The sequence below is a fragment of the Prionailurus viverrinus genome, chromosome B1 (genome assembly GCF_022837055.1).
Source record: "Prionailurus viverrinus isolate Anna chromosome B1, UM_Priviv_1.0, whole genome shotgun sequence".
Taxonomy (NCBI): Eukaryota; Metazoa; Chordata; class Mammalia; order Carnivora; family Felidae; genus Prionailurus; species Prionailurus viverrinus.
Window position 1 is genome coordinate 61,070,077 of NC_062564.1, and position 72,089 is coordinate 61,142,165.

Sequence of the window (72,089 nt, forward strand, 5' to 3'; positions counted from 1 at the left end):
TGTGAACACTTATCTTATAATTCTGTAGAGAAAAATGATAAGAAACATTCGGTAGGATATATTTCCAAAGGTAAATCTTTTTTATTCTCAAACCACTTGCTTCTCTCCAATATCTGCCTTTGAATTCATCACTGTATAACTCACCATCACTGAAGAGAGAAGCCTCCCAAGAAACTTAATCGCTCAAAATGTGAATGATACTAATAGATGAGAGAAGAGGAGGTCATGTTAAATCCATTAAGTTTTCAAAAACATCAGATGTCACCAGGAAAAATGCTCCAGAGACACATTTGACAATTGTGCTTAGCTCATAATGAGGTTTTTCTGAATCAGTTTTGTATAGTCTCCATATAAACTGTAGAGAGACTGCATATTAACAGGTGGGGCTGACACTCAGCAGGACAGTGACAATAGTGTCTTATCCTTTCAATCTTAATTTACTGATGCTGACAGTGCTAGTTCCTCTGCTAGGTGTCTCACTGTTAGTAAATCTTAACACCCTAAATGTACCCAGATGTTATGATTTGCATCACATGCTCTACCGTGTTAACACTTTGCCTTTCTTGTGATATCATCCTTTCCACCTACTCAGAGAAGTGGGAACAGAAAGAGGTAAAGAATGAATATGTTGCATTAATCTGCAGTAGTTTCCCAGTTCAAGACCTTAAATCAAGCCCCAGTTTACAATGAGAGAATTTTAAAGGAAAAGGAAGTGAATTATTGAATGTTAACATCACAATTCAATATGATTATTTTTATACCAACATATTTATTAGAAGACAATCAACTTAGCTAGACCTGATTTACCAAAAGGGACTTCAGTAAAATGTTTGATATTGTCTAGTTTTAACCTTACTGTTAGGTCAAACATTATCTTTATTTACACAAGGAAAAATAAACTGGAATTACTTGTTCAACAAGTATTTATTGAATGCAGCCTATTGTCTGGTATTGTACTAAACACTGGAGACTCTGCAATGAACAAAATAGTCTAAAATCTCTGTCCCTGTGGTACTTATTTTTCAGTGTGTGTATTTGTATGTGTGTGTGCATGGATGTCTGGGAAGTGTGTGTGTGGGGAGGCAGTGAGACAGACACAAAATGAAATAAACATATGTACATGTACATATGTATACCTACATCATATGTGCATATGATAGAGGTCAGTGCTATTTAAAAAAAAAACAAAGAGCTAGAAAGTATGGAAAGGAAAAGGTTTAGGGGAGTCTGAAATTTAAAATTTGTTTTAATGTTTATTTCTTAGAGAGAGAGAGTCAGAGCATGAGCAGCTGAATGGCAGAGAAAGAGAGAGACACAGAATCCAAAGCAGGCCCCACGCTCTGAGCTGTCAGCACAGAGCCCGATGTGGGGCTTGAACTCACAAGCTGTGAGATCATGACCTGCACTGAAGTTGGATGCCCAACCAGCCGAGTCACCCAGGAGCCCGATAGGCTACAATTTTATTTATTTATTTATTTATTTATTTATTTATTTATTTATTTATTTTTAAGGCTACAATTTTAAAATACACCTTGATACAGATCTCACTGAGGTGACATTTAAATGAACATGATAAGGAAATGAGCCTTAGACGTAGCTGGTGAAAGATCTTTCTGTCTATAACAATTGAGATCATAGGTTGTGAAGTATAATATGTGAGGAGTTCAGGTAGGACAGAAGGCAAGGTCGTTAGAGGAGAGTGGCCTATGACGTTGTCAGGTTTGGCTACCTTTTGTGTTTAACAGTACACTATTTTCCTTTAAGAAACAACATGCCTACCTCATCATTAGACATGAGAATCATGTGGAATTGACTTCTTTCAACACATAAGGATGGACCCTGATTATGATCATCCTTAAGGCTACCTTATTTGTTTTCATCTCCAATAATAAATAATGCAATGAAATTAAATGTTTACATTTACATTTTGGGGAGTAAGAGAAGCTTCGCCATTTTCCACAACTATTAACAGATGTATTTCTTCAACCTAAATGCTATGTGAAAAGAGCACTTGAAGGAGCTGCATGGCACTACCATGAAGAGCCAGCATGAAGCTGCATTAGTTACATCCAAGGAAAGAAAGGACCTGGGTCCTTGGTGGTATTATTGAGTCCCCATGTTAAGCTTTGCTTGAAGAACTATCTCTGAATATTTCAGTCTTGAGAGTTGTGCATATTCTTTCCATTATGAAGACGATGGGAGTCTTCAATAATGCATGAAAATCTTATTCCGTAGAATCTGGCTATAGCCTCTGAAAGTAGCAAGGGACCTGAGCTAAAGATTGAAGATGGTATCAGAAACAGACTTAAAGAATAATATTACAATGTGTGATTTGGTAGCAAATTGAAACATCATCAGGCATGTGTGAAGACAAAAATTTGGAAGTAGGTTGAGTTAATGATAACAAAAGAAAGAAAGCTTTATGTAATTGTTAGTGATGGAGTTCAGGCCATGCTACCCCAAAATATGGCACCTTTAGCATATTGAATATTTTAAACTGAAGGAGTTTAGCAGGAAGTTCCTGCTTTGATCGTCCCCCAGTCTTGTCTCCTGGAATAGGTCTTAAACCAGCATGTGAAAAGTGTCCTTCCCACACCTGAAGAAAAAGAGCACCTTTATGTCCAAAGACAAAAGGGCACTGAGAATAATCCAAATAAACAGGACTTACTAAATTTCTCCTAGTTTATTACCATACTTTATATCCTTGACCTATCATTTTTCTTCATGACTGTGCACTCTTCATCAAGCCTAGCATAATAATATTTGGGCTTAACTGTTTCTTCCCATCTTCATTTCCTTATGAAGTCTATCGTATCATGTAAACTTATATCAAATAAATTTGCATGCGTTCCCCCATTACTATGTTTATGTCAGTTTAATTTTCAGACCCAGCTAAGGACACTAAAATGGTCAAGGAAAATTTCCTTCCCTATGCTGGCGTATTGAATAAATTAATATTTTCTCTCCATTTGTCCAATCAGCTAATCGGACGTTTGAACAGCAGAATCTGCTACTATAATTATTACCCTATGAATGGATTTTTCTTTCTTTCATAAACAACATGGAGCATAGTGTTGCAACATGAAAAGTAGAAATGAGTGCAAACAAGAAAAAAAAATCATGTTTGGACATTATGAATAAATCCCAGAATAGTTACAGTGATATGCCTATCAGAGAAAATATTAGCAAGTGACATTAACTATTCTGCAATTTTGTGGGTATCTCTACAATTATTCCCATGTATTATTGTAAAATTGTCTTTGTTGCAAAGTATTCCTTTAAGACTAACATTCCAATTCAAAACATTTCTTATCTGTTGTTACTTCCCCTGCCTGCAATTAATGGTATGCTTTGTTCAGTATGTGTGGCCTATAGAATAATCCATTGAGTGTTTCATTGTAAACAATTCACAAATCCTTCAAGTGTATTAGAAAGCATGAAAATGATTATTTTACCAAAAAGATTAAAAGTAATTTCACATTTGAATGAAAAAAATTGCAACATGTGAAACCTTGTCCTCCATAGACCACCTTCTACTTTTGGAATTAAACTTTCACATTAAAAGGTGATGCTGGCACAACACATCATAGTCAGGAATTAGTTATATTTTCAGTGAAAAGGTGATGCTAACATTACTTAAATAGAATTAGAAGTGCTTTAATGGCAATCTTTATTTATTTATTTATTTATTTATTTATTTGGAAAATATTATTTTGAAAAAATATTTTAATAGCTGTTGAGTTTTGGGGTTTTTTAAATGTGAATTAAAGGTGAATTTAAAAATGTGAATGATTGGTTAGTCTTAAAGAATATACTTCAGAGGCTTTCAAAGAGATTTATAGGTCTGTTGTTCACAAATGATGTTTGACAATAGAAGTTTTATTACAATTTTACCAGATATGCTAATGATCATAAATAAAACCTAGAGATGGTATTTCCTTTAGCCACTGTTTCACTTTCCCCTTTGAACTAGTTCATTTTCTGGTCAAACTTTTTATCAAGGACAGAACTAGCAGATCAGGCTCAACCACCTTGAGCTGAGTCCTGTTCCTTGTATCCTCTGCCAGCCCCCAACCAGAGGCAGTGGCTGTAGAGGGGACAGGCAGATTAGGATCTTCAGAGGGGATTTAAAGTGATACAAACAAATTCTCCGGCCTTGATGGAGCACATGAAAGGATGGAATGGTGGAAGGGGGAGGAGTGGAAATTAAGCAAAAGTATACAGTCAGAAAAATTTCTTCAGATAAGTTTGATGCTCAAGTGCTTTCTCACCTCTTCTGATCACACATCAACCACAGTATTCATGAAGCAAGACTGTTCCAGTAATGCTATACTAGGCCAGCTAATCTTTTCCTGCTTTTCGTAAAGCTGATCCTCAAATATCTTACTCATACTTATTCTAGGCACTGGTGTGTATAGTTCTGTATAATTCTCACACTTAGTGCATGTACCTTCTTCTTATAGTTCATTTTCTACATAAAATATTTCTGTGTAAATAAAAACAAATTTGGGCATAGGAAGGAGATATTTTATTCCGAGGAATGATTGCAATAGGGATAAAGGGACTGTTGCAATCGGGGGAGGAAGATTATTGCAACAGTAAGAATGCTCCCACATGAGATCTATAGGCATCCTCAGCGATCAGAGAGACATTCTCTTTTATAGGGAGAAGGAAACAAGGTTAGAGAGAGCTAGACATGGGGTAGTGAGATGATGAGCAGGTGGCTTGGTTGGTTGATTAATGGGTACAAACAGAGCAGCTAATCATTTATGAGGCAACAAATAAGATTTTGGAGGGCCTGTGTCTGTTTTTGTAGTAGGTAAAAATCGGGACATCTTCCAGTCTTATTTAAGTCCTATCTATGGGGAAAGGTGGTGTTTTACTTTTAAGCTGTTTCCATGAACTCAAAAGGGTTGTGTGTTTAAGGAGGTGAGGAGAGGAAGGACACATTCTAAATTGTCACCATTCTCCAGGAACACAGGGCTCAGGTGAAATTCAGTATTATCCGTTTGAGGGTAGAGAAAAGCCAGCCAACTAAAAAGTAAGAAAACCATTTGAAGGGCAGAGTTGTTGATGAAAATGTCTCAGAAAAATATTCGCTGTTTATCTACCAATTACATAACCTACGGTGAATACTAGCAATAACAAGAAAGCAACTCAGCTGCATAAACATAAAATACTTTCCGTCGAGAGAGAGAGTGTGTGGTGGATGAAGTAGAGCAGAAAGAACAGGATTAAAAGCTCTTCCTGCCCCCTCATTCCTAGCACTGACGTGTTTAATTTGGGAATCACACCAACACTGGAATGAATCTCATTCACTGAATGGTTGGAGAAAGTGAAGAACCTGTTGAGTACGTTTTCATAGACTTCTAAAAAAAAACCTGGCATTGTTTTCCTGAAGAGGGGTATCATCTTCCTGTGCAAATGGTAGTTTGATTCATTGGAATTTGGAGTGATAATACAAGCCTGCACAGTCTCTGCTAAACCCATTTCTTATAACTGATTAGTTCTGCTATAAATCTCCAGATTAAACCTCCATGTTTCTCTCTTAAATCCCCAGAAGTATTTTCTAGATCTTTTTTGAAGAGATCTACCCTATGACCCAGCAATAGCATTGCTAGGAATTGACCCAAGGGATACAGGAGTGCTGATGCATAGGGGCACTTGTACCCCAATGCTTATAGCAGCACTCTCAACAATTGCCAAATTATGGAAAGAGCCTAAATGTCCATCAACTGATGAATGGATAAAGAAATTGTGGTTTATATACACAATGGAATATTACGTGGCAATGAGAAAAAATGAAATATGGCCTTTCGTAGCAACGTGGATGGAACTGGAGAGTGTGATGCTAAGTGAAATAAGCCATACAGAGAAAGACAGATACCATATGGTTTCACTCTTATGTGGATCCTGAGAAACTTCACAGGAACCCATGGGGGAGGGGAAGGAAAAAAAAAAAAAAAAAGAGGTTAGAATGGGAGAGAGCCAAAGCATAAGAGACTTAAAAACTGAGAACAAACTGAGGGTTGATGGGGGGTGGGAGGGAGGCGAGGGTGGGTGATGGGTATTGAGGAGGGCACCTTTTGGGATGAGCACTGGGTGTTGTATGGAAACCAATTTGTCAATAAATTTCATAAAAAAAAAAAATAAATAAAATAAAATAAATAAAAAAAAAAAAAAAAAAAGAACTGGAGAGTGTGATGCTAAGTGAAATAAGTCATACAGAAAAACACAGATACCATATGTTTTCACTCTTATGTGGATCCTGAGAAACCTAACAGAAGACCATGGGGAAGAGGAAGGAAAAAAAAAAGTTACAGAGGGGGAGAGCCAAACCATAAGAGATCTTAAAAACTGAGAATAAACTGAGGGTTGATGGTGGGTGGGAGGGAGGGGAGAGTGGGTAATGGGTATTGAGGACGGCACCTGTTGGGATGAGCACTGGGTGTTGTATGAAAACCAATTTGAAAATAAATTTTATATTTAAAAAAAAGAAGTATTTTCTAGATCTTAAAACAATTTAAAGAAATCTTCTGCATCTATTTTCTACGAGATTACATTCATCCCCATCCTCAGCTGACTTACTGTCAACTTCCCTCATTTTTTCCACTTGAAAACTGCAGTCCCAGCAGCTTATGGCTTGGTGGGCATGTCAAAACAGGGTCATGTCTTCAAAAATTAAATTTGAAACCTCACTGAGTTCTGAAATATCCTTTGGCAAGGGCATTTCTATAGGATATCCATCCCCTGAAATTTCAGAAAAGATGTTTATTTTCATCATTAACATTATTCACCTATCCATTCATTCTTACTCGTTTATCAAATACTATATTTATCATGTGCTAGGTACTGAAAATATAGAGATAGAAATATATGCCCTCCGGCTCTCAAACACATGAAAGTTTACTAAAGTCACAGACACAAACAGAGACACACACAGAATTACACCACTGCGTGCTAAGATCTTAATGTTTGTAAGCTCAAGTATATGGGGTGGGGGGAACGAGCTTAATTCAGTAGCTTTACATTTTAACACGGCATTTATAATCCATGACAAAGTGCACATTTATCATTTTTATTCCTTTATAAGGTTCTTAAAGTGATTGATTCTTAACAGAAACTCTAGACCAGAAATGCAAGAAGGGTTTGGCACAACATGACTGCTGTGATTATTAGCCTAGGTAGAGAAAGTGCCATTTAGAATCTAGTGAGTAAGGGCCCACAGATGCTTATACCACCTGTCACTCTCTCTTAACAGCTCTGATCTTGGTCAACTTCTTAGAATATTATTGCACTCTCTTTCTGTCTCGGCCTGCAGTAGCTTAAAACAGTCACTGACACTTTTCTTGCAATCTAAGTTGGTATGGACAAGCATTTTTGAAGGCAGCCTTAAGGCCAAGCACAGTATTTATATCTACTGCCATTCAGAGAATAACTGAGCCAGTAAAGCACTTGATAGATTTTGCACTTTTCCCATTATGTTTCTGGGCTTCCTGTGGGTATTCTATGAAAGACTGTGGGTGTTCTTAATCAAGAAAAACAACATATTTCTTCCATCATTCTGTATTTGCTATGTTTTCATTTATACAGATTACATGTCAAGTGATATTGAAGTGTCAAAAATATTTTCTTTATACACTGGAACATGTGCAATGGCTCTAATGTATTGGTATTCATTGACCACATTCAATTAACTTTGATAGACTAGGAAATGCTTTGAGGTTTTTCACATAAAAGTTTTCTTCCTTAATACAAGACTACATGAAACTCAGGCATTGCCAATGCAGCTAAAAAGCAAGTACCTAGTAAAGCTCCAGCATGAATATAACAATCCAACTTTCCTTAAAGTTGAAAACTTGTGGAATGCAGAAATGTCTAAGATGCTATATTAGTTATTGTTAACTGAATTTATTTCAGCAGGGAGAACTCTTTATCTCGGAGGCTTCCTGGTATTTGTAAAATCAAGATAGATAGATAAATTTGTTAGATGATAGATAGGTAAAAGAAACAAGGAGAAACTAGATATTGAATCTGCCCATATCTACAGAGTACAAACTATCCACAGAGTTTGATTTAAGCGACTGAAAATACCTTGTACTTAAAGAATTGAGTAAGGAATCCATTACATTCTCATCCATTACATTCTCTCACATCAGCAATGGAAAATAATAGAGGGCTATTGGAGGGGGAATAAGAAATAAAAATGGGCTAACTCATCCAGAATATCATGAAGAGGATCATGCTAAAGAACTCATATCGTTCTACTGCAAAAACCTTTAAATTCATAAATCTGTTATGATATATCCGTGATCAGAGCAAACAGTGTTTTATGTGATACTCATTTCTTCCTTTACTTTCATCTCATCTTAAAGTGAAGATTCTGAAACATAGAATTTGATGATTCCTAATAATATTTAGCCTTTCTTTTGATTATTAGATGCCAACTCTACCCTTTAATATATCTAGATCTCACCAGAATCTATAACTGCTGTTTTTACCTACCTAACTCTTTTATTTGCGAAGCTTACGGAAGACGAAGAACTGACCCTGTCTGAATGAGAAAGTTATGTTTTTATTTTTCCTAAGGAATGGAGGTTGCAAGAAAATCCCTTTCTTAATGTCAAACACTTCATTTGGATAATGACTAATTAGATTATGAAGTAAATTGTCTCATATGCTCACATCCTATTCTGAACATTTAAGCAAGTATGACTTAAAATATATGAATTCACAGAAACCACATGCGTTCAGTTACAAGTCACTGCAGCAGTGATAAATCCTTCATACAGGAATTATTTGACTGATGCTCTTCATGGATAGTTGTCAGGAAGATAAGAAGAGGGATAACATTTTCTATATTGGTTTTAGTAAACTGATAAACACACAGGCAACGTGATGAGTGAGCTGCACAATCAAATCTATCAGACTGTAGAAAATTGAAACTACTCTTTAAAAACAGAAGTAAAGATGGAAAATCCTTTTGAGTTTGCTGAATTCAAATATTCCTTTTCATGTTCTCAGACTTGTGAAAATTAAAATATTATTTATTAATCTAGCAACTCTGCTATAGTTTAACTTATTACAAGACTTTCATCCCTAGAAGTAGGTTAATTTTTTAAAAATACAAACATATTAAATATTGCAAGCATGCCACTAAATGGCTTCTCACATAATGAAAAAATTCAAGGTTAACAGAAAAAATAGATTACATAATTTTTTATTGTTGTTTTACTATATTTAAAACATTATGTTTAATGATTGAGTGTGATTCACTGGACCTAGCAACATAAAGAACACAGCATCACCTACAAGTCCTAATTTCGAAGGCTAAAAATCCAAGGTTGTGGAAAGTTCTGGAATCATTTATACATGATATGTACTCATTCACATTGTGTAATTTTTTTTTGTCAAATCCTGAATAAAGAATTGCGAAAGATCCTGTAGTCAATGCCTTAAAATCACTATGGAAAATTTGAATTCTTTTAACAGAATAATTAGAATTTGAAAACAATTGAAAATATAAGTAATAATGAAAGATGATGGAATGGAGATAATTTAGTTCAGAGAAGCCCAAATTTACGTACCTGAATTTAGCCAACTTCTGTGGGCCAGATGCCACAAACCTAAAAGACAGTAAGAAGAGTGAAGGTAGCCTCTTCATGTAGGATCATGTGCTAAATTGTCGTAGTGAAATGCCCAGAGTCTAAGGGACCCCCAAAAACGAACCACCAGAGTCCAGAGTCAAAGCTAAGCAGCAAGGGTCATTTATTGCAGGTTCGAACCTGGACTTCCGCGCACTCGTTGCCGGTGACGACGAGAGGTCCTGAGAGAAGTTTTTACACCCCTTTTATAGACAGGTACAAACAAGTCATGGGGAAATCAGGAATACACGGATGTGCCAAGCAACAATGATTGATCAGAAATACACGGATGTGCCAAGTCACAATGGTTGATCAAGAATATACGGTTGTGCCAGGCAACTATGATTGATCAGAAATACATGGGCGCGCCAAGCAATTGTACAGAAGCGGAACAAGCTGGTTAAGCTTGGTTAAGTTTCAGTTTTCCCGTAACTTAAGCTTTTAAGTTTTAATTTTCTCAGGCCTTTAACTTTTAACTTTCTCAGACCTCTCATTCCCCCCTTTCTCAAGTACCTGAGGACCCAATCTTGGGTCCTACAGTGCTACCTAATTAAGCTCACTTTCCATGTCGAGAAGCTGATATTGTGGCCTAAGGACCATAACCTGAATGGTGTTTAATCTATCTCTGATAAAGTTCATTATTTTGTTGAATATAATAGGGCCGACGGTAAAGAGGAGGAGGAGGCCTAGTAGGAGGCCCAAAAGGGGGAGAAGGTAAGGGAGAAACCCATGGAGTGCTGACCACAGTGGGTTCTCGGCTAGTTCTTTTCGTCGGCGTGCGAGGTCCTCTTGGAGCTGTTTAATTTTGGTCTGAACTATTCCTGATTTATTGGCATAAAAGCAACATTTTTCTTATAGGGCTAAGCAGATGCCGCCTTGTTCTGCGGTTAGCAGATCTAACCCTCTTCTATTTTGTAACACCACTTCTGCTAGGGAATCTAGCTGATCTTGCAGATCCTGGATTGTCCCTGACAAGGCTTCGACATTGTTAATTAGCTGCCGAGATAGTCGCAGATAGGAGTGTATACAGACTCCTAATTCTGCTGTCCCGGTAGTCAATGCGCTTGTAATTCCTAGGCCCGCCAGAAGGGGGATAACAGCCACAGCTCGTTTGGACCTGCCAGCTACAAAATCTAGACTAGGAATGGGCATGGGGGTTTTTCCTGCAACCAAGTCAATATCTGGCAGTAAGGTGGCCAGGATACATACTCCAGTCCAATTATGAGGTAGATAAGTGTAGGCTTGGTTATTTCCACAGATGAAAACGGTGGTGTTGGTACTGCATAGCGAGGAGTTAATAATGACATACTGATGGCATTGGGCAAGGGATACGACTCCTACATCTATGTTATTATTTTGGGAGGTTAGGTTATTTATAAAGCACGAGGCATTGAATGGGTTAATGAATTGAACGGGGAAGGGGTCAAGTAGGGAAGAAGGTAAGCAGTCATTGGTTATGCTGATATTAATTTCAGTGGGGATGGCGATGGGTCGGAGAGTCCGCCGGGGTAGGCAAAGCCAACAATCTTGGGCTAGACTCGGGTTAGAGATGTTTAAGAGTAAGAAAGTGGCTTCTAGGATAGACATTGTCTGAGGGTCTAACTCATAAGGATCGTGCCTAGGGAGAATTAGGGGGTGGTAATTAAGCTGTGGATACATGTGTTTTGCAATTTCTTTAAGTTTCGCTTGTGTTTCTATCTGTCTGACAGTGTCTTGGGGTCCTCCGCCGTCAGACACATGTATAGGGGCTCGAGGGTTCCAGCAGACGGCTTCTCCAACTAAGCCACGGCAGCCAGCTTGAAGTTGCATATTATTATCATTAGCTTTTGCGGCCCTGGTACTCTGTAAGATAGCTGTAAAGTAGGTTGTGGAATTGTCTGGCCCCATACATTGTTGATAGGAGTCATAACAAGAGCTATGCATCGATTCCTGGAAAGTAGAGCAAGGGCATTTTGCTGTGGGGGGCAGGGGTTTAGGTTTGTCAACACATAACCACTGCTGTTTTTGGGGTCCTGTGATGTCATAGGTCTGGGTTAAGTGAGCAATTGTGGTCCCACAGTCTTGGGTTTGAGTGTATATTCGCTGATAGTGACCACCCCTTCCTATAGAGCCGGCTATTAGTCTTTTACCATGTGGCAGGGTAAGGGTTTTAACTATGCCACCTCTGCAATCACAGGGCCTTCCATACAGAACTTCATACAATTTCCGTTTGTCAACGGGGGCATTTAGTCCTCCCTCTAGGTGTTTAAGGTTGAGGGCTAGTAGGACAAGGGTTACTATCCTGAACATGTCTAGGGGAGGCACGGCGCAAGGTTAGTTTGAAGGGGTTTTTCTTACTCCGGTTTATAGTCCAAGTAGTATTCTTATCAGTGTGTCCCACGAGGTCAGACAGAGGGTCGACAGGTTTTACGTGGGTGTGGTGAATCCAGGTGGGGAGGTTATCTACCTTGATGGCGGTGGGAGTCGTCAGGATGATTTGGTGAGGTCCTTTCCACCTGGGTTCAAGGTTCTCCTGCCGGTGTCGCTTGACGAGGACCCAGTCTCCAGGATGATACTGATGAGGAGTGGGTGGGAGTTCTGCCTCATACAGTTCTTTTAGTTTAGGACACACGGCCTCATGAACCCGCTGTAGAGCCCTGAGAGAAGACAAGAGGCTGTTATCTTGGTCTAATTGAATGAGGTTTGACTTAGGATCAGGTATAATAGGTGTGGGTCTGCCAAACATGATTTCATAGGGTGTAAGACCCAACTTGTATGGGGAGTTGCGAACCCTGTACAGAGCGTAGGGGAGTAACTCTACCCAATTAGCGCCAGTCTCCATAGTCAATTTAGTAAGGGTCTCTTTTAATGTTCTATTCATTCTTTCTACTTGTCCTGAGCTTTGGGGCCGGTAGGCACAATGTAATTTCCAATCTGCCCCAAGTATGGAAGCCAATCCCTGACTTACCTTAGAGACGAATGCAGGTCCATTGTCTGACCCTATCATGACTGGAAAACCATACCTGGGCAGGATTTCCTCCAGGATCTTTTTGGCTACTATCTGTGCCATTTCCTTCTTGGTTGGAAAGGCTTCAGTCCATCCTGAAAAAGTGTCTACGAACACTAGTAAGTATTTATAGCCATATTTGCCGGGCTTTACCTCGGTGAAGTCCACTTCCCAGTGGGCTCCTGGTATGGTTCCTCTTTTTCGGTGGCCATGAGCTGTGACGTGTGGGTGCGCGTTTTGGAGTTGACATGTGGAACAGGCTGTCACAACCCTTTCCGTCTGGCCAGAGATGTTTCTTAATACCAGTTTGGATTGTCTGAGGAGATCCTGAAGTCTTCGGGGCCCCAAATGGGTAGAGTGGTGTATTTTTGTCAGGATTGCATGGCCCAATTTTTCGGGAAGGATAAGGCGGTCTCTAGAGTCCCTCCACCATCCATCTGTAACTTGGGTCATGGGGAGCTTGCGCATCCAGATAAGATCATCTTCTGAGTATTCAGGCTGTGGGGGTAAATCTTGGGGCCCTGGGTCTGGTAGCTGCGCAGGGAGTACTTGAATGGGGTTTTGTGCTACCTGGCGTGCAAGTCTGGTCAGCAAAGTTATTTCCTCGAGAGACTGGATCAGTTATTTTTTGGTGACCCGGGCAATGTACTATGGCCAATTTTTTAGGGGCCCAAATAGCGGCCAATAGGGCTAGAATTTCATCTTTATTTTTGATGTCTTTGCCTTCAGCAGTGAGTAGTCCCCTCTCACGGTATATTGCCCCATGTATGTGGGCCGTAGCAAAGGCATACCGGCTGTCCGTATATATAGTCACTTTGCGGTCCTGCCCCATTCTTAATGCTTGGGTTAATGCAATTAGTTCTGCCCTTTGGGCAGAAGTCCCTGGGGGCAGAGCCTCTGCCCATATCACTTCAGTCTCAGATGCCACTGCTGCCCCTGCATACCTCTGCCCTTGATGGACGAAGCTGCTTCCGTCAGTAAACCAGGTGACCTCAGCATCAGGTAATGGCTGGTCCTGTAGGTCTTCCCTTGTTCCATGAATCTGTGCTAGGATGTCTGCACAGTCATGGAGCGGGGAGTCCATGTCAGGGTCGGGTAGCAGCGAGGCTGGGTTTAAAGTTCGGGGAGGGGTGTATGTGATCCGCAAAGGATTTAACAGGAGTCCCTGATAGTGGACCATCCGAGCATTGCTCATTCACCTATCGGGGGGCTGCTTGAGTACTCCTTCAATGGCGTGGGGTGTGGTGACATGTAACTCTTGACCCAGGGACAGCTTATCGGCATCTTTAACCATTAGGGCTGTAGCCGCTATTATCCGGAGACAAGGGGGCCATCCTGCGGCTACAGGGTCCAGTTTCTTTGAGAGATAGGCCACTGGTCTGGGCCATGGACCTAAATGCTGGGTCAGCACTGCCTTAGATATGCCTTTGTGCTCATCCACATATAAGTGGAAAGGTTTAGAGATATCGGGCAGTCCTAGAGCTGGGGCCGATAGGAGAGCTCTTTTTATCTGTTGGAATGCCTGCTCAGCTTCCGCAGACCATTCAAACGATGGTTGGTTTTTAGAAACTGCGTAAAGGGGTTTGGCCATTTCAGCAAAACCTGGGATCCACAATCGGCAGAATCCCGCAGACCCCAGGAATTCTCTCACCTGGCGAGGCGTGTTGGGTCACGGGATGCGGAGGACAGTCTCTTTCCGAGCATCAGTGAGCCATATTTGTCCTCCTTTTAGTAAGTACCCCAGATATATTACCTCAGACTTGCAGATTTGGGCCTTCTTAGCGGACGCACGGTACCCTAGGCTCTCCAGCGTCTGTAGGAGGTTTTTTGTCCCCACGAGGCAGGCTTCTCGGGTCTCGGCTGCAACAAGGAGGTCGTCTACATATTGTAGGAGAGACACATTTGGGTTTAATTTCCGGTACTCACTTAAATCTTCGTGGAGGGCTTCATAAAATAGGGTAGGGGAGTTTTTAAATCCTTGTGGAAGTCGGGTCCAGGTGAGTTGTCCATTTATGCCTCTTTCTGGGTCCGCCCATTCGAATGCAAAGATATCTTGGCTCTTGGGGGCCAAGAGCAGGCTGAAAAAGGCATCCTTTAAATCAAGAACAGTATACCGGGGCGCCTGGGTGGCGCAGTCGGTTGAGCGTCCGACTTCAGCCAGGTCACGATCTCACGGTCTGTGAGTTTGAGCCCCGCGTCGGGCTCTGGGCTGATGGCTCAGAGCCTGGAGCCTGTTTCCGATTCTGTGTCTCCCTCTCTCTCTGACCCTCCCCCGTTCATGCTCTGTCTCTCTCTGTCCCAAAAATAAATAAACGTCGGAAAAAAAAAAAAAAAAAGAACAGTATACCATCGTTTGTCTGGGCTGAGGGTACTGAGAAGAGTATAAGGGTTGGGCACGGTAGGGTGTATGTCCATAACCCGTTTGTTGACCTCTCTTAGGTCTTGTACTGGCCGATAATCTCCACCATTAGGCTTGCGCACAGGCAACAATGGGGTATTCCATGCCCAATGGCATGGCTTAAGGATTCAGGCATCGAGGAGACGGCGGATGTGTGGGGTAATGCCCAGCCTGGCTTCTGCTGACATGGGGTACTGCTTGACCTCACGGGGTCAGCCCCTGGCTTAACTTCTATGAATAGAGTGGGACGATGTTTTGCCAGCCCTATTCCCCCGGTTTCTGCCCAGGCTCCGGGACACCAGTGGAGCCAGTAGCTAATATCCTGTTCCGGGAAGGGTGGAGTTTGGTGAAGTCGATATTCATCTTCCAGTCGTATGGTGAGGACCAAGATAGGTTGGTCCTGGGAGTCAGTTACTTTAGGCCCTCCGGGCTGAAAGTGAATTTGAACTCCCATTTTTGTGAGGAGATCTCTTCCCAGCAAGGGGCAGGGACTATCTGGGATGACCAAAAAGGAGTGGGTTACCCTTCCTGTCCCTAGATCCACTGTTCGTTGGGTGGTCCAAGGATTTTTTTTTGTCCCTGTAGCTCCTTGGACCCAGGAGGACTTATCAGAGATTTTTCCGTGAGGGTCAGTGAGTACTGAATGCTGTGCTCCTGTATCCACAAGGAATTGCACAGGAGTCCCCTCCACTTGTAGGATTACCCTGGGCTCGGGGAGGGGGTCCGAACCCCGTCCCCCCTATTCTGAGTTCTGGGTAAATAGGATGGGGGCCGCTCTGGTTTGCCATTGCTTTGACCCTGAGCACAGTTGCTTCTTTTTGGGACAGTCACGAATCCAATGTCCTTTTTCTTTACAGTAGGCGCATTGGTCTTTGTCTAGGGGGAGCCTAAGGGGGCGAGTTTTTTGTTCTCCTGTGGGCCCTTGATCTTTTTGAACTATGGCGGCTAAAACTTTAGTCATTTCCCTGGTAGCTTTGAGCTGCTTGTCTTCTGGAGCGTCCCGATTATTATATACTCGTTGAGCAATGCGGAGTAAATCCTGGATCTGTTTTCCCTCTAAATCCTCTAATTTTTGGAGTTTCTTTTTGATATCAGGGGCAGCCTGGTTTACAAACGACATTACAACAGCAGCCTGATTTTCAGGAGCCTCAGGGTCCATGGGAGTGTATTGCCTAAAGGCTTCCATTAATCTCTCTAAAAAGGTGACAGGGCTCTCTGTCTTACCTTGTACTACCGAGTATACCTTGGCCAAATTGGTGGGCTTGCGTGCTGCAGCCCGGAGACCCGCCATTAGAGTCTGGCGATAAATGAGCAGTCGTCCCCTACCTTCTGCCGCGTTGTGGTTCCAATCAGGCCGAGTTAGGGGAAATGTTGCATTAATGAGGTCAGGGTTAACAGTGGGTTGACCATCTTCCCCGGGGACCAGCTTCCATGCTTCAAGTTGAATTCTCTCTCTCTCCTCTGTGGTAAACAGGATTCGCAAAAGCTGTTGGCAGTCATCCCAGGTAGGCTGGTGGGTGAACATTATGCTCTCTAGGAGGGCTATAAGATCTTTAGGGTTATCAGAAAACCGAGCGTTTTGAATTTTCCAATTATAAAGGTCACTGGTGGAAAAGGGCCAATACTGGAGTCGGGGATTGCCCGTTTCATCGGGGGGGTCCTATTTCCCGCAGGGGTAAGGCTACAGTGGAGTCGGGGATATGAGGGCTTGGCTCACGCTGGGTGCGCCCTCGGGTTCGGCCGGCTGGCCCTTCATGGTTGATTACATTTTCAATAGGGCTAGGTGCTGCCGCTGCCTGTAGCCTCCCTGGTGCTGGCACAGCTGCCGCTTCCCGCCCCCCCCCCCCCCCCGGTTCCCCTTGAGGGGCAACCAGCAGGGCAGCTGGTGGGGCGGCTGCTGCGGGTAGGGCCTGGGGTGCAAGGGGAGGGGGTAGATAGGGTGGGGGGTCCAGGGATAGTAGGTCCTGGCTATCAGGCAATATGGGATGTAGGGGTGCTGAGGGGGTTCGCGGCTTGGTTGGGTCAGTGGAGCGGGCTGCGAGAATCTTACAGGACCCTGAGGAAAGGAAGGGGGACATCCAGGGTGGAGGGTTCTCAATAAGATCTTGCCAGACGAGGATGTAGGGAACCTGGTCTGGGTGGCCCTCCTCTCCTGGCCGGAGGGTTTTGGCCCTTACCTTGGCAACTATAGGCAAATAAAAAGTGCCCTCAGTAGGCCAGCCCACCCCGAAAGTGGGCCACTCAGACCGGCAGAAAGTGATGAGTCTCGGCCGGCGGATGTCCAGGCTTAGGTTATGGCCTCTAGCCTGAATATCCTTGAAATTAGCTAGAAAGAGGGAGAGAGGTGTACTCTGGTTTTGTCCCATAGCCTGTATAGGTAAAGAATAAATGGGCTAAATTAGTTTAGGTTCCGGAAGCGAGTTGGATATTCCTGCAGGGGAGAGGAGACAAGTTAAATCGTAAGTGCGGCGGCAAACAAAAGGTGCCTTAGAGAAGAGACCAGATACAGAAGGGGTGTCCTTAACCCGAACAAAGAGTTCTGATGGGCCAAGATAGTGCCCCAGACGGGAGCCAGAGGACGTCTCCTACTGGTCCCGACTGACTTCCCTATAGCGCGTCCGCCAGGGCTAGGTCAGTCACTGATACAGATCCCGCGCGGGAGAGCCAGAATCGAACAGACAACAGACTCAGACACAGACACAGACAGAGCCGGCTCACTTACTGATCGGTCTCAGAAATGACCCGTTGACTTGGGGTCTGGTGGGTTTGGGGGGGGGGGCCTTCCCGGCCAATGCACCAAATGAAACGCCCAGAGTCTAAGGGACCCCCAAAAACGAACCACCAGAGTCCAGAGTCAAAGCTAAGCAGCAAGGGTCATTTATTGCAGGTTCGAACCTGGACCTCCGCGCACTCGTTGCCGGTGACGACGAGAGGTCCTGAGAGAAGTTTTTACACCCCTTTTATAGACAGGTACAAACAAGTCATGGGGAAATCAGGAATACACGGATGTGCCAAGCAACAATGATTGATCAGAAATACACGGATGTGCCAAGTTACAATGGTTGATCAAGAATATACGGTTGTGCCAGGCAACTATGATTGATCAGAAATACATGGGCGCGCCAAGCAATTGTACAGAAGCGGAACAAGCTGGTTAAGCTTGGTTAAGTTTCAGTTTTCCCGTAACTTAAGCTTTTAAGTTTTAATTTTCTCAGGCCTTTAAGTTTTAACTTTCTCAGGCCTCTCAGTAGACTCTAAGTCTAAAGAGAGGATACAGGATTAAAGTGAAAAATGGCTAATGCCCAGGAAAAGACAAGAGCCCCAAATAAGGGTCCTTGCCACGTTATTATTAGGATCAGAAGGCTTACAAACATGGCGGTGGACGTGCACAAAGGGACAAAGAATCTGTGAACATTAACTTGTGGACCTGAGGGAAAGGGGATCTTGAGGATATTCGTGGTTAGGGGTTTGGGTTAATACAAAACAAAATCCGGGCGCTGAGCAGTCGGGAGGAGGGTTGTTTACAGCAAACATGAGGTGGCATCTCTTTATCTCAGCTAGCCTAGTGGATGAGACAGCAGAAATAACTTTAGTGTTGACAAAGCACCTTTTCTTTGTTAACCATCTCCACTCCGGGCTGCTTTGCCAGCAGCAGTCCATAGTCCAATTCACCAATTTACCGACCCTGGCCCTATCCTCCTGTGAAAGCAGCTTTTCTGCTACAGTAGTAAATTGGGGGTGCGTTCACCCTGAACATCTAATCTTGTTTATTTCATATTCCTATGTATTGGGCACCATTGCACCATTTCTATATCAGGCCTTTGCCTCTCCCTATTTTGGGGGCTCTGCACCCCCTTTTTGGGGTGCATTTGCACCTTCCTATTCCTGGCATCTTTGCTCGTCCCTATTCTCCGAGTGGCTTTCAACTCCCCTATTCTTGGTTTACCCAATCTGGTTTACCCAAACTCGGGTGTGAGCATTTTATGACTTTGTAATTCTTTATGCCTTGCTAACCCACTGGTGTAAGCCCTGGGGATTCTGAAGCTTATCCCCCACACTAAATCATCTCTAAACATTTATGGAGGATGCTATATGCATCAAAGTCCATTAGACATCAATGATCCTGGATGCCTTCTTTTTGTCTAAGGAACAGAACACACTCCTTTCTACCTTTCTTGATTTTTTTCCCTTAGCTCTTCTGTCCCATAATATCTGCCAAATCCCTCTTTAGTTTTCCTTATGGACTAGTCATGGTTTCATACATTTAGCAAATGCTAATTAAGTATCCATACTTTCTGGTCAATGGCAATGCAATATTGAAGAAGGAAACATCCCTGCGCTTATGCGGCTTACATTCAAGTGGCAGAGTTAAGAAAAAAATGAACAAGTAAATTTATAATGTCAACTTTTGATAAATGCTATGGAAAAAATGTGGCAAGTTATAGGAATAAAAAGAGAGTGGTGAAGGCATTAGGGCACTATTTTTAAGGAAGTCTTACTAGGAAGTGGGGAGAGCTAGTCCATTTTACTATCTAGAGAAAATATTCTCCTCTTGCTGCATCAGCAAATGCCAGAGGCCTGAGGTGAAAATCAGACTAATGTGGCAGAAACAAAACAGAAAAGAACAAAGCGGTGGTGATGGGATAGTTCAGATCCTAGTGGATCAAAATACTAAATTCAGGTCAGTAACAACTTCACAATCCTACAACAGCCTTCAAATAGAGTGATTTGGCATTTTTCTCTAAACACATAAGAGAACATGCTTTCAAATTAAAATCTAACATTTAAACATAACATCAAAATAATATTTCAGTAACAAATATTATTAATCACAAGAAGAGATCACTAACAACAGTTGTATCATCTTTTCAGGAGATCATATTTTTAAAAAATATTCATTCATTTATTCATTCCGCAAACATGTATCAGGTTTCTCCAATATGAATATAGTAACATTGGCATTGAAAATATAGTGATAGAGGCATAGTTTCTGCTTACAAATTAATTACAGTAGGAACTTTGCTAGATAAATGTAAGATATTAAAGAAAAAACAGATATTCCCTGTACTTTCCTTTCACATGAGTATCATATTGCATTGATATTGTTTAGTTATTCCTAACCTCCTCCCTCTCTTATTGTAAGTTTCAGAAGCGAAAATTTTGTATGGTTTTTTTTTTATTGTTGTATCTTTGCCTCAGAACAGTCAGCTTTCAATAATTATTTGTCTCAGGAATAAACAAACGAATAGAGCCAACAAAATCAGCAATCACAATGTGTGGTAAAGGAAGTGGGACACACTTTCTGCCAGGGAAGTAATGCAGGAGAGTTCTTTAAAGAAGGTTCCCAGAGGAGATGCTGGCAAAGTTGAATTTTTAGGCACTTGGAAGAGAAACTCAGAGAAGTGAGGGAAAGCATTTGTAAGAGAGAGAACAATTTTTATGAATACGTATGGTTGAGAGAACATCATCCCAAGGCTTTTCATTCATTCTCTGCTACTCAAGCAAGGGAGATCTATGAAAAAAAAAATGGTTTGTGATGAAAAAGTCTTACAAGTCATGCTAAGTAGTTTGCATTTCATACTAGGTGTGAGAAGAATTGACTAAAGAAATAGTTCGTTAGATTGCCATTTAGCAAAATCAATCTAATGGGAATGAGGAGGGGCACCTGCGTGGCTCAGTCGGTTAAGCGTCCGACTTCGGCTCAGATCATGATCTCATGGTTTTTGAGTTTGAGCCCCACATCGGGCTCTGCGCTGACAGCTCAAAGTCTGGAGCCTGCTTCGGATTCTGTGTCTCATTCGCTCTCTGCCCCTCTCCCCACTTGTGCTTTGTCTCTGTCTCTCAAAAATAAATAAATGTTAATAATAATAATGAGAATGAGGAAGGTATGCTGTCGGTGGAAAGAACAGAGTACAAAAGCCAGTTAGGAAATGTTTGCAGTATTCCAGTTAGAAATAATAAGCACATAGTAAGGGAGGGGATGAGGCAAAAAGAGGATTGAAGATACATATACCAACACATGATTGCATATCGAGAATAAGAGGATAAGAGTTGGCTAGGTTGGCTCAACAACTATTTGCTTTGGGACAGCTCTGAAACTGTCTAGGATTTATCTCTCTCCAAGGGAGAAAATAGACAAATATTCTTTTCTTGATATCTAATTGCCATTTTAAAAAGTCAAAATACCTACCTTCAAAGCCTTAGCTCTACTTTTATGAACAAGTCACTTAACTTCATTTGGTTTTCTATTCATGGAATTGGTTAGAAAATCAATGGCACAACGGATGGGAAACTATTTTAAAAGTTGCAAAAGGTCTAAAAATATGAATGTCATTATTTTATTATTTTTCTCTACTACTTGTACTTTCTATTCTCTTACTTATTTGGTTTTTACTTAAACTTTCCCCCAATCCTCTTCATCTTCTCTATCTTTGTTATTGCTTTTCTCTTTCAACATAATGAAGTAGCTTATTAGTGCCACATTAATTAATTCCTCTTTATTCACAAATGATCTCATTATTAGAGAAACTTCAATAAAACATGAGAATATTTCATGTATCAGGGCGCATGCGTGGCTCAACTGGTCAAGTATCTGACTCTTGATTTCCGTTCAGGTCATGATCTCATGGTTTATGACTTTGAGCCCTGTATCAGGCTTTCTGCTATCAGCACAAAGCCTGCTTCAGATCCTGTCTCCCTCTCTCTGCCCCTCCCCCGCTCACACATGTTCTCATTCCCTCTCTTTCTCTCTAAAAAATAAATAAACATTTAAAAATAATATTTCATGTATCTAGAATATAAGTATACAAATTCTAAGAGTTACATAGAGTATGTCACAGAACACAAATTTTAATAATGACAATGGTGGCAATAAAAAGCTGATATTTTTTAAAGACTTCATGAGCTCCAGATTTAATGAGCTTTGCATGACTTTATTTATTCTTGTTATAATCTTGTGTATAGTTGGCATTATCCAATTTTACCTGGACACTGAGTCTTAAGTAAGAATGTGTAGCATACTTAGTATATGAAATTGAAGATCAAATTCATGTAGGTATGTCTCCAAATACTTTGCTCTTAGCATTCACTCTCTCCCACATAAATATACCTGCTGAGTCAAAAATATTTTTTTGTCAGGTTACTACCTTCCTCTTTCTAAATTTGTTCATTCTCTAAGCATATATTGGGCATAGTACTGTGTCTGATCTTAGCAAAAAACAAAAAAACAAAGAAACAAAAACAAAACACAACAACATGCACAGGTAATGCCTGTAAGTATTAAACATATATATGTATATAAATAAATTATAGTTATTTGTAAATAAATATAAAATGTTCTACATATGAAATTATATTTGAAATTGAGGAATTTGCTAAACAAAGCATAAAAGCATACAAATAGACAACATGTTCAGGAAAAATCAAGTAGCTCAAGGTATCAAGAAAAACAGGGTCTTCACCCAGGAGAACGCAAAGCCTTCAAGGCTTTCTGAGGTAGCAGGGCCTACAGGATTCTAGGTCAGTGGAGGGCTTAATGACACACATATGACTGGGATCTGGGCCCAGAGTTGTTGACCTTCTATGTTGTGCACTTGAAACTAATGTAACATTGTGTATAGACTATACTTCAATAGAAAAACAAATAAAATGCCAAACCATATTTTAAAAAAAGATTTTATATGAGAACTTAAGTTTAACATGTTGATATCTAAAACATACTGCAAATTATATTATTTGTAACAAGTTACATTTGTGATAAAAAGAACTTAGTTATTATCTGAAAATGGGCAAGGGATATTACTATTATACAATATTCTTAATATCCTCAAACAAAAAATATAATGTACTCTGGCAAAGATTTTATAAGGGAGGTATAAATGAGGTGTGCATGAGAAGATGTAGAATGAACACTTGGTACAAAACGTGGAGTACTTTAATGATTTGGTAAGTCTTAAATTTTCTGCAGTGGTTTTTGAATTAGGGAGTGACCCTGAATAGGAACAAGATAACTCTGGCTGCACTGTAATAAATGGGATGGAATAAGTGAGAAACCAGAGGCGACTGAGATGCATTTAGGTGATTATTACAGTAGACAATTATATAGTGCCAACTAAAAATAATGATGGTTTCTTAGTGAAATAGTGATATTAAGGATTAAAAAAAGGGGGGGAGGGCGTGCCTGGGTGGGTCAGTCAGTTGAGTGACTGCGGCTCAGGTCATGATCTCGCGGTTTGTGAGTTCAAACCCCGCATCTGGCTCTGTGCTGACAGCTCAGAGCCTGGGGCCTGCTTTGGATTCTGTGTCTCCCTTTCTCTCTGCTCCTCCCCTGCTCACACTCTGTCTCTCTCTCAAAAAATAAAGATTAAAAAAAAAACCACCCTGGGTGCTGTAGTGGGGGAAATTATGGAGATAAAATGTCCACAAAATGGGGACTGTATGCAAGAAATGAAGTATAGTAGTCCCCCTTTATCTATGGTTTCATTTTCTGTGGTTTCAGTTACCAGTGGCCAATTATGGTTCTGAAGCAGATGATCCTCCTGACATTTCATGGGCTGATCATTAGGAGCCTAATGTCATGTCACAATGTCCATGTCATTCATTTCACTTCATCTCATCATGTAGACATTTATCATTTCATATCATCACAAAAAGAAGGGAGAGAGAAACCACATTCATACAACTTACATTGCAGTGGATTGTTACTATCATCGTTTTTATTATTAGTGCTGTTAATCTCTTACCGTGCCTAGATTATAAATTAAAATTATCAGGTGTAGGTGTGCATAAGAGAAAACATAGTGTATATAGGGTTTGGTACTATCCGTGGTTTCAGAAGTTCTTGGAACATAGCCTCCACAGATAAGGGTGGACTACTATTGAAGAATCAGTGATGACTCTCAGTAAGCGATGCTCAAATTTCTATCTCTATATCTGTCTGTCTTTCTACCTACCTATTATCTATCTATCTATCTATCTATCATCAATCCATCCCGTCTCCCCCAACCATTTAAATAAGCTTTATGTGTATTTAACTGTCTCCTGGATAATTTAGATATTTTACTAGCACTTCTAGTTCCTAACACATCATTATACTAATCACTTCCTCTCCAACTCTCATATATTCTTGAAAAGAAGATGCATTCTTTTCTTGTTGGGTAAAGTGTTCTTCAAATGTAAATTAGATCACATTGATTGATGGTGTTTGGCCAGCCCTTCTATATTCATTTTATTTTCTGCCTGTTCCACAAATTACTCAAGAGAAGATGTTGATTAGAAAGGCCATATATGAAAAAAAACACAACTAACATCATATTCAGTGGTGAAAAACTGAGAGTTTTTCCCACAGAATCAGGGACAAGACAAGAATGTCCGCTCTCACCACTTTTATTCAACACAGTTTTGGAAGTCCCAGCCACAGCAATCAGATGAGAAAAAGAAATAAGAGACATTCATATTGGTAACAAAGAAGTAAAACTTCCACTATTTTCAGATGACATGATGCCATATATAGAACACCCTAAAGACCACCAAAAAACTACTAGATTCAGTGAGGTTGTAGGATATAAAATCAATGTGAAGAAATCAGTTGCATTTCTATATACTAATAAGGAAGCAGAAGAAATAAATTAAGAAAACAATTCCTTTTACAACTGCACCAAAAATAATAAAATACTTAGGAATAAACTTAACCAAAGAAGTGAAAGACCTGTACTCTGAAAACTAGAAATGAGGAAAGAAATGGAAGATGACACAAATGGAAAAAAATATTCCATGCTCATGGACTGGAAGAACAAATATTGTTAAAATGTCTATACTATCCAAAGCAACATGCACATTTAATGCAATCCTTATCAAAATACCAACAGCATTTTTCACAGAACTAGAACAAACAATCCTAAAATTTGTATGGAACCACAAACACCAAAGATTGCCAAAGCAATCTTGAAAAAGAAGAAAAAACCTGGAGAAATCACAACCCCAGATTTCAAGATATACTACAAAGCTGTAGCAATCAAGACAGTATGGTACTGGCACAAAAATAGACACATAGGTTGATGAAACAGATTAAGGAACCCAGAAATAAACCCATAATTATACGGTCACTTAACCTTCAACAAAGGAGGCCAGACTTCACAAGTGGAAAACGACAGTCTCTTCAACAAATGGTGTTGGGAGAACTGGAGAGCTACATGCAAAAGAATGAAACTGGACACTTTCTTATACCATACACAAAAATAAACTCAAAATGAATTAAAGCCCTAACTGTGAGACCTGTAATTAAAAAAAATCCTAAATGCGTGCACACACTATAATTTATCTGCATTTGATGCTAGCAACATTTTTCTAGGTATGTCTCCTAAGGCAGGGAAATAAAAGCAAAAATAAGCTATTAGGAGTTCATCAAAGTAAAAAGCTGCACAGTGAAGGAAACAATCAACAAAACTAAAAGACAATCTACTGAATGAGAAAAGACATTTGCAAATGACATATCCAATAAAGGATTAGTATCCAAAATATATAAAGAGCTTATACAACAAGTTATACAACAAGTCATACTTATCCCACTGGTGCCTGATCTCAGTTCACATTGTTCAGTCAATTATTTTTTGTTAAGATTGAATAATTTCTGTTGCTCTATATTCAAGGTCACTGTGATTTTTCTCTGTCCTATTTATTACAATAATGAGCTCATCCCGTTATTTTTTCTATTCAGTTATTGTTTGACTTCTAAAAATTTTATTTGGTTCTTTATTATTTTTTCCTTTTCTTTGCTTGGACTTTACATCTGTTTTAAGAGTGTTCAAAATTGCTGGAGGATTTTTATAATAGCTGCTTTAAAATACTTGTCAGATAGTTCCAACATTGTGTCATCTCACTGGTTTTATTTACTGATATTCTTTTCCCATTCAATTTGAGATTCTCCTTGTTCATGTTCAGGTAAGTACTGTGGATTATATCCTGAACATTTTGGCTGTTATGTTATGAGATTCTGGTTCCTATTTAAATTCTGTACTTTAGTAGGCAGTTAACCTGTTAGAGTCAGGATGTACATCTTGACTCACTTGTGTTGGCTATGGTTTAAATGTCAGTTTAGTTTTCAAAATCTTTGCATGCTATGCTACTCTGCCCTAGTGGTGTGCTACCTACAGGCCAATCAGAAATCTGCGTGTTATTTCATAAAGTGGCTCTTTTTGTAAACATTTGCTCTGTTATGCCTGAATAGTTTCACACATGAGCCACACAAATTCCACCAGGACTTCATACACAAAGTTAAAGAATTCTTTTTTCTAGCTCCTTTCTAGATTTTTCTAGCTCCTCCCTATCTGTATTCCTCCATTAATTCTCTAGCTGGGAGCAGTGAGGAGGTAGATCTTTGTTGTTTTTCATTTAACAAAGTCAATAGGTCTCCGTCCCAAGGTCTCTCCAGTGACTGATAGGGATGAGAAGGGAAACAGACTCATTAATGTTGAACGGAAGTAGGTGTCAAGCTTCTACTTATAGTCTCCATGGTCAGAGCACTCAGTGGGGAAACAGAGGGACATGGCTTTTTGCATAATGTTATTCTAGAACGAAGCAGATAGAGTCAAAAAGATCTGTCATGTAGGGCTGCTCTTCTTTTTCCAGGTATTTTTCTTCCCTTTTCAGAGACTTCTTATAGAATATTTGTGTATATAGTCTGGAGTTTTTAGTTGTGATTAGTGGGAAAACAGGATGGAATGTGTTTTTTCCAACTTGTCCAGAACTGGAAATCTCATCTGCTCTTCTTGTATTCCCAAAGAAAATAGAGAACACCAACATCATTCATTAAGTTGGCCATGATCAAGCCAGGAACTGAGTTTGAGACTAAGTCCCACAATCCTCCAGAAGTTATGTTCTCTTCATCACCAATGCCATTGACCTAGTTTAAGTACTGTTCATTGTTAATTGTCTTTTTGTACAGGTAACTGAAAATTTTTCATGGATGTACTTTACTTCTAATATTTTTATATTTCCAGTCTATTCTCAATTCTCTAATCAGAATAACCATTCCAAACTGCAAGTCTTACCATATTATTTTACTTAAAAATTTTCATCAGTTTCCATTTCATTTAGGAAAAGTTCTCTGTTTACATGATCGTTTGTCATCTGGACTCTCCTACTTGTTCACTCCTGCTTTTACACATTCTGTTCCAACTACCAGGAGCTGCATTCACTTCCAAACAGGCCATGCTTTTCTTTTTCTGAAAACAGCCTTCCCTTTCACCTGGGTAGCTATAACTCCTCCTCATCACCACCTGCAGAAGAAAACTGTTCCTAAGTGTTTCCTGGTACTGCTCCTTAAAGACCTCAAAAAGTAGCACTTATCACTTAATATTAATCAAGTTTCTGCTTTCTCCAATAGACTATAAGCTTAATGAGAAGTTGTAATTTCAATCTGTTCATCTGCCTATTTCCAGAATCTGACACATTGTACACTTAAAAAAAACAGAAACAAAAAGCAAAACAAAAACAACCTTACTGGTTTGAAGTAATGAATGTGTGAATCAAAGTGCTTGAGCCTGGGTGACTGAGAAGATAATGGTGCCATTATCTAAGTTAAGGAACTCAGTAGGAGATCTGGTTTCCTGGCAGATGAATTAGACTAAATCCTCCTTTGAACTTAATGGCTTTGTTGTGGCGATAGCACTTCCGTTCTCACATATATCTGAGTATGAGGTATGTGGGTGTGCCTGCATGGTGGTTTCCTACCTAAACAAATTGCAGATAGTAATATGTGCAACTAAGTATAATATGTGGAGACAGAAATATTTCAAGCTCATGAGGAAGAAATGTTTCTGCTAATATAAAGTCTGAACATGTTTAGTTGAGAAATATGTGCTATTATAGAAGAATTGAATATAGACTTGTAGCTGTAAATCCAGGAGAGCAGAGGGAGTTTGCAGAGGTCAATAACACATGAGGAAAGTATAGCCTCTATAAATGACTGGGATTATTGAGTGAGAAGTATTGTTTGTCCTTGGGTCTGAGGTTTCTACAATTCAGTGTTTCTTTAGGGTTATATGCCCAAACCCTAATGTTAACAAAACTTTGCTAGTTCTCGAAATATAACAAACAGGCATGCGACATAAAAAACATCTGAGAAACTAATTATTTTTAATGATAGTGTGTAGACATTAAAATACGGCTGCTGGTTCCAGTTTTGTCTCTTTTTTGAAATTGATAATGTTAAGCAATTTATGTGGAAAGTACAGTAATGATAAGAAAAAAGGACAGATGGATACTGGTATATAAGGAACTTAGAAGTCACAACTCTATCCTAACAAGTGAAAAGATGAACTGAAACATGTTTCAGTTCCCAGAGCCTCAGTTTTCATATCCATAAAGTAGGGTAGAAATACCTCTTCCATAACTATGCCTGGCCTTCAGCTTTATAATACATGTAAAACATTTACTGTATGTCTACGTCAAAGTAATCATAAGCAATCATAGAAATCAAAGAAATCATAAGAAGAAAATCTGAAGGTCTTTTAATGGGCTATGACAAAAGGAGGCAAAATTTCTCTTCTAAAAAGTATTTAGAGAGAGGCAGGACTCATTTTAGGCTTACTTCATTGAGTACTAAATCACTGGAAAGTGTTAAGTCCTGTTCAGAAGGCCCATGTGCCCCTAACAAGCTTTGCATCAAAATGTAAGTAACTCTTATTTTGTTTCTCTTTTCCTTTTTTTCATTCACTTTCTTATTTACAAAGAAATAATTACCCAAACATGAAAATATGCAACAACAGATTCTTTTATATTGTGAATTTCCATTTTTAATAAGCTCACCTCATAGTCATCTAATTCTCTCAAGGGATAAAATATGTGTTTGATGTTTTCAGCCCCATAAACTTAGAGATTAAAATACTGAAAAATGATAAGCTATAATATGTGACCTATAGAAATAACAATCCTGTAGCTTCTGGTTTTGCTACTCTGTGGAAAATTAACCAATCTTTTAGGTAACTAGGCATTCTTACTTTTGCAGATTTTCTTTAATGACTTATTTAGACACCTATAAATACGATCTACTGTCTTTCTTCTGGTGCAATAGAGAAAAAATTTGATCTGAGCCAAAACAGAACAAAACAAAACCACTAAACAAAACAAACCCTTTGTATATTTTTTATTTACTCAACTTGTTTCCCACCTTCCCTTTCTTTTAAGTGCTCCTTCCTTCCCTCCTTCTTACCTTCCTTTTTTCCTTTTTTCCTCTTATAGACTCTCTTTCATCTTCCTTTCCGTTCCCTTAAGTACTTCTTTCTTTCTTTTTTCTCTTCCTTTCTTTTTTCTAACTTTACCGATTTTTGCCCAAGCTATAAACTACACTACTACCATTTTTTTTTATGCACTAACAATATTTGTTATCTCAATATAGCCTTACTACCATGCAGCATGAAATGCTTGGAGTTCATGTCATTATCTTTCCTCCAGAAGTAAGTAACAGACAAATATGATGAACTATCCTACTGTATAAATTATGAATATTGATTATATTTATCTTGAAAAAGTAAATTAATGAGATAATCAAGTAACCTGGGAAACAGACTCAGACTGCATACAGAAGCAAACGGCACTTGTGTAAATTGAGGGAAAAGAATTGAGAAGAGGAAGAATCTGAATTGCAATTTCTTATTTTAGACATTACATATAAATGAAATTATACATAAAAAAAAAAGAATTGATGCTCCAGAAATTGCAAAATAATGAATCTCAGTAGGCAGTGAACTTATTTGTTAGGATAATGGGTTCTTGTATAACTGGTTGAGAATGTGAATATTACACTCCAGAACAGGATGCTACATTAGTGGGGCACCAATTTATTGTAATCCTCAATACAAAATCTGAAGTTGCTCACTCACAAATTTGACTCTTTATGTTAGTCTTCTCGGCAATGGCTTTGCCTTAAACTGCATTATGAGGGACAAATGAAAAAAAAATGCACAAAATATTAGAAGTGTGTGACTAATATATAAAATTCAGTGTCCAAAGCCCAAAAGCTAAAGCAGTAACACAGTCTAAAAACAGAAAACTAACAAAGCGTAAACTAAAAATGTTGCTTTGCTACTAATGACACTCGTAAGAGACACCCACAAATGTGAAATGTTTGTAAACCTAGCTTGGATTGTAAGGTCTAACCCCGTGGTAGAGCAAATTATATAAACCAAGAGCAAAATCATCACCCTCTCTTTTTTTTTTTTTTGATTTTTTATTTTACTTCTGAGAGAGACAGAGTGTGAGCAGGGGAGGGGCAGAGAGAGTAGGAGACACAGAGTCCGAAGCAGGCTCCAGGTACTCTCTGAGCTGTCAGCCCAGAGACCGATGCGGGGCTCAAACTCATGAACCCTGAGATCATGACCTGAGCCTAAGAGGGACGCTTAACCGACTGAGCCACCCAGGCGCCCCTCTCTCTCTTTTTTATAAATAAGAGTTTTATTGGAACACGTGGCAATTATTAGCATGGTCCGTAAAACCTAAGATGTTTACTCGCTAGTCCTTAACAAATAATGTTTGCTGACTCCGAGTGAAGACTAACGGTTTAAAAGAGCCTCTGCTTTCTCCTGAACCTAGATTAAAATCTTGGAATTCCCACCCTTTTGGTGAGCCACGTGATTCAGAAAATAAAAGTACATTTAGGCATTGGGGTGCCTGGGTGGCTCAATCTGTTAAGCATCTGACTTTGGCTCAGGTCATGATCTTGCGGTTTGTAGGTTCAAGCCCCACGTCCAGCTCTGTGCTGACAGCTCAGAACCTGGAACGTGCTTCAGATTCTGTGTCTCCCTTTCTCTCTGTCCCTCCCCCGCTCTCACTCTGCCTGTCTGTCTCAAAAATAAATAAACATTAAAAACAATTTAAAAAAAAGAAAAGTACATTTAGGCATTACAGCCCTCAAGATCTCAACAGAAAACATGGGTCGCTTAAAATCACTTCAAGAGATTTTAGCAATAAAACATTTATTTACAATAGTGTGGATGTATATGAAGAAACTATAAGGAAAATACAATAACTTTGGAGATGACTGTTACCAACCCAAGATCTAGAAATAATGAAGGGAAGGACACAAAGGAGAGAGACTTGTAAAGAAGATTGCCTTTAGAGAAGCAGTAACCTTTGCTCCAGGAACTCAGTAATCCTGAGGTACTTCTCAGGGAAAGAGTCAGAGCAGTAACTCCTTGACATCACTTTCTCCCTTCCTTGAATCTCTTACTGTGATATTCTATTGGGGACCAGAAAGTAGGTCTTTGGTTGTAAACCAGGTCAGCATCTTAGGGCATTGAGCAAAGTGAAGAAGGGTGAAAAATGGTTCAAGGAGAAGAAATGAAAAGGCAGAAAATATGGCTAGAATATGGCTAGAATAATATGCATGACTTTTTAAAGTAAGTTGGGGCACCTGACCAGCTATTAATAAGAATACACCAATCAGTGACCTTTAATCAGACTAGCAGAGTATACATTTGTGCAAATGTGTGTGTGTGTGTGTGAGCGTGTGTGTGTGTGTGTGAGCGTGTGTGTATAAGAAGAAGATGAGGCAAGAATGGCTGAGGAGTTCACCCCAATGTCTGTATAGGTGCACAGGTACGCACACTTCAGATATAAAGGGAAATGATATAGAAGGCATTTAACTATTTCCCCTAAATATGCAAATTGCTAACATGATTTCTTCCAGGTTCTCTAGTTGTTTTAGAAGTTATTGAATACTTTCAGAAAACATCAAGTGTATTGATCCCTTTAGCATGTTTTTGTCAAATCACTATCTATAAACTATTTAATGGAGAAATTTTCAATAGCAACTGTGGCCAAATTCAAACAATGACATCAAGTTTTGGGGAATATCTTCTGTCCAAACTTATGTACAGAGGTTGTAGCAAATACGAATTATATCAGCAATCTTTAAAATTCACCCTCTAATTCTTATATTTGTTCCGCGAAATGTATTTAACAATTTAAGTCATTCGTTTGGAAGCATAAGTTTTACCTAATCATCCATCTTATTAGTCATAACACCACAAGTTTTTTTTCAAATATTTCTTCTGCAATTTCATAGAGTCAGAGAAATTTGTAATGGGCAAAACTTGGTGCAAAAAAGATCACTGGGTAGCTATCTTTGTCTTTTATTTACTCTGAGACATTTTGCACATCTGTAGATTGTAAACAAAATGATAAAATATTACAGACAATTTTGTCTGTAGGTATGAAAATAAACTCTGTCCAGTGGAAAGTAATCGATTATTCCCTGTGGATATTAACCAGTTTTGTTTCTATTTATAAATTTAGTTCAGCATTACTGAGTTACTTATACACGTGTGGTTATTTGAATTCTCCTTGGAATCAACCGTAACATCTTAATGTTTTCCTCATTAATTATTGATTAAACAAAATCTTTAACTGTGTCTATTTCCTATTTGTATGAGAGTCATGATTTTACCATTACATTTTTTTTTCTCTTTACTGATAGTGTGGCTGGAGCCAAGGGTCATGATTTAAACTGAATAAGGCACATTGGTTTTTCAAGAAGCTTTAAAAGATGTTGCTGATTCCCTAGAGGATGGAAGAAGGATTGCTCAGCAGCAGTTCAAGTAAACATCAATTTAAGCACCATAGGCTTTATGTGTCAAGTTGATAAAGGAAACAACTTAAAAAGACAAACACATACAATGCTTCTTAACTTGATCTGTGATTTTTATGATCAACTACGGTATTTAAAAAGCCTGCTGTGTAGTACGTTGAAAATACCTTAGAGAATGACAGGGTATGATTTCTGTTCTTTTTTATGGCAGAGAAAAAAGTAATTTTATTGTTGTTTGAATATTTTTACACACATCCTTCACGCTTGGGCTCCCTTATCATGAAAATTGTGGGTTTCCTACTGCTGCATACTGTTATCAGGTTAAGGACAAAAGGTTTACATCTCATGCAAGATTAATTAGGTTTTTGCCAATTTTAAAGGTATCATCTATATCCTGTATGCTCAGGGAGAATGTGGCAGCATCGTCAATCACTTCCCAGTTTGCCTGTATACTAGTATATACAAATAACCTTAAGGCAAGCATGCTTTGTGTATAATCACAGAGAGAAATTTTTTTTCTAAATTTTTCAATTTCATGTAAAGATGAGCCCACAAGTACCGTTGATAATAGTCCAAAGTCTCTACCTATATGAAGTGTCAATGTTAAAATAAATATATATATAATTTTATTGGTGTTCTTTGGCATGAAAATCAGGCATGGGAATGGCATGGGAATTAGGGAATTAATGCCATAAACTATAGTTATAGGAGCTGAGTAATTAGATATACATACTCTAGGGGCACCTGGGTGGCTCATTTGGTTAAGCATTGGACTTCAGCTTAGGTCATGATCTCTGTATTTCCTGGGTTAAAGCCTCTTCGTTGGACTCTGTGCTGACAGCTCAGAGCCTGCTTTGGATTCTGTGTCTCCTTTTCTCTCTGCCCCTCCTCCACTTGCGCTCTGCTCTCTCTCTCTCTCTCTCTCTCTGTCTCAAAAAATGAATAAACATTAATTAAAAAAAAAAAGAAACACAAACTCTATTTAAAGGTTGCTTAGTAAGTGGCACTGTTTTTTTTTTTAAGTTTATTTATTTTGAGAGAGAGAGAGAGAGAAAGAGCCCGTGTTCTTAAGAGTGAGTGAGGAGCAGAGAGAGAGGAAGAGAGAGAATCTTAAGCAGGCTCTGCGTTGTCAGCTCAGAGCCCGATGCAGGGCGCAATCTCAGGAACCATGAGGTCAAGACTTGAGCCGCAATCAAGAGTGGGTCACTTAACCAAGGAAGCCACCAAGGCACCGCAGGGGCACTATAGTTTAAACAAACAAACAAGATAGTAGGCAGTTAGTATTTAGATCTACTAATTGCTTTTGACATATAAGAAAATGTTAAGGGAAAAGGTGTTTGTTAAATGTTAGTGTTAAATCTAGTTAAAAATTACTACAATATGGAGCTAGAGAGTATAATGCTAAGTGAAATAAGTCAGAGAAAGACAAACACCATATGATTTCACTCATATGTGGAATTTAAGAAACAAAACAGGGGCACCTGGGTGGCTCAGTCGGTTAAGTGTCCGACTTCGGCTCAGGTCATGATCTCACAGTTCATGGGTTCGAGCCCCGTGTCAGGCTCTGTGCTGACAGCTCAGAGTCTGGAGCCTGCTTCGATTCTGTGTCTCCCTCTCTCTCTGCCCCACACCTGTTCACACTCTGTCTCCCTCTCTCTCAAAAATAAATAAACATAAAAAAAAATAAAAAAAAAATAAACAGAACAAAAGCGCAAAGGTGAAAAGAGAGTGAAAGAGAGAAAGAGAAAGGGAAACCAAGAAACAGACTCTGAACTATAGAGAACAAATTGACAGTTACCAGAAGGGAGGTGGGTGGGGGGATGGGTGAAATAGGTGATGAGGATTAAGAGTACATTTATCATGAATAGCACTGAGTAATGGGTAGAACTTTGAATCACTATACAGTACACTTGAAGCTACTATAACATTATATGTTTTTTTTAATTCCATGATAGAATTAGATGTTCCTCATTGCTTAGCTCCTAAAATATAGGGTAAAATCCTTTATTCATCCTCATTCTCTACAGACCCTGAAGCTTTGAATTTATTTTTACAGGTTGATGAAAAGAAACACAATACCAACACATTTCTTTTAAACAAGTTCTGACTTATTACTACTGACCAAAATAAAAAAAAATTACCATCAAAATATTTTTCTCAGAATAAGACATACCTATTTGTGGTGCTTCAGGATCAATGACCTGTGGTAACTTTTTGTTATTTGCTATGTTGATTTTAGTCCCAATCAGTCTTGGAATGTAGCCAAGAAAGCATTTCTTTCTATCTTCCCCTTTTCTTTCTTTCTTTCTTTCTTTCTTTCTTTCTTTCTTTCTTTCTTTCATCTTTATTTTTTAGAGAGAGAGAGAGAGACCAAGAATGGGGGAAAGGGGCAGAGGGGGGAGAGAAAGAGAGAGCCAAAGACACAGAGAGAGGGAATCTTAAACAGGCTCCATGCTCAGTGAGGAGCCCAATGTGGGAACCCAATCCCACAACCCTGGGTTCGTGACCTGAGCCAAAATCAAGAGTCAGATGCTTAATGGACTGAGCCACCTAGGCGCTCCAAAAGTTAAAGTGTTTAGAGCCTGATAAACAGATAAATAACAAACAGATTTATTGACCTTGGTGCTAATTACAAAACAATTTCTTTACTGGGGTCAGATTAATAGTTTCTCTCAAAGTAGAAGACTGTCATTTAAAATGATTACTAGCTATGCGGTAATCCAAATTTACAATGCATATGCTTACTAGTAAACAAGGAGATAGTTACTTCATCAACTACCAATTAGAATTCAGGCAGCAGAGTAAGTCTGTTTCTGCTTATGATACAAATAAACAATTGAATAAGAAGTTAATTTGACCAAAAGTAGAATGATTTAGACTAATGTGCCATTGATTGCTATTATATGTTGACTTATTTCCCCATTATCTTTTTGGACAGATGATGAAGGACAATTTATGGGTTTCTATTCCCAAGGCAAAGTGGATTTGCCTTCATCAGTATTTATAGTGTTAAGATTCTGTGATTTGTGACATCAATAGACTATAAGGCTAACCATAAAATGCAGATATGTTAAATACTACTCTTATTTATCACAGATTTTGTTACACAAACATACAGATAAAAAGATATAGAACAAATACTGTATAGGTTCTAAAGCTTCAAAAACTAATTTTAGGTTTGAACTCTGTTAGGGCACTCAAAAATTGCATTAGCCTTTTGTGTATTGACCAAACTTTTAGTACAAGACTCTCATACACTTGTTTCACTAATGTACAGTGGTATAATAAAAGTTATTGAGAACTTATACATGCTAATTATGTCAGCTATACACCATGTTGACTTATCCTATGGTCTTAAGGTTATAAAATCTTTGCTCTTTATTCTTACTGTGTTTCTACTTTGCCACTCATAAGAATGGGAGTCCCCTTTTATGAACTGAGTGCTGTTCATCTTAACATAAAAATTTTTTAGAGCATCATCGCTTCGCATCAGCCATGAAATGCCCCAGGAACACCTTGCTTTTCCCAGTAGAAGGTTTAATTCTGCTGTTAAGGAAACCCGATTCCTTGTAGTAAACTATAGTGAAATCAGAAGAAAGTCAGCATATGGGCAAAGCAGATGTGAATCTTGACTGCTGGGGCAGCCAGGTGACATCAGAGAAAAAGTTTGAAATTTTTAGTATTACCAACAATCAGCTCTTCTCATTGTACTCTAGAACACCCTTCAGCCAGCTTAACTATATCATGTTTAATAAGGGATTGACCTATAATATTGCCCAACACTCTATATTCATATCCCACATAGTCAAATCCCAAGATGCTCTTGTCCCTTTGTGCATAAGGGTGGGGAGGTGGCAGCACTACTGGTTTAAGGCCCTGAATTTACTTCGAATAGTCCTATTTCACTTCATTCAATTTATTAATAACATTTCCATTATGGCAGGTACAGAATGACAGCTGTGACAATTTTATGTAAGATTGGATTATACTTATCTACAAGTCTTGAAACACATAGAATGAGTGTAAACTATACATTTTTTTAATGTTTATTTATTTTTGAGAGTGAGAGAGACAGAGTGTGAGAGGGGGAGGGGCAGAGAGAGAGGGAGACACAGACTCCGAGGCGGGCTCCAGGCTCTGAGCTGTCAGCACAGAGCCGGACGTGGGGCTTGGACTCACGGACCGTGAGATAATGACCTGAGCTGAAGATGGACGACCAACCCACTGAGCCACCCAGGCTCCCCTAGTGTAAACTAACTGTAAAACAAAAACTTTTATATATTTACTTTAGCATCCAGATCTAATATTCACTAATTAAAAACAAAAAGCAAATCATGGAATTGATATTGTCAGATATTCAGAGCAGTCCACCTGTGCTTTAAATTGTAAAGGAAGCAGTCAAATAGTAAGCATAGACTTTTCTGTGACATTTCATTGCCTGTCCTGCTCATTTCTTCTGATCCTTCTCTTGGGATCATTTACTCCAAGTGTCTATCAGATGAGAACAAGGGGTTTGGGCAGCTCTTCAGAGTGACACGACTTTTTTTTTATTTAATGACAAACTGCTCCTCTGCCCTTTCCAAGTTGGGAGATAATACATCTTCTATCACAGACACTGTGATTGAAACTGTTTAATGGCCAGATATTTAACCTCAGCCAATGATTTTCTCCTAAAAGCTATTCCCTATCTGTAACATACAGCATTGCTTTATTTTAGAAGCCTAATAGTTGCAAGCAGATGTTCCCTAAGGTAGGATGCCAGCTACTCCAATTTATACACAGATTATCTGCTGACATCTCTTCTATTCCTCCTCTGAGTAGATGGGCCAAATGGCAGGGAGGGTCTGATTAATAATAAAGGGTCTGATCACCAGGTCAAACTCTATTCTCCACCTAAAAAGATTCTTTAAAAATTCTGTAAATGGATTATATTAATATGATAGACTTCATGACTGATGGAAGGATGGATGCTCCCCAAGAGCATCTAGTTAAAAAACAAATTGTCTGTGCTTATAGCAGGCTTATTTCTAAACCTTACATGACTCGCCAAAACTTTAAGTCCACTTGCTAGCATGCTTCTTTCTTTGTTTATAATAATTACACATTTGATGTGATACATCGTCTACATATTGTAAACAGCTCTAAATAGGGATGTGCCTGTGAGCAAGCTATAGGGTATGTCATATATCTCTATCCATAGAGTCTCTACCATATAGCTATTTCTTATACTGTCCTCTGTTCTTAAACTCAAAATGCTTCTTCCATGATCCTTATGCTCAAATGATGAACTTCTTTGTTATCCATTAACAATATTAGAGCAAAGTGGTGGAATGTTTCATAACTTCCTATAATCACATCTACTCACCAGCCTGCCTCTGAGTCCATATACTATGCACTTCATCCTATTATTTTAGGTCTGCCTAAAGCTATACATCTAAGTTACTCTCTAAGGCCAAAATTTCCATTGTGCCCTAGTGTTCACTCCTCTTGCTTACTCAGGAACTTTTCATCAGCGAAACTATTGTATATTTTATGCATCACTAATGTTTTCCTTTTCACTGGATTATTCACATCAGCGTATAGTCATGGCTTAATTTCTCTCATATTTTAAAAAAAGTCTCTGGACTCCACCTATGCTTCAAATCACCACACCATCCCTCTTATTTCCTCTCAGTCCTGCTCCAATATAATTCTTTATTCATCTCTAAAACCTCTAAACTCCACTCAAGATTTGTCCCTTGTTATTCTAATGAAATAATTTTCTTCAGAGTTCCAGTTACATGTATATCCTTAAATAGAAGACCATTTATCCACTCTCATCATACTTGACCTATCAGCAGCATTTAACTCAACTTATTTGTCCTTTAAAACTCTTTCTTCACTCAACTGCTAGGATACCATGCTTCTTGGAAAAAAAAAAAAAAAAAGGATACAGGGCCAAGTATGAGAGTGTGGGAATGTTAGGTAACAGATTTTGAAAGGTCCTACATTTTACATTAAGAAGCTTGAATTTATCTGTTAACCACCTGGAGCCAAAGCAGGATTTCAAGCAGAAGAGTGACCAGTCGGAATTTGTTTTGAAAGTTTGACTCTGAAAAGAATGTTAAAAAACAAACAAATAAACAAACAACACAGGGGATTTTAATATTATTCCCTAAAATTCACCCTCTCCCCTGTAAAATAATTATACATCCATACTCTCTGCCGTAAGAAGCAAAGTATATCTCTTTAGACAGATAATACTCCTATATCCATCTTTATGCTTGGCCATATGACCAACCTCCACCAGTGAAACATAATTAGACTTGAGTTACGTCATGTTCAAGTAGAAGCTTTGCATGTAATTTTGTCTTTTGCCTTGTCCTATTGTTTTCTTGCCTTCCGCAATGAGAACAACACGTTCCCAGGAATAGTTGGTTCTTTAACCTGGGCCCTAGAAAGGAAAAACACATGGGAGAGAGGCAAGCAGAGCCCAGCAGTCACAGCCAACCCACAGATGTATAAACTAAAAGTGATATTAAGTCATTGCATTAGAGGCCAAGCCTAGGTGTTTCCCAGTGTAAATTCAAAAGATTTTGGTAATTAATAATTTGAAATATAAACGAAGGGGAGTGAAAGAATGTTGTTAGAGTAAGTTTTATTTCAGAAATGTGCAAGCATGGTTAAAGATACAGTCATCTTTCTCCAGAGATTATATTGAAAGCAGAAAATCAATAGAAGCCAGAAAAACAATGACCATGGATATGAGCACTGGCATTCTCAACACAGCGCAAAATTGCGGTGGAAAGGAAAATAAGATGCTTGGATACATATATTTTAATCAACACACTGGTAGTTGCAATAGGAAAAATATTTCAAGAATTATTTCTAAAACAACTCTTAGATTTAGGCTGAATAATAACAACAGTTTCCTGCTAACATTATTGAAGAAATTAAGCAACATTTTTGTTTAAAATTTAGTTAGAATAATATGTAATTTAGGGCTTAAAAATTTGAACTTGTCTTTGGGAATATAGATTGTTCCTCTATAAATGTAATAACCAAGTATTTAACTAAACTTATTCATAGAATCTGTTTAACTTTTTCTAAATAATGTGAATGACTGGCTCAATATTAGAAGACAGAATGCAGCTCCTTGAACAGCAATTAAATTATTTCCTTTTTGCCTATTTTTAGAAAGTCAAAATGGGTGCACCTGGGTGGATCGGTCTGATAAAGTGTTCGACTTCGGGTCAGGTCATGTTCTAGCAGTCTCTACCTAGAGATCGAGCCCCATGTCAGGCTCTGTGCTGACAGCTCTGAGCCTGGAGGAGGCTGCTTTGGATTCTGTGTCTCCTCATTCTGTCCTTCCCCCATTCGTGCTCTGTCTCTCTCTCTCTCTCCCTCTCTCTTCTCATAAGAAAAAATAAACATTAAAAAATATTTTTAAAAAGTCAACATGCATAAAGCATATGAACTAAACTTGTTTAAACCTGACAATAACCTTACATTACCTGCTATTCCTCATTCAATCCTCATAACAACAAAGTAGATATTATTTTTATTTTTCCCATTATTCAGGTGAGCATAGGTAATTTTCCCAAGCTCACACAATAGGATAGGAAGCTACCCTCAAACCTAAGGATGTTTGCTCACTACACAGATATTCAGCTTCTATGGGAACTATGTAGGCATTTAATCCAAAAAATATTGTAATTTGACATTCATGGATTTTAAATATTACATATTAAAAGAAAAGTAACAAATGTTAAAATTATCATAGATACAGAATTTATCTCAGACTAAGCTGTATATCCATTATTTGGACATTAAAGCACAAAGCAGGAGTTAGTTATTGTGGTAATATCTATGGAATTGCTTAGAGAATAATGTTACCTGACATCCACCCCCAATGTGTGTGTGCAAATATGCATATGTGCACACACACACGTGCACACACTTTATCTCATGGCCAATTATTTTTCCATGATTGCATGGTTACCAGACATCTCTCTGTTATTACAATATTATATTACCCATTTGCTCTACATGATTGTTGGTTCCAAGATATGCTAGGCCTAAGTGACAATAGAGTATAACCCCTGGATTTTATATATTGAAACTAGACTTGACAAAGTTATTCAATCTCACTTTAGAGCTAAAGTTATAACTTGGAAAACTCAGGGAGTATTATAAGTGGTCATGAGTCATTCAATGACAGACTCAGTTAAAAGAAAATAAAAGCTGAGTGAGGAGTTTAGGAAGATGGAAGAGTAGTAGAACCCTGAGCTTATTCAATCTTGTTTTAAATTAGCTACCATCCACATCCAAGTCAATAAACTAGAGAGTGATCCAAAGACTAGCAGGAGAAAAATTATACAACTAAATATAAAAAAGAAGCTGCATTCAAAAGGTTGGGAAGGTTTAAAAGGCGAAGGGAGTTGCCCATAGGAAGAAGGGAGATGTGTGCATGGAATGGGCAGAGAAATAGGCCCTTGCACCAGGGAGCTCACAGGGGAAAGACTAATCCCTATAAAGTCTGGCTTCAAAAACCAGAGAAACTGATTTCCATGAGTTTGTAAAACCAGTGGGACTTGAATCTGGAGCTTTAAAAGTCAGTTGACTCAGCACTGGGTGAAATGGATGGTGAGTGAGAGAGTATGTTTGCTTCCCTCAAAAAGACAGCAGCATGTGCAGCTATCTGCTGCATGAAAAGGGACGTTTACCCAACACAGGTGGCAAATAGGAGACAGATCTGTTCATGATAATTTTGGAGCATGCTGGGAGACTTCTCCAAAACTGGAAAAGCAGGCAGGCACCATTTTCTCCTGGCCACCTTCATAAATGCAGAGCCACCTGCAGTAGGTGGGGTTACACATACACTTGCTCCAGAACCTGCTAGCAGTGCACCACACTCATGAGTTCTCCTGAAAACTCATACATTCCAATCCTGCTAACCACTGCCCTGGGTTCAGGACAAATTATCTTAAAGTCATGTATATGCTCTATCCAGTTGCCTGGTGCTCAGCTGCTACTGTGCACCATGCCTAGTTACCTCACTGGGCCCAATAGCCACTAGCCACGAGAGTGTTTCAGGGGATCTTAGGACTGGTGGCCTAGCACAAAAATTTCTAACACTACCGCTTTGCTCCCCAGTTCCCCAGTTGGCATGCCTCCGCAGAGCTGGTCTGCCTGGATCCATTAATACAACAGAGAGCAAGCACAGCCCAGAATAGGCAGAGAGTCAGTACAGGCAACTGCACTGAAAGGAAAAGTGACTCAGATATAACAGAAGTTCATAGCAACACACATAGGATACTCTCATGAAGTACCAGGTTCTGGTGAACAGGGGACACTACACTGCAAAGCATTTCATGACCTTTTCTTCATAAAGTCACTCATTTCAAGAGAATATACAGCTGACTTTTTTAACACACAGAAACAGAGAGAGGAAGACAAAATGAGGAGACAGAGAAGTTTATCCCAAATGAAAGAACAGGACATGGCCATAGCCAAAAATCTAAATCAAACAGATATAACTAACATACTGATGGACAATTTAATCATTTTAAATATTAATTTATTTATTTTGAGAGAGACAGAGATGGGGAGGGGCAGAGAGAGAGGGAAATTGATGATCCCAGGTAGGCTCCAAACTATCAGCACAGAGCCCAAAGTGGAGCTCGAATTCATGAACCATGAGATCATGACTTGAGCCAAAAATCAAGAGTCGGATGCTTAACTAACGGAGCCACCCAGGCATCCCTAAAGAAATGATTGTGGACTGGACCTAGGAATGGAAGATATGAGTGAGAACTTTAACACAGAGATAAGGAATACCATAGCAGAGTTAAAGGGCACAGTAAACAAAATGAGAATCACACTTGATGGAATGAATGGCAGGATGAAAGAAGCAGAGGAATGAATTAATGACCTAGAAGACAGAGGGACAGAATAATCAAGCTGAACAATAGAGAGAGAAAAGAATCATGCAAAACAAGAATAGATTTAGGGAACTCAGTGACTCCATCAAATGTAAAATCATTTGTGTTATAGGAGTCCCAGAAGAAGAGAGAGAAGAGGGGGAAGAAAATATATTTGAAGAAATAATAACCAAAAATTTTCCAGATCTAGAGAAGGAAACAGATATCCAGATCCAGGAGACACAGAGAACCACCAACAAAATAAAAAAAAAAGGACCCACACCAAGCCATTGTAATAACATTGGTAAAATAGACTGATAAAGAAAAAAAAATTTCAAAGCAGCAAGACAAAAGAAGTCCTTAACTTACAATGGAAAACCTATAAGCCTAGCAGGAGATTTTTCAACAGAATCTTTGCAGGCTAGAAGGGAGTGACATGATATATTCAAGGTGCTAAATGGGAAAAATCTGCAACCAAGAATACTCTATCCATAAAGTCAGCAAATTCAGAATAGGAGGAGAGAGAAAGAGTTTCATAAACAAAGAAAAATTAAGGAGTTCATGACCACTAAACCAGCTCTGCAAAAAAAAAAGAGATGTTTTTATAATTTTATAATTATAAATTTTATAATTTTATATAAAATTATATTATCATTTTTATAATTTTAATATTTCCACTTAAAAAATGATGTTTTGAGTGGAAAGAAGGGACCAAAAGTGACACTATAGACCTAGGAAACATAAAAACAGCAATGATAAATATTTCTGTAAAAAATCAGACAAGGCACTCAAAAAGAGGAATTAAATATAATAACATATACCTAAAATGTGGGGAGGAGAGGAGAACAGAATGGGTTCAAACTGAAACAACTTTCAACTTAATATATAGATATTAATATATAATGTATATAATATATGCAAACCCAATGGTATCATATATTAAAACCCACTGATAAATATGCAAGGAATAAAACAAAAGAAATCCAAATATGTCCTTAAAGAAAGTCAGCAAAAGTTGAAAGAGAGAAATATAAGAAAACATCAGAGGAGATATTCAGAAACAACCACAAAACAAGTAATAAAATGGCAAAAAAAAATACATAATTACCAGTGATTACTTTGGATGTAAATGGATAAATGCCCAAATCAAAAGACATAGGGTAATGGAATGGATTAAAAAAAAATAGCAAGGCTCATCTATATGCTGACCACAAGATACTTATTTTAGACCTGAAGACACCAGCAGATTGAAAGTGAGGAGACTGGAGAAATATCTATCATGCCAGTAGATGTCAAAAAAAGAGAAGCAATAGTTATATCAGACAAACTTTACTTTAAAACAAAGACTAACAAGAAACAAAGAAGGACACTATATAGCAAAAAAAAAGGGGGGCAATACAACAAGAAGATATAACAACTGTAAATATTTATGCACCCAATATAGAAGCACCCGAATACATGAAACAGTTAATAAGATATATAAACAAACAATTTGATAAAAGCACAGTAATAGTAGATTTTAATATCCATTTATATCAATGGACAGATCATCTAAACAGAAAGTCAATAAAGAAAGAGTGCCTTTGAATGATACACTAGACCAGAGGGATATAACAGATATATACAAAATATTACATCATAAAACAGCAGCATATACATTTTTTACAGGCACACATGAAACATTCTCCAGAATATGTCACATATTAGCTCACAAAACAAGTCTCAACAAATTCAAAAAGATCAAAGTCATACCAGGAATGTTTTCTGAACACAATGTTGTGAAACTAGAAATCAGCCACAAGAAAAAAAAATCTAGAAAGATCAAAGATACATAGAGGTTAAATAACATGCTACTAAACAATGAATGAGTCAACCAGGAAATAGAAGAAGAAATAAAACAGTACATGGAATAAAATGAAAATGAAAACACAATGGTTCAAAACCTTGGAGATACAATAAAAGCAGTTCTAAGAGGGAAGTTTCTAGCAATACATGTCTACCTGAAGAAGAAAAAATTCAAACAATTTAACCTTACACCTAAAAGAGTAGAAAAAACATAACAAATGAAATCTAGAACCAGCAGAAGGAAGGAAGGAAATAGTAAAAATTAGAGCAGAAATAAATGATATAGAAACTTAAAAAAGAAAAAAAATAATAGAACAGATCAATGAAACCAGGAGATGGTTCACTGAAAACAAAACAAAACAAAACAAAACAAAAAGAAAATTGATAAACCTCTAGCCAGAATTATCAAAACAAAGGGAAGAGGGAGACACAAATAAATAAAGTAACAAATAAGAGAGAAGAAATGACAACCAACACCACAGAAATACAATAGAATATTATGAAAAACTATATGCCAACAAATGGAGACAATCTAGAAGAAATAGATAAATTCCTAGAAACATAAACAACCAAAACTGAAGCAGGAAGAAATAGAAAACTTGAACACAATAACCAGTAAAGAAATTGAATTAGTAATCAATAAACTCCCAACAAAAAAAATTAAGGCTGGCTTTATAGGCGAATTCTACCTAACATTGAAATAAAAGGTAATATCTATTCTTCTCAAACTATTCCAAAAAATAGAAAAGGAAACTTCCAAATTCATTCTATGAGACCAGCATTACTCTGACACCAAAACCCAATAAAGTCACCACTAAAAAGGAGAACTGTAGGCCAATATCTTTGATGCAAATGGATGCAAAAATTCTCAATATTAACAATATTAGCAATTGAAAATCAATTAAATACATTAAAAAAAACATTCACCACTATCAAGAGGGATTTATTTCTGGGTTGCAAATGTGGTTCAATATTCACAAATGAATCAATGTGATACATCACATCAATAAAAGAAAGAATAAGAAACATGATTTCAATGGATGCAGAAAAAGCATTTGACAAAGTACAACGTCCATTCATGATAAAAATTCTCAACGACGTCAGTTTAGAGGGAACATTCCTCAACATAATAAAGAAAAACCCATAGCTAATATCATCCTCAATGGGAGAAAACTGGGTTTCCTCTAAGGTCAGAAATAAGACATGGATGTCCACTCTCACCACTTCTATTCTACATAGTACTGGAAGTCATAGCTCCAGCAATCAGATAACACAAAGAAACAAAAGTCATCTAAATTGGTAAGAAAGAAGTAGAATTTTCACAGTCTACAGATGACATGATACTACATACAGAAAATCCCAGTAACTCCACCAAAAAACTGCTAGAACTGATAAATGAATTCAGTGAAGTCTCAGGATACAAAATCAATGTACAGAAATCTGTTGCACTTCTACACATTAATAATGAAGGAGCAGAAAGAGAAATTTAAAAAAAATCTCATTTACAATTGCACCAAAAGAAAATAGATATCTAGGAACAAACTTAACCAAGGAGGTGAAAGACCTGTACTCTAAAAACTGTAAAATACTGATGAAAGAAATTGAAGACAACACAAAGAAATGGAAATACATTCCATGCTCATGGATTGGAAGAACAAATTGGTAAAATGTCTATACCATCCAAAGCAATCTACACATGTAATGCAATTCCTACCAAAATACCAATAGCATTTTTCAAAGAACTAGAACAAAAAATCCTAAAATTTTGTATGGAACCACTAAAGAGCCAAAGAAATCTTGAAAAAAGCAAAGCAAAGCTGGAGGCATCACAATTCCGGACTTACATATATTATGAAGCTGTAGTAATCAAAACAGTATGGTACCGATTGGCACAGAAATAGACCTATAGATCAATAGAAGAGAAGTTTCAAAAATAAGCCCATAATTACATGGCCAATTAATCTTTGGCAAAGCAAGAAAGAATATCCAATGGGAAAAAAAGTCTCTTTAATAAATGATGTTGGGAAAACGAGACAGCTACATGCAAAAGAATGAAATTGGGCTATTTTCTTATACCATGCACAAAAATAAACTTGAAATTGATTAAAAACCTAATGTGAGACCTGAAACTATAAAAATCCTATAAGAAAACACAGGAAGTAACTTATTTGACATTGGCTGCAGCAACATTTTTCTAGACATATCTAGAAGCAAGGGAAACCAAAGCAAAAATAAACTATTAGGACTACATCAAGATAAAAAAGCTTTTGTACAGTGAAAGTAATGATGAACAATACTAAAAGACAACCTATGGAATGGGAGAATACATTTGCAAATGATATATCTAATAAAGGGTTCCTATTCAATATGTGTAAATAACTTATAAAACTCAACACCAAAAACCAAATAATCCTGTTAAAAAATGGGCGGAAAACATGATCAGACATTTCTACAAAGAAGACCTCCAGATGGCCAACAGACACATAAAAAGATGCTCACTGTCACCTATCACAGGGAAATACAAATCAAAATTACACTGTCAAAATGGTGAAAATCAACAACCCAAGAAACAACAGGTGTTGGAGAGGATGTGGACAAAAAGGAACACCTGTGCACGTAGGTAAGCCTATGAACTGGTGCACCCACTGTGGAAAACAATGTGGAGCCTCCTCAAAAAGTTAAAAAAATATAGCTGTCTTATGATTCAGCAATCACACTCCTGGGTATTTACCCAAATAATACAAGAACAGTAATTCAAAGGGATCTATGTACCCCAATGTTTATAGCAGCATTATTTAGAATAGCCAAGATAGGGAAGCAGCCCGAGTGTCCATCCATAGATGAACTGATGAAGAAGAGGTGGTTTATGTCTACAATGGAATATTATCCACCCATAAAAAGAATGAAATCTTGTTATTTGCAATGACACAGATGAAATTAGAGAATAAAATGCTAAGCAAAATAAGTCAGTGAACGACAAATACCATGAGCTCACTCATACGTAGAATTTAAGAAATAAAACAAATGAGCAAAGGGAAAAAAGAGAGCGAGAAATCAATCAATAGATTCTTAATTATAGAGAACTGATGGTTAACAGGTAAGTTAAATAGCTGATGGGGATTAAGGAGTATACCTCTTTTTTTTTTCTTTCTTTCTTTCTCTCTTTCTTTCTTTCTTTTTTGAAGAGGGCACCTGTCTTGATGAGCCACAGGATGATGTATGCAATTGTTGAATCACTCTATTTTATACCTGAAACTAATGTAACACTGTATGTTAACTAACTAGAATTAAAATAAAAACTGAAAATAAAATTAATACAAATTTTAAAATTTTTAAATGAGCTGAGCAAATTAATATGTCTCAACCTGATGAATGCCATATATGACATATTTAATGATAAAATATTGAATTTTCCCTTTATGATAATGAGCATACTAATAATATCTGCCCATACTTATTTCCTGATCCTTGCAACATTTTGAAATGTATAAAAATTTAAGATGAATTATTTGATGAATAAAGTGACGGACAGATAGAAATGTAACAGGCAAACCTAGCAAATTGCTAATTATAGACTCTAGGTGGTAGGTATGCACATGTTCAGGCTGTATTTCTTTCAACTTACCTATATGCTTGAATATATTCATAAAAAGATGTAGGAGAAAAGATATTCAAAGTCCCACGTTAAAAAAAAACTGATTAACTTTAAAAAAACAAAAAAGAGAGAAGAAAAAAAGTATTCTGCTTCAGAAAGAGAATGAAACTGACAGGCAGTGAAAAGCAGAGAAAAGACAAGTCCTGGTGAGGGCTCATGTCTCTGGTTCCAGGTCCTGCATCTCCTGTGGTCTGTTCCACAGATACTTAGATTCCCTGAGGAAACGAATTCTACTTTTTGCTTAAGCTGGTTTGAATTCAGATTCTATCGCCTTTAACCAATGTGGTCCTAACTAAGACAATATTTTACACAGACTTTATCTTAATTTAATGAAGTTCTTTCTACAACATTTATTACATACACATTGCAGGGTGGGCTCACAAACTGGAGGACAGAGATAAAGCATTGTGCCTTTCACAATGGAGAGAAGAGAGAAACGATAAGGAGAAGCAAATGGGTTTTCCACAAATATACAGAAATTACTACAAACAATAATGAACTTTGCATATTTCATCTAGCCAGTGATTAGATTTAACAAAATCCTTGGCATCTTCCAAGGTGAATATGCATCATAATCAAGGATGAATTAGCTTTTTAAAAAAGTCGATTGATGTGAAAACATCATAAAAATGTCAAAATAAAATTCTCCATCACTTACACACAGAAAAGGATAAAATGCCAAACAAGGAGAACTCCCAGGTGCTCAGTCACTGAGGAACAAGAAAGTGAAAATGCAACTCAAGCATTTAGCTTGAGGTGATTGGAAATTATTCAAGATTTATCTTCCTTCCATAAACTAAAATTTGAAAATATTAAAATATCCATGTATGTGTATATATATACATATATGTGTGTGTGCATGTCTGTACGTATATGTTTTATATGCCTATGCTCAATTATAACCACCCTCATTCACAATTTCTTTATATTTTAATTTTTCAATGAAGCTTAATAAATGAATAAAAAATTCTCCCCTCCCCCCCACCCAAGGGAAGGAAAAAAAATAGTTACAAACAGAAAGGGAGGCAAACCATAAGAGACTTTTATTTTTTTTATTTTTTTATATGAAATTTATTGTCAAATTGGTTTCCATACAACACCCAGTGCTCATCCCAAAAGGTGCCCTCCTCAATACCCATCACCCACCCTCCCCTCCCTCCCACCCCCCATCAACCCTCAGTTTGTTCTCAGTTTTTAACAGTCTCTTATGCTTTGGCTGTCTCCCACTCTAACCTCTTTTTTTTTTTTTCTTCCCCTCCCCCATGGGTTCCTGTTAAGTTTCTCAGGATCCACATAAGAGTGAAACCGTATGGTATCTGTCTTTCTCTGTATGGCTTATTTCACTTAGCATCACACTCTCCAGTTCCATCCACGTTGCTACAAAAGGCCATATTTCATTTTTTCTCATTGCCACGTAGTACTCCATTGTGTATATAAACCACAATTTCTTTATCCATTCATCAGTTGATGGACATTTAGGCTCTTTCCATAATTTGGCTATTGTTGAGAGTGCTGCTATGAATATTGGGGTACAAGTGCCCCTATGCATCAGTACTCCTGTATCCCTTGGATATATTCCTAGCAGTGCTATTGCTGGGTCATAGGGTAGGTCTATTTTTAATTTTCTGAGGAACCTCCACACTGCTTTCCAGAGTGGCTGCACCAGTTTGCATTCCCACCAACAGTGCAAGAGGGTTCCCGTTTCTCCACATCCATAAGAGACTTTTAAATACAGAAAACAGGGCGCCTGGGTGGCTCAGTCGGTTAAGCATCCAACTTCAGCTCAGGTCACGATCTTGCGGTCTGTGAGTTCGAGCCCCGCGTCGGGCTCTGGGCTGATGGCTCAGAGCCTGGAGCCTGCTTCCGATTCTGTGTCTCCCTCTCTCTCTGCCCCTCCCCCATTCATGCTCTGTCTCTCTCTGTCCCAAAAATAAATAAACATTAAAAAAATTTAAAAAAAAATAAATAAATACAGAAAACAAACTGAGGGTTGATGGGGGCAGGGGGAGGGGACGAGGAAAATGGGTGATGGGCATGGAGGAAAGGCACTTGTTGGGATAAGCCCTGGGTGTTGTATGTAAGTGATGAATCACAGGAATCTACTCCCAAAGCCAAGAGCACACTGTATACACTGTGTGTCAGCTAACTTGACAATAAATTATATATATATATATACATATATATATATATATATATATATGTAAGAAATTCTCCACCGATACATTTTTTTTCTTTTCTGTTCATTGCTGTATCCCTCACAACCAAAAATTATTCCTGACACAGAGTGGGTATCAATAAGGAATTACCAAACTGATAGATTCTATTAACATAAATGATATTAAATAATGGTGAAATGAGATGGGAGGCATAAAGAAGTCATTTCATAATAATTCTGAAACCTCGTTTGGTGGGCACATGCTGGAAATTGTTTGATTAGATTTCAGGAATAGAAATAGCTTTCCATGGCCCAGGCTCTGCCTACTGGGCTTTGGCTTCTCTGAGTCATCCCTTTGCTACTTGCTGCCCCAAAACTAGAATGGGTTTTCAAATGAGTATTTTATAAGCTCACTTTCTTTTAGTAGAATTTTATGGGTCTGATGACCTCTTTTCATTTTGTACTGTTTCTATTCCTTTCTGTTAAAGGTATCATTATTTCCGTGAATATAATTAGCCCAGTATCATTGTGGCTCTTCCATAGATTTTTGAAGATTAATCATGTAGATGTCAAAAGACACAACCACAAGAAGATGGGCTCTTCTCTACATTGGGCTCCTGCTGAGGCTGCTGTGGTAGAACTTTAAGTTTTCTAGATGCATTTTTTTTAATTGAGAAGCTCTGTGACGCACACCCTTTGATCTTAAAGAACCTTTTGTTTAGCACCACCTTCGGCCTTTCTGACATTTTAACAAAAGTTTGTACAGTCACATCTTAAGCTTACTCTCTAGACTATGTTTTCCAATTCTTAATTTTGGCATCAGTTTTCTTTAGGAAAAGTTAAGTATTTTCAAAACCATCAAGTCATGGCTTATTTATGTTTAATAGTCTTTCCCCCAATTTATCTATTTTCACATTTTACTCTAAACAGCATAAAGAAATCAAGTGTCATATTTAACACTCACCTTAGAAATCGCCTTTGCTAGATTACGCAGGTAACTGGGCACATTTTCTACTTCATGTTTTAGTGCACACAATAGTGTCGCTAATCTCTTTGAAATTACATCAGATGGATTTGTCTCCCTGCAGTTTCCAGCAACATATTCCTTACCTCCTTTTGTGGCCTCAGTGACACTGTCCTCAATGTCTGTAATTGTATGAACAGTTTATTGAAGGCAATTTAGACTTTTTCTAACGCACTTCTCAAAATTCTTCCAAACTCCACCCACTGCTCAATTCCAAAGCCACTACCACATTTTAGGTATTTGTTATCGCACCACTCAACCTGCCAGTATTTGATTGCTTCCAGTATTTATTTATTGATGTGTAAAAAATACCCCACACCCTAGCAGATTAAAATAAAGAACGACAATGAACAATTATTACCTCATAGATTTTATGGGTTGGGAATCTAGATGTGGCTCAGCTGGTAGCTCTGTGTCAAGGCACAGTGGTCACCCCTTATCTGCATTTTACTTCCCATGGTTGCAGTCACCCATGATCTAGAAGAGGGTGGTCTTCCTTCTGACTATTGTCTGAAGGTCAGTATGAGCCTAACACTACATCACGATACCTACATAATTCACTTGTAGGCATTATATCATTTCACATCATCATAAGAAGGCTGAATACAGTATAAGACACTTTGAGAGAGACACCCCACATTCATATAACTTTTATTATAGTATATTGTTATAATTGCCCTATCTTATTAGTCACTGTTATTAAACTCTTACTATGCCTAACTTATAAATTAATCTTTATCATAGGTATGTATGTACTATAGTAAGAACATAGTATATACAGGGTTTGGTACTATCTATAGTTGCAAAAGCATCCACTGAGGGTCTTGGAATGTATCCCCCCCTCCCCCCAGATAAGGAAAGATACTCTATATTCTCAAAGTCCGCAGTGAAAATGTAAATTAGGGCTGTGGTCTCATCAGAAGATTTTATTGAGGGAATATGTGTTTTCAGACTCATTCAGTTGGTTGTTGACAGGATTTAGTTCCTTTTGGACTGTTGAACTGAGAAACTCAACTATTCACCAATAGTTGGCCAGAAGCCTTTCTCAGTTTCTTGCCTTGTACGCCTCTCCAAAGAACCACCTACAGTTTGGCAGCTGGCTTCATTCAGAACAAGTAATTGAGGAAGAGATAGATAGCATTACATTATAAGAGAGACACCTCAGTCTTTTTGTAATTTAATCTCAGAAGTGATGTCTCATCACATATGCCACATTCTGTTTGTGAGAGGATCCAGTCTATCCTCATAGGGTGAGGAGTACACAGGGCATGAACACTAAGAGATGGGAATCTTTGGGATGTATTTAGAGGCTCCCTAACACAAGGTCCCTGTCTGAAATTTTTCCTCCACACCACATGACAAATTTCTGGTTGCGTTCATTTTGGATCCCTGAGGTAAGATGTAATTGCGGAAATACAACCCACATATGACAATTTTTTATAATAGTACTGTACAAAATATAATCAATTTTACAATTATACATTAAGGTTTTATGATTAAAAGATGGTAAAAATGCCCAGAGTAGGTTTTCTAAAACTATTAGTGTTAGTCTTCTATTGCTATTTCTATTAGAGTTAGTATTGTTATTTTGAGATTAATTAGAGGCATTTTTAATGGATTCTTCACAGTTTTGCACATCTTATGTGTGAAATAGTAACCATAATTTGTTCCATATTATCTTCTCAATTCTTTTTGTATAACAGATAGCTTTGGAATGTCTCCCTCCAGAGCAAAAGGCAAATGTATTTATAGCCAATATTTAAATTTTTGGTTTCCTAAACTCAATGTTCCTTTTCTATAATAGAACACTGTACATGGAACTTCTCTCTAGCTTTCTTAATGTGGGAATTAGTGCCCAGAGAACAAAAATGCTGATATTCTGGTTATTGCTATGGCTGTGAATAATATATCCTCCTTCATCTCTGACCCAGGAGTCTTGAGTTTTTAACCAGAATCCATGAAACTAATTCAGGCTAACATGTTGCCCTCCAAGTATGGTAAAATCTCAGGACTTGTAGTTGTTTTGAGAATGGTGTTTGTAAGATGCATTAGATTTTTTAAAAGGTCTTTATTATTTATGGGTAATGTTTCATTGTATGGATGTAATTTATTAATCCATTATTTGTCTTTAAGCTAATATTCTTTGAAAAATGATATCTGATTTAGTGATTTTAAATTTCAACTGCCTAGAAATAATTGAAATTGCTTCCATTCAATTTTGTCTATTCATGTCATTGAATGCAAAGAGAAACTGAAACTAAGAATTAATGACCATTAGGAAAGTATTCTGTTCACATTATTAGTACCTTTTATTCCACTTGTGTTCCCTTTCCAGAAAATATCACAGAATTTAGATTTATGGAGAAGTATCTTAAAGAGAAACAATTATATATTTTCTATTTTTCAGTTTAGAAAAATGCTATTATTTAATTTTCAAAACACCTCGGTCCAAACTGAGGAGCACCTGTTTATCCTGGAGCGTAGCCCAAGAGTCACTGCAGAATTCCATGCAACAGAACAATAAACACCTGTGTATTTGGTCATGAAGTTAGTGACCTTATGCCAAGGGAAAGTGAGCTTGGCCAAAAAAAATTCTATTTTCCAGTAAAATCCTGATATATTTTAAGATGGTTGTGTTGTTATTCTGTTAGGAAATTCTAAGTAGTAAGTGTTCTATTCACTCAGTTATGTATCCTTTAACTTAACTTTTTTTTAGCACTTTATTAGTAGGATTTAACTATGAAAATAGAAATCATTTTGGGTATTCTGGATAGAAAGGTATTTAAGACTGGGAATTAAATAGCCTTAAAACCACTGGTAGGGTGGGAGAACAAAGTTTAAAATTTTTTTCAGGAAATTCCAAATTACAATGATGACAAGGTAACCATCACTAATAATATCAGCCACTTCCAGCTCTGAAATGGACAATTCTCAAGAAGATGCTTCAAGCTACATATGAAAGTTCATATTTGTTCTCTCTCAAAGCCCACATACCTTCTAACAGCAGCATAGTGGTGTCGTCTTTCTTTTATGTCACCAAAATTTTGCTCATTTGCCTCCACAAACACATGTAACTCAAGCTCAATGTCAAGGGAGTCTCGATATTATAGTTTCTAGACTTGACCTCCTTGAAAGACTTAGAAGGGTAGGGATGGTATTATCAATGAATGATATCCAAAAAATGTCCATCCTTTATTACCCTTCTATAGAAAACCAAAAACCCAAACCCAAACAAACAAAAAATGGTGAATTTTGGAAACTATGCTAGAGTACAGATTTGAAGTTTAGAAAGGTCAAAAGATAAATAGAAGATGTAGAGATTGTATGTCATCTAAGAAGTTTTATACAATGTAATTCAAATTCTGATCAAATGAAATAGAATTTTAGGCTCTGTTTCCTTCTTAAAAAAATTATTTCTTTATTTTGAGAGAGAGAAAGAGAGGGTGCACGAGCATGAGCCAGGGGATAGGGGAAGAGAGAGAAGGAGAGAGAGAATCCCAAGCAGGCTCTGCTTGGTCAGCATGAAGCCTGACCCCATGAACTGTGAGATCATACCTGAGCCAAAATCAAGAGTCAGATGCTCAATCAGCTGTGTCAAACAGGCGTCCCTGTTTCCTTCTTATTAAGATTAATTTGAAGGTTAACATCCCATTAACCTGGTTCTTTGATTCCTGATCTGTGGAGTCTAGATTTCCAGGGAACATACTGGAACAACACCTTGAATTCATAAAATACTTTCTCCTAGATGATGCTGACCTGTATTTAAATAAGCCATTACTTCATTCTATAAGGTCACCTGTTTCTGTATGTTAAGGTTCATACTGAAGCTGGAGAATAGCATACCTACTACTCCATTGCCTAATATTTAGCATTCAGAAGCATTGCTGTGTGGAATACTATAATAATGTACAGTAAGTCAAACATATAAGTCTGAAAGAGACATGATTAGCATAGGAATAAAATACAAGTTCTGAATGCATTAATTTAATTGAGTACAAATTACTACCTTTTGATTTCTGTAAGGATACTTTACTTAACATCAGGTATCTGGCTAGTTCCACTAAAGTCTGGCAATATTGGAAGCTAAGACAAATTGGGCATCTGGCAGTGCCCAGATCAGACTTGGTGAAGCAAAGACCTTATTTTCGAGCCCGTGTTTGTTTTTCATACTTACCTGTATAGTAGTCATATAGGTTGAGAAGCCAAATGGTCATGCAATGAGGAGCCAAGGAAAAGTAGATTGACTAAAATATATAGAAAAGTTGATATGGATAATAAACAGCCTTCTCTGTACTAAGGCCTCCTTGGCAAGCATTCCTAAAGGATACACATACTAACTAGGTCTGTTCTGAAAAGTCAATTCACTGTGGTTTTCTGTATTTTTTGTTATCGGTCTTCATGTCTGTCCTGCCAAGTCCTCGGTTATCTGAATAACTATTGGCTCCTCGAATCCAACCATCTCTATTTCTATGAAAAGTGGAAAACAAGATGCCCCAGTTGATTTTTTCACTTGGAAGATTTACTTTCTTCAGGGTCCCTTATAGTCATTCCAAATGGAATTGTAGCATGGTAGTAGACCATTTTTAATATACGCCACCTTACCATCCAGAACATTCTGTAAAAGAAGCTTTTTGTTTCTTATTTAATTTATGGCATAAACTTACAAACACGTTGAGACAGGTACTGCACTGGCTCCATAGTTGAACTACAGCACATATCAAGAAATTTCTATAGTGTAATTTACTTGTGTCCTAAGTAACTACTAGAGCTAGATATCTTATATGTCAATTCTACTTAATTGAGCACTCTTTAGTTTTAGGACTCTGTGGCTAGATGTATCTGAAGCCACTTGATTCATTTTGGGCAGCTCTGGTCATATGATCAAATGTCACCTAAAAGTCATACATTTACACTCCATCAGATCCCGGAAATCCAAAGAGCTAATTTGTCAAAGATATTACTTTCTGAAGATGGGATGGCTGTGCTTCAAAAGCTAGTATCATTTTCTATGATCTTCTAATTCAGGTTGCCATCATTATTGTTCAGCATCCCAGGTGACCACAGATACCTCAAGCACATAGTATTACTGGGGCACATAGGTGAGTGGAAGAACAACTTATTGTGCAGTGCGGTTACCAGCTACATAGCCATTTTTTTTCTTTGCATCTTCATAAAATCTGGTAAATTTGGGGCCAAAAAGTAAACTAGGTCAAGGCAGAATTCCAAAATGTTACATATTTACTAGTAATAGATTATTCAAATCATTAAAGGCGTTTATCGGGAAACATGAATGTTGATAAATTAGAAAGACAATTATAGTGACAGAATTTGAGAGAGAAGAAAGCAAAATATTTAGGAAGTCATTTAGTTAGTCTAAGTAGGATAGACTAAGGTTCATAATAAAGACCATGAAAATAATAGTTGAGAAAATGAGACTCCATTGTTAACATGAAGAATAGTTTGGGTTAGTGACTAATTATGTTAGGAAAGAGAAAGGAGTTGAAACGTTGTCCAGATTTCATGTTTTAGCAATTGGTTGAGTAAAAGTTTCCTTAACAAAAATAGAGTATGGAGTAAAGTCTCTGGAAAAGGAATGAAAATGAGAAGAATTAAATTTTTTAACATGCTTACTTTGAGGTGAGGCCTGTTAGATAAGAAAGGCTAAAGGAGAAAATAGAAACTTGAGCAAGTGATTCAGAAGTCATAATATTTGGCTACTGGTAATTAAATCCACTGAGGTTGGTAATTTATCCTTTAAAACTGAATTATAGAGCTGTAGATGCACAGCTACCATTTAGTGACAGTTATTCTTGGCAGTTTCTTGGCTAATCGTTCCATTATTACTATTAACATATTAATTCCCTGATTTTCTTAAAACAATAGTAATTTAAACAGTTAATAAGTATAAACAGTGGCACCTGGGTGGCTCAGTCTGTTAAGCGTCCATCTGGCTCAGGTCATGATCTCACAGTTCATGAGTTCGAGCCCTGCATCAGGCTCTGTGCTGTCAGTGCAGAGCCTGGAGCTTGCTTTGATTCTGTGTCTCCCTCTCTCTCTGCCCCTCCCCCGCTCGTGCTCTGTCTTTCAAAAAGTGAGTAAACATTAATATGTATAAAGATTTTGTGGATCGGGGCGCCTGGATGGCTCAGTCAGCTAAGCGTCCGACTTCAGCTCAGGTCATGATCTCACAGTTTGTGAGTTCGATCCCAGCGTCGGACTCTGTGCTGACAGCTCAGAGCCTGGAGCCTGCTTCGGATTCTGTGTCTTCTCCTGTCTCTGCCCCTCCCATGCTCATGCTCTGTCTCTCAATAATAAAAATAAACATTAAACATTTTTTTTAAATTAAAAAAAAGATTTTGTGGATCAAGGATTTGGGGGGAGCTTCTATGAGGAGTTCTTGATTAGGATCTCTCATGCAGTTTGGATCAGTTGTTGGCTGGAGCTCCAGCTACCTGAACGTCTGACTGCTGATGTTGAAGATGACTCACTCACATGGTAAAGTTGACCACAGTGCCTACATATGTCCATGTAATGTCTTCTTCACAGCTTATGGCCTCAGGATAGCTAGAATTCTGAAAAATAACTAAAGATTTCAAGTGTGATTATACCAGCACAAAGCAGAGTTCCGGCTAATGGATTTCAATAACCTAGATTCAGACTTAATGCAGCTTCCTTTCTACTGCATTTTGTAGGTAAGAGTAAGTCACAAATGTCACCACAGATGAAAGAGAAGATGACAGAGAGGCCTGTCTCAATAGAAGGAAAGTCAAGATTTTTTCAGACATGTTTTAAAACTGCCAAGCTTCCTTGCTAATGAGTTTCCTCTTAGCTTTCTTGTATTAGTTTCCTCTAACTGTTGTAACAAATTACCACAAACACAGTGGTAACAAAAACACACATTTATTATATTACTGTTCTAGAGGTCAGAAGTCTGCAACAGGGTTTTGTGTGGACTTAATCAAAGTATGCCTTCATTCTGGAAGTTCTAAGGGAGAATTTGTTTCTTGCTTTTCCTAGCTTCTAGAAGCTGCTTGCATTTCTTGGCTCCTGGCCATATCACTCTGATCTCTGTGTCCATGTATCCCATGTCTTTTTCTGACTCTAGTCATCCTCCCTCCATTTTATAAGGACCTCTGTGAATACATCAGGCCTACTGGATAATCCAGGATAATCTTTCCATCTCAAGATCTGTAGCTTAATCACATCTGCACAGTCCCATTACCATGTAAAGTAATAGGGATTAGAAAATGGATATAATTGTGGCCCATCATTGGGCCTTTCACATCTCTTGATGAGAGTTGGAATGTTTACTATATCTTGACACAACAGTTTGAATGCAAACAGAACAGATAGATATGTGGATATTGATCTGGTGGGCACCTCAGTCTACTAAGATCTATAGTTTCAAAACGTATTAATAATTATAAGAGTATGTCAAGATAATTTTGCACAGGTCTATAATTTTATAAGTTATAAAGCTAAATTTCCATGAGATTACATAATATATTCTAGCCAACATTGAAAGAAGCATAACTTAATACCTGATTTGCCTGTCTCCTAGCCTAGAGCTTATTTAATTATACTATTTGCCCTGCAAGTTAATAGAAAGCCATAGTCTTGGTGACACTGAGTGCCAAGAAAAACAGTGAAAAGGTATTCAGAAAGAATAAATGAGGAAGAAATAGAAAAACCTGTACAGACTAACAATGAGTAAAGAATGAATAAGTAATCACAACCCATCTCACACAGAAACCCTAGAACCCGATGGCTTTACTGGTGAATTTTACCAAATATGTAAAGAATTAACACTGATTCTTCTCAAGCTCTTCTAAAAAATTGAAAAGGTGGAAACACTTCCAAACATATCCTAGGAGAATAGCATTACCCTGCTATCAAAGCCAGGTAAGGATACTATCAGAAAAGAAAACTTTGGACCAATATCCTTGATGAAGATAGGTGCATAAGTTCTCAACAAAATATTAGCAAACTTAATTTCAAGAACTCATTGAAATAATTGTGCACCATAACCAAGTGGAATTTATCCCTGGGATGTAAGGATCAACATATGCAAAATAATAAATGTAATACATCATTTTAAATGAATGAAAGATAAAAATTGCATGATTTTTGCAATAGACACAGAAAAACACTAGATAAAATACATCTTCTCATGATAAAAACCTTTAACAGATTTGGTAAAAGTAGTAAAAATTTAAAGCAAAATATTCTTCTAAGATCAGAAACAAGAGAAGAGAACCTACCCTGACCACTCTTATTCAATAGCACCGAAAGTCCTAGCTAGAGCAATTAGACAAGACAAAGAAATAAAAGGCATCCGAATCAGAAAGGAAGAAGTAAAATTGTTTTTATTTGTAGGTGATATAATCTTATATAGAAAATCCCAGAGGGTCTCCAAAATGCTGTTGGAACTAATAAATTCAGTAAAGTTGAAGGATATAAAATAAACATACAGAAGTCAGTTGCATTTCTATAATAACAAAACATTTGAAAAAGAAATAAAAACTATCCCATTCATAACAGCATCAAAAACAATAAAATAACTAGGAATATATTTAACTAAGGAAGTGAGAGATCTGTATAATGAAATCTGTAAGACTTTGATGAAAGAAATTGAAGATATGGAAAAACATAAAGACTTCCTGTGTTTATGGATCAGAAGAATTAATACTGTTAAAATGTTTATACTGCCCAAAGCAATCTATAGATTTAAGGTAATCCCTACCAAAATCCCAATGGCATTCTCCACAAAAATGGAAATAAAAAGCAATCCGAAAGGTTGTATGGAACCACAAAAGACCCCAAATAGCCAAATCAATCCTGACAAAGACAAAGCTAGAGGCATCACACCTCCTCATTTTAAACTATACTACAAAGCTATAGTAACTAAAGCAGTATGATATTGGCATACAAATAGACACATAGACCAACAGAACAAAACAGACAGCCAGGAATTAATATGCATTCCTGCACATATGGTCAACTAATATTCAACAAGGGGACGAAGAATACCCAATGGGAAAAAGACAGTCTTTTCAATAAATGGTGCTGGGAAAACTGGCTAAACGTAGCAAAATGAAATTGGATCTCTGTCTTACATAACTCATAAAAATTAACCAAAAATGGATCAAAAACTTAAACATAAGACCTGAAAACATAAAACCCCTAGAATAAAACACAGAGAGGAAAGTCTTTGGCATTGATATTGGCAATGCTTTTTTTAAGTGTGACACCAAAAGCTCAAACAACAAAAGCAAAAATCAGTAAGTGACACTACATCATATTTAAAAGCTTCTGAATAGCAAAACAAACAACAAGATGGAAAAAAAAACCACAACTTACATAACAGGAGAACATTTTTACAAATCATATTGGATGAGGGATAAATATCCAAAATACATAAGGAACTCTTACAACTCAATAACAACAAAAACAATAAAAAAATTAAAAAATGGACACAGACACTAAATAGACATTTCTCCAGAGAAGAAATCTAAATGACCAATATGTACATGAAATGATGTTCAACATCACTAGTCATCAAAGAAAGGCAAATGAAAGTCAAATTGAGACATTATCTCATACCTGTTAGAATGGCTATCATCAAGAAGATATAGGATAAAAAGTGTTAGCAAAGATATGGAGAAAAGGGAACCCTTGTACACTGTTGGTGGGAAAGTAAATACATATAGCCACTATAGAAAACAATATAGTGGTTCCTTCAAAAAGTAAAAATAAATCTACCATATGATCTAGCAATTCTACTTGTGTATAGCCAAAGGAAATGAAAACAGGATATCAAAGATACATCTGCACCATTATTCACAATAGCCAAGGCATAGAAACAACCTAAGCAGACCTAAGCGTCTGCCAAAGAATGAATGAATAAAGGATATGCCATATTCATACATACATGCATGCATATAATATATATGACATAAATACGCATATGCACATTCATATACAATGGAATATCATTCAACCACAATAAAGAAAGACATCCTGCCATTTGTGATAACATGGATAGACCCTGAGGATATTATGCTGAGTGAGATAAGTCAGAGAAAGACAAACACTAGAAACACTAGTTTATATATGAAATATTTAAAAAAAAAAAGCAAACTATAAAAAACAGGAAGTAAAATGGTAGTTATCAAGGGATGGGGTGGGAGGTTAGGACAGATGATTTTTAAGGATTTAAACTTAAAGTTAGTAGTAAATAAACCCCAGAGATCTAAGGCACAGTATCATTAATATAGACAACAATATTGTATTAGCATCCTCAAACATGATAGAGTAGGCAGTTAGATAAGAGCGTAATATGGACTGTTCCACCACTCTTACAGAGGGCAGAAATCACCAACTACCTCCAGAATGCAAACAGCTGGGGAAAACTCCCAGAAACACACATGCACTCTCCCCTATAACTGCTGCCCTAAAGTAACATCCAACTTCATTATAATACATTTACATTGCGGCTTTGACACCCCTCGGGAGGAATGGCTGCCATGACAGTTCCAACAAGGACCACATAAGGCTAAAAACTCACCCCTCCCAATGGGTAAAAGGAGTCCCTTAGATGACTGGGGGCAACCTCAGAGACCCATAATCCTTGCAAGTATAAAAAAAAAAAAAGCAGACAACCCTGACCCCAGGGCAGTGGCCCTCTCTGAGCCTGCCTGTTCTCCCATTTTGAGTGTACCTTTGCTTTGACCACTATTAAATGCTTGCTTGCTTAAGAGTTTGGCTCTGAATTCTTTCTTGGGCAAACACAAGAACTGAAACCAGGGAACAGGACTATCTGCTAACAAACATGCTTAGAGAGTACATCTTAATTATTTTAACCACTAAAGAGAAATGATAATTTGGTGACATGATAGAGGTGTTAATCATCACTGCAATGGCGATCTTATTACAATATTTAAATGTATCACATCATTATGTTGTACACCTTAAATTTATACAACATTATATGTTAAAGATATTTCAATTATCTTTTTTACTTTAAAAATGTTTTTAATTAAAAAAAAGTCATTCAGACTCAAGCCTTTCTTATGCTAACTGCATCATGATGAGAAATTGCCATAAAAAGGATGTTCATGATGATGGTACATCTAAAAAGAAAATCACAGGCCCAAAATGGGGTCACCTAGGACAAGTCACCAAATAGAGGCTTACTACCTAACCAAATTGCACTTCCAACCTCCTCCAGAAATGTGGTCTTGACTGGTCAGACAGGCATTTTCTGGTAAGTACCAATGAAGTAATCTGTTCGCCTGGGTCCCTTTCAGCCCCCAAAGGAGGATGAAGTAATCTACATAAGGTCCCCTGCTCTTACCCCTAAGGGAAGCTGATCTTCCTGAAGCAATCCTGTCTTTCCATTTGCTAATAGCTTCTTGCTTCCCCCTCCTCTCTATAAGAACCTTCCATTTCATGTAACTCCTTGGAGTACCCTTCTACTTGGTAGTTAGGATGCTGTCCCAATTCATGAATCATTGCATAGGGCCAATTAGGTCTTCAAATGTATTTGGTTGCATCTTATTTTTCGATAGTACCAAAATTAAAACTAATCACCTATTCCTATGCTCCACCTTTAAACCAAGCTAAATCCTCCATCATTTTACTTATTTGCCACCCCTCCGTGGACTTGTTATTTACTTTCAGTCTTTAACAACATATATACATAATTTCACTTTCCATTCTGACTAAACCTAAGTGCCTCAGTGCTTAGAACTGGATATTATCTTTTCACTTTATCTGTACTTATTCCTAAAGGATGAAAGTATTTGCTAAAGCTGAAGAATTCAGTAATACCCTATATTTATTTTAAGTTAGTTTACTGAGTAAACATGCAGGCATGTATTTGTCTTCCTTAAGAAAAGAGACACCTTTATTAATTTATGTTTCTATTAATTCAAAATAATTTTCAATGTTTATGACAGGTGGCTTGGGGACACCAATCATATTTCTGCAAGAACAAGTGACAGATTTAAGTCCCAGTTCAACAACCCACAGAGAGAACTCTTAGGGTAGTTCTTTAACCTCGTCAGGTGGTTGTCCGCATGAATGCACATTATGTTGGAGACACTGGTTTATAAACTGAAAAAAAATGTTACACAAGCACCAGATATTATTTCTATTCCCCCATTCCTTGTCTTTCGGAGCAGCTATTTTTCCCTGTAAATCAATAGAGCATCACGTTTATCTCTAGGTATAAATAGCACCTTCAGGGATACTGTTAGGGTATGTTTTTAAAACACCAGAAAAATGATTAAGTCATACAGAAGAAAGAGTATGGTTCAAGACCTGAATTAAATAAAGTCTGAATTTATCTGTGTTGAGAACAATGTTTTGAAGGTCATTATCAAGACCATCATAGAGAGTCTAGGCCTGCTTTTTGCCCGCCTGCAGGGTAGAAGCAATTTTTTGCGTATCATTACCTTTAGCAACACTCTAATGTCTTTGTGCCCTCCTCTCACAGTGCCCTTATGTTGTTTTTACCCTGAGGAAAGTGTTGACATTGTTAAATATACAGATTCCTGCCTTCCACTCCTGGAGATTCTGGTGGAGTGGGTTCTGGGTAGGGACCAGGAATCTATATTATTGATGTGCCCCAGCTGATTCCTATGCAGCCAGCAGATGTACCAGGAAACAGAGACCCATTAGAGTCACCTTAGAGTCTGGGCTAGGTAGAGGCACAAAAATAGACCTAAAACTTATTTACAACTCAATTTATGGATTTAGGTCAGTTATGAGACCTAGTTATCTTCATGAAATTCCTACACTACTTTGTGGAATTTGCTGAAGTACTTTCTCTCCCTAAGGGACCTGTCTTAAATAGCATTATTACAACTGGTTTTTTTTTTTCCAACTTTTATCTCTTCAAAAACCCTCTTTATCTTAGACCCACCGCGTGAAGCTCTTATTTACTAAATGTTTCCTTCGTGTTAAGGTAAATGAAAGTAATGAATTTCGAGAAAGTATCTTCTCTTCAAGAAATAGGGTTTTTTTCAACATATAGTTTTTATTTTGCTAGAGTGTCCTCAGCTATGCCGTGGACAGTGTGCTCAGTGTTTACCATATTCTGTCACGTTCCCGAGGAATTGGCTTTCATTTAGTGTTAGGAGATGTATTTGAATGACCTCATTAATGATTTGGGGGAAAAGGTCAAGAAATGTATCTTTTACTTAATCCCTTGGTTTCTTGCACAGAATCCATTCAGTGTACATAACACTGACTTGAGGAGGCATAAGCCACTTGTAATTTACAAAGCATTTTCAATATTAGATCTTGCAATCTTCTCAGAGACAGATATTATTGCCAGTCTCATCTGACGAGGGAGAAACTTGGCTCAAAAGTGATTCTCTTGAAAAGCTCACACAAAATCCTAACCCACCACTTCTCTTATTGATTTTGCCTATAGCGAGCAACATGTTTGGGGATGCAGACTTTGGGGTTAATAGACCTGTGCCTCTTTTTCTCCCTTTGCTTTACTTTCCCTTTTTATGAACCCAGGAAGCTCATTTGTAAATACATGTAGCCACATTCTGCCATCTAGAAAGGGAAATGATCATATACATGGGAAATTCTCAGCTGAGTTAGGGAAGGCTAAGGCTTTAGCCTTTTAATTTGTCTTAAATATTTTTCCAGGGACACACACACCTGTCTCCATCTTTTCTTCAACTTTATTCCTCAGTGGTGCCCCCCAAAAAAACTACCGTACAACAAATACATAGACTGTGTGGTATTTAAGGATACAAATCTGTATGAGAAGGGACTTTTGGGGCACCAGGGTGGCTCAGTCGATTGAGTGTCCAGCTTTGGCTCAGGTCATGATCTCACGGTTTGTGGGTTCAAGCTCCACGTCAGGCATTGTGCTGACAGCTCAGAGCCTGGAGCCTGTTTTGAATTTTGTGTCTCCCTTTCTCTCTTCTCCCCTGATCACGCTCCATTGCTCTATCCTACGAAAATAAAATAAACATTCAGAAGGGACTTTTGTGCATTTAGTAAGTTGCTGCTTTGCTCACACAAGAATTAATTAAAGGTGTACCACTAGTAGCTATCTGGGTCACTGGGTCATAATTTAGGAATAGAAAAAATCTAATTATATAGTTCAAAATATAGTCAAAGAATTATCCATAAAAGAATGGATAAGAAATGTATAATTTGAAATAGGTTAAGTCAAAGTGTGAAATCAATTAAGAACAGTTAAATATTTATAGATTACACTGATTCTCTGAAGTGTCAATAAAAATAAAATACAGTAAAATACAATAAACAAACCAACCAAAAACTGGAGCTTACATTTCCTGAATAAAAACAAACAGTTCTACGTTCAAATGATATTCTCGCTTAAATGACGACAAATAAAAGCAGTGCCCACAATCTCTAAATCCCAAACATTTAATAATGGATAGAGTAGAGCCGCCTACCTGGACTAAATTAATCTCTAGTGTATGTTATGACCTTTCCGATCACTTTTTATTATGTGATTGTCCTTAGTGAATTTTTTCTGATGTGCCTATACCTTTCAAACCGCCGGGGGTGGGGGGAGAGAACCTAAAGAGAAAGGTCACAGCACTGCACGGTGTGCAGCTCCAATTTCAAGGGAATATGAAATTCAGATACTGAGTAGCTCTGGATCGCGTCCATGAAGCTGTCAGGAGAAAGCAGCAGCCTTTAATGATCACAGGCCTCTATGTTCAATTGAGTGTGACTAGATGAAGCAAGAATTCAAACGGAGTCTCCGCGGCGAATTGTCTGCTGATTGAGATGTAGCTCTGCGAGAGGAAAATGCTCCCAAGGGACTATGACTACTGAGAAGGCAGGAGCAAAACCTGATTTCAGCCAGGGGAGTGTGCTTGGATGTAGGTGCTGGTAGGATTCTAATCCAGTAAATAAGTAAAGAATGGGTTGAAAGTTTTTAAAGCGCTTTCCTTTTTTGTTGTTGTTTTTTAGATATTCCAGATATTGTTTAGGAAATATTTTTTTTTATTTCTCCAAACCTCAATGAAAAATAATTTTTTTTTCAGTAAATCATGGCATCTCTATCCACATGTTCCCCTCCGCTTGTACCTACATTTCCAAATAGCACATATTACTTAAGTCTAAATAGATAAATTTGTATTGAAATAAAAACAGAATAAAAGGGATAATAGTAGGGGCGCCTGGGTGGCTCAGTCGGTTAAGCGTCCGACTTCAGCCAGGTCACGATCTCGCGGTCCGTGAGTTCGAGCCCCGCGTCAGGCTCTGGGCTGATGGCTCAGAGCCTGGAGCCTGCTTCCCATTCTGTGTCTCCCTCTCTCTCTGCCCCTCCCCCATTCATGCTCTGTCTCTCTCTGTCTCAAAAATAAATAAACATTAAAAAAAAAAAGAAAAAAAAGGGATGATAGTATCCAACTTATTTTTTGTGCATAGTATTATTTACATGTAATAAAACTACATTTTATCGTACAACCTAAGGATTGGGTTACAAAATGCTATGAAGGATGTTTAAAGTAGAAAGGTATAGAGGTCATGTGATCCAACCCATCCATTTTACAGATGAACAAACTGAGAGCTTCTAGTACCTTGTAAGTAACGGGCATATTAACATTTCTAACATACTTCTCTTTCTCTTTCTAATAAGAACTCTCATCTCAAGTTTTAATAATGAATAATTTTGTCATTATTTGACAAAAGCTTTTGCTTCTTCTAGTGTGAAACTTCAGTGCAAATTTCTCTGATTTTTCAAATCATATTTCTCTGCTTCTTAATATTCACTCTATGGAAAGCATGGCTATATCATGGGTCTTAAATTAGTATTTGTTCTGTTAAGGTACTAGAAAAGACAAAACTTCGTAATTCCAATTTCAAATGATCAGTAAGGAATCTTGCTGGAACACCTAGATTCAGTTTTCATGAAATCCTGCTAGAGGACTGGAAAACATAGTGTAAACATTATTATCAGCATCTCAAGCTTGAAGCTACAAAAGTGGAGCAGTGGGTTCATGAATTCAAAATGTACACAAAAAGGAAATTACAAATTTCCTTCTTCAGTATAACTCGCTTGTGATTAGACTTCTTTGTAGACAAAGCCGCTATTTTGTATTATACCCAGACATCAGCACAGTGATTTGCATGTAGAATGCATTCAGTCAATAGTAAATTTAGTATTCTAAATGTAAATAAGTAATAGATACTGGAGTTTTAAAAATTGTAAATTTACTTTTATTATCACCTTGTCAAGGTCAATGTCATTACCTTTACTAACATATAAATTAAAAACAAGCTTTTGCACACCTGTAAAAATTTATGTATATTTGTGGATAACTACATAAAATCATTATGTATGGAAGTGTTGAATCACTGTATTGTACTTGAAACTAATATTATACTGTTGGTTAACTAAAAAAATGAGTGTATGTATATATATATAATTATATATATATACATAATTATATATAATTATGTATATATATATAAAAAAATCAGCATGTTGGAATGTGTATAAAATAAAAAATAAGTTTCTCAAAATAGCTTGCAGATAAAGACATAGATGAAAAATCAGTAGATTGAAGTGCATACAACTTTTGATGCTCAATGTAGATGTAGGACATAAACAATAAAATGTCTTTAAGCTTACAACTGGCCCCTCTTCAGAATATTTATGTTTGTAATTTCTAGTGGTTTTGGCTCAGTGACTTAGACTAAGAGTTAGCATACTTCTGATTTAGGAGAGAAATAAACTTTAAACCATTTGGTGTTCTTTTTACATAGGATGTATTTTGTTTGCACTTATAGAAATATATTGCTAAGACTGAACTTCTACCTGATATTTAGCAAAGGATGAAATTCATAGGTGACAAAACTTGGGGAAAAAATTCCCCAAGAGTACCTCTCCTGCATCATCGCTTAAGCCTTTTTAATGAAAAACTATGAATTTAAATTAGACAGTTTAATAGATGCAAATTAAGAAAATGAAAATTAAAAGTGCAGGTTAGAACACTGTTGCCTAAGTGCTAAAATAGCAAGGTGATTAAAAAGGTTTCTTGATATTCCACTATGGATAAAAAGTTGCTCGATTATTCACAGATATCCCTGTAAGCAATGTACATTTTAGTAAGATTTAAAGACCTAAACGTCTGTCTTGGGATATACAATGGTACAATACCTAGTTAAATTCCTTTAAACCCAAGCAAATCTCAAAGCTGCGTTAATTTTCTGTGATAGCCAATGTATTTGAAAAATGGAATGATTAGGCACTCATTCTCAAGTTGTAAATGTATCAAAAAATAAAATTACACAATTAACATTTCCTATTATTTAAAATTACTCACTTTTGGGGCGCCTGGGTGGCGCAGTCGGTTAAGCGTCCGACTTCAGCCAGGTCACGATCTCGCGGTGCGGTCCCTGAGTTCGAGTCCCGCGTCGGGCTCTGGGCTGATGGCTCAGAGCCTGGAGCCTGTTTCCGATTCTGTGTCTCCCTCTCTCTCTGTCCCTCCCCCGTTCATGTTCTGTCTCTCTCTCTGTCCCAAAAATGAATAAACTTTGAAAAAAAAATTTAAAAAAAAATTACTCACTTTTCGGTTCCTTACCTCCAATTTAGGTGATTCGTTTAGTTTAGTTTAGTTTAGTTTAGTTTAGTTTTAATTTCTGAATTAAGACCTCAAAGTTTATTTCTGCGTTAGTTTAAGTCTTAGTTTGGAGTTTTGGGAGTCATAAAATTATATCATATAGCTCAAAAAATCAATATGTGAAGCAGAACTGTCAGGAGGGACATATTGCTACCTATGACTACCAGATTTGTTTCTCTTCCTAATGATGTGAGCCAGACATTTCATTAGCGACTTTTCATTCCCGGTTAAAACTCAGCAATGTGCATGAACATCCCAAGTCTTAAACTTAACAAAAATCATTAGGTGAGGCAGATCCCTGCTTTGAGTGTAAAACCATTATTTTTAACATGAACATCTAATATTTATAATTAACAGTCAGTTAATTCAAAAAGGCGAAGTTATAACGGTCTTATTTTATGGTCAGGTAATCATTAGGAGAAATATTAAAAATATTTATATTGAAGAATTTATGTATGATAACATTGGGGCTGAAATGATGGTTTTTTCATAAATATAGTACTAGTTTAAAAAAATAACTCAAAAAACCTTATAAATGGTTTGCCTGGGAATGGAGGGCACTAGGAATGGGGGCTGGGATGAGTACTCAGAAGCAGTCTCAAATATGACCTGATAAAATACAAATTCCCAGTATCTTCCAATATGTTATTGTGTCTGCCACCCACTGATTTCCTTCCAAGGTTCTTGTTCTTTTTACTTTTTCCCTTACTTTAATACTTTTTATTGAAATATACATAAAGTGCACAAATTTTTTTTAGTATGAAATTTATTGTCAAATTGGTTTCCATACAACACCCAGTGTTCATCCCAACAGGTGCCCTCCTCAATGCCCATCTCCCACCCCCCATCAACCCTCAGTTTCTTCTCAGTTTTTAAGGGTCTCTTATGGTTTGCCTCCCTCCCTCTCTTGTTTTTCCCCTTCCCCTCCCCCATGGTCTTCTGTTAAGTTTCTCAGGATCCACATAAGAGTGAAAACATATGGTATCCGTCTTTCTCTGTATGACTAAACTCACTTAGCATAACACTCTCCAGTTCCATCCACGTTGCTACAAAAGGCCATATTTCATTCTTCTCATTAAAGTGCACAAATCTTGAGTGTACCTCTTTATACATTTTTACTTGTGAATATACCCGTGTACTTATCACCAAGATCAAAATGTAGACTATTTCCAGAGGGTGCCTTCATTCCCCTTTACCTTGATCCCCCACTTTTCCTCAACTTGAAGGACTTCCATCACTCATGTTGTTAGTTTTGCCTATTTTGGAATATTTTATACATGTGAACTTATAAAGTATACTATTTTTGTCTGACTTTTTTTTGTTCAACATTATGTCTATGAAATTTAGCTATGTTATTGTATCTTTTTTTTACATTTAAAAATTACATATATGCCAAGGTTTTCTATCCCTTTTGGGGGGTGTCATTATTTGTCACATCATCTGATGGATTCAAAAACTCTGGAGATGACACATTTGAACACCACAGATTAGAATACTAACAGAAGGATACCGGTTACCGTTTGTGGCCCAATTCTAAGTCAAGAGCCATGAGTTTCAAGACCACACCTGGAGAACAGATTCCATCTCCACTATGAAGAACTCTCAGAACAAGAGGTGAGGGTATTAGCCAAATTACCTATTCTCACAGTTTCTTCATTTTGTTCCCACACATTCTAATGTTAAAAATTAGAAAAGTCTATAGAAATATAACTACAATAGTCTTCTAAAATGGCACATGTACTGCTTCAGGAGGCTAACGCCATAACTTGGGTTGCTCTGTTTTGAATTGCCATCTGTCCAATCTCAGGACTTTAGTGAGTAGTTTTATGGACTCACTGGGATTATATATGATCCCTGTCAATGTTGGGCCATAGCATTTAAGATTCTACCCACTTTCCATGAATCTTGTAAAGCCTGATATGAAGATACTAAATGCCAAAATAAAGCTAGCTAGTATATTCTTTGAATGGTTAAGGTTTTAGATAGTGAGTAGAGACTCAGGTTTTCTCTTTCTCAACTCCATCTCTTTTACCCCTTTCTACATTGTAAGCATCTGTTCATTCATATAGTCCATGTAGCAGCCATTTCTTACAACACAGACTGTGTCTATAGCATAGTTCTTTCCTGCTCTGTGCTCCACTCAAAGCTAACTTTCAAGTCATTTAGTAACAGAGGACCAGAGAGGGTTTCTAAGTGTGGAATATACTGAACTTTAGAATCCAAAGAAGCTTGACAGATAATGTTCATCCTTTTCATGGTGGGAGATTCAAAATGTAATAATTATCTTTTACTTTAGAGGGCATATATAGACATTCCCCTGACCACTGGACTCCTGGACTTCCAAAAATTATGCATGTGTCCAGGTCACGAATCTACAGAGTTTACTCTTCATCTCTGGAGCACATGTGTCTTACCAATGGCTTCAGGTTACTAGCTACCTCTTGCTCAATCTGTACTGTCAATATAATGTCATTAATATAATGGGCTAGTATAATACTGTGCAGGATGTCTAGGTAGCCCATATTTTCTTAGACTTTCCTATGCTAGAGGGTAGGAGAGTTAATATAGCTTGGAACAACAACTGCAATTTTTTTTTAATTTTTTTTCTTTTCCATGTGAGTCTAAAGTGTTTCTTATCATCTTTTCTAGCTGGGATAGAAAATAATTTATCCACCAAATCATTGGCTCCTATCACCTACCTCAGGGTCATATAAGACTGCTATAGCAAAAAATACTGCAACTGGCATCACAGCCACAATTGGGGCTACTTTTTTCCTGAGCTCATAGTAATCAAAAGTAACACTGGTGAAGGTTTTCACAACTGAACTGTCACTTCGTATTGGGCTCCATCCATGCTTCACCTGTTATCATTGATACACCGTCACTGCAGCCAATTAATAATTCAGTTATAAAACCCCCATCTTAAACATGGTACTGCTATTGGATTGTCTAGAAGCAGGTGCTGAGATAGCTTTGAATGTATGGTGATAGGGAACAGCACCTGTGAAAAGAAAGGGAAGTAAAAAAAAAGCAGCTAAAGTATGATACAGACCTGAAAAAAAAAAAAAACAAAAAACTTTGGTCAACTTAGTAAAGAGCTGTAGAAAAATTATTGCCAAGAAAATTGTTCCATTGTAGATAGAGGTGACTTTCCCTTTTTCCCCCACCTTGATCAGACACAGATATGGACTTTTTTGGGAAGGGTGTAACATTGGACAAAGTGCTTCTCTTTAGGGTAAGTCAAACTCCAAAGGAAGTGTCCA

General features: G+C 37.6%; 1 protein-coding gene across 1 annotated transcript; it reads right to left on the reverse strand.

The window, feature by feature from the left end:
• Positions 1-10,496: 10,496 nt before the first annotated feature.
• Positions 10,497-54,203, reverse strand: LOC125164763 (uncharacterized). The gene is given in 10 exon segments (XM_047857576.1): positions 10,497-11,935; positions 11,982-13,215; positions 13,217-14,752; positions 14,971-15,233; positions 15,236-16,688; positions 16,795-17,397; positions 17,924-17,964; positions 27,207-27,345; positions 51,134-51,315; positions 54,188-54,203. Coding segments are annotated over 10 exon segments (6,906 nt in total).
• Between the last annotated feature and the right edge of the window lie 17,886 nt (positions 54,204-72,089).